Here is a 72089-nt window from a genome sequence, read left to right as displayed (position 1 = left end):
GACATTCTTTTGTCAAGTGTAGGTGCTAATAGTGATTGCAGTGTCCTTTACTGTAAAAATGCCCACAATAATAAAGTACAGCTACTTATTGTAGTATAAGAGTCACTCTTCTGATTTTGGCACCCAATGATGACCCTCAATCACCACCATTTTAACTGACTTTAGGGTGTTATTTTACCCTAGCCTTAATGTAGGATGGTCCTGCATATGCCTGCTTCTCTTCTGTCCTGTAATCTTGCTGTCTTTCAGTGGGAGCTGTTATGGAGTGAAGCAGTCTTGCCAAGAGAGAAGCATGTGGGATGTGCATTTGAAGGCGTGAGAGGGAGAGAGAGATGTGGAATTTACTTTTCGTCTCGAAGTGCAGTGTTGTGGGCGGTGGTGCACACATGTGCTCGGTGTTGTACATTGAGGGATAAAGTACGTGATGCTATAAGCAGTTGTGCAGGAATGTGTATTGTATTGTGCATTGGTGAGAATTATGAGTTCTTACTATTGGCCTTGCCATGGTCTCATGTCATCATGTTTCTGACTTTACCTTGCTTTAAACTTTTCTGTGTGCACAGTGGTGCTTGTAAGTTGTGTGGATGAGAATTATAGGAGCTTACTATTGGCTTTGACATGGCCTCATGTCAGCTCGTTGTCTGACTCTGCCTTGCTGCTGCGTGCACAGAGGTGCTTTCAAGTTGTTTGGGTTATTCACATTCAAGGTCTTTCTGTTTTTCTAGCAATTGTTTTTGTTTAATGTACTCTGGAATGCCTTGTGAGAGCTTTATCAAGATAGAGGCTGGAAGATGTGAGAATGGAGGAAGAGACGTGAGAGCTCCTTACTGCCATGGAGATGCTTGCTTGGAACTTGCCCAGTTCTGGTAAAATTTCTCTGGTGGTGGGAGGAGGTCTTTCGCAAATCTTCTAGTGTGTTTAAAGCTGAGGGTTGCAGACTGAGAAACTTGGAGTTTGGATTCCGAGTGAGGGCAGATGTGCCTATCTCAGATTAAATCCTGGCTTGCTGAGCTCTGATCCCCGGCTGTGACTCACCCGGTCAGAAGTGGGCAGTGTATGCACCAGGTGACCCTGGACCCAGTCCTCAGGCAGGTCACTCCCCTATGCCGCACAGCACCACTAGCGTGTCTGTGTGCCCTTGCTACTTGACACCTCCGCTGCTGCAGGTTCGAGGCCCTCAGCCTCGGTAGGCCGGTAGTCCAGTTCTGCTGTTTTCTTGTATTGCTGCCTCCTGTTCTGTTTTATTGCTGCCTCCTGTGTATTTTTGTTCTGTTTTGTTTCCCACCTAACTTCGCCTTTTTCTTTCCTTATTATCTTGTGCCCCCTTGTTTTCCTCTGTGCCCCCTGGTGACCTCGCATTTTTTTGCCTGTTTTTCCCACCGCTGCGTCCCCTCTGACCCACCCCCCTGCTCACCAATTCGTTGCCCCACTTCCGCCTCCCAGCTGCTCCTCCCTCCCACCTCTCCTTATATGGCGGCGGCTGCATGGTGAGGAGAGCGACCCTTGACCCTGTCCTCAGGCAGGTTGCTCCCCTACGCCGCACAGCTCCACCAGCGTGTCTGTGTGCCCCTGTTACTTAACACCGCTGCTGCCGTAGGTTCCCTAAACCAAAATAAGCACCAATATTGCCACAATGCTTGTATGATGGATCTAGCTTGATCGCTCGAATTACCGACTTAAACAGTAACTCTCAGGAGATCTCTTTGTCCGGAATCAATCCAACAATTTTTATTAATTATGCATCAATGGTCTCATGTAAATGAGCAATTTTTTTTCTTTTTGAAAACGAACAACACAAATATCAGCTCCACATCATGTAATAAAGTACAATTATTTACAATACAAACAGACGATTTGGAACAAGCTACAACCTTTCAATCTAACACTCATACATCACAAGACATAGAAAAACATACAAATACTAGTTTACAATTATACAATAATATTTACAAATTCCTGAATTGTCGAGAAAAGCATTGGAAGCAACAAATACACAATTATTGAGCTTTTTGTTAAATCAACACGATCTTCCTAATGCTGGGTAGAGGGGTCTACGCGTTTCGATAACCCCTTATTGTGGGGAAATCTCGTCAGGACCAAATGCCTGTGGATGGAGAACAAGAATAAATCAACCAAAGGGTAGAAAAACCAGGTCTCCGACACTTCAGTGGGGGGCGGGGGGCTAGTCCTACCTTTTAAGTGCACGGGTATTCTCTTGCTTGGAGAAACTGAAAACAGAAATAGACCATCTTTTAGACTCTCATTTGGGGGGAGCTATTACACTCTGCACATACTCACACTCTTACGTGAGATACTCACAAAATGCATGCCGCGTGATCAGGCGGGATCCAAGTTAGTTCGGAAGTGGTGGAGGCAGTGATCTATAAAATTAGAGGTATTTGTGTAAGACACGGGCGTGTGTGCGCTTGCTCTAAAGACTAATGCTGGGAGGGGGTCTCTTACTTGTTTGACAGCGTGTGCGTCGGTCAGCTTCTGTTTGCCGGGACTGTCTTCTATTAATATTGTTCTGAAACAGAGGGGAATTCGAAGTCACACTTCTGCCTGGGTGGCTCGTAGTTTAAATCTAATGGCGCGCAGTGCGGATGAAACATACCTGAATGTTTGGAAAGAAGCGAATCGGGGGTTCACGCTCTTCGGTCTCTAGCAACAAATGCAAGGGCCGGTCCCATCCAGTCGATGGTGCTGGTCTCGTGTGTGTTAGATGTACCTACTTCCTGGTTCCGAGGATTGTGGGGATTGTGGTTTTTAAGTCGTTGTCATGGAGACGGGGTGCAGTTGAACCAAGCCGGCGCGCAGCCGACCTCATAGTTGACAGCAGAGGCAGCGGACCTCTTCGGGCTCTTTGAAACCTCCGCGGGAGGTATTTACAAGCAATCAGTATTTAAACAACATCGTCCCGGGGACGGGGTGGAGTGGTGACGGGCCGGCACGCTTACGACCACGTAATGTCCCACGGGCCGTTAGTGGCTCAGTATCTATTCATCGCGGGGGGTTTATAAGCGATAAATCTCTGAAAGTTCATTCAGACCGCATATCGCGGTGTTGAATTTCACAATGAGCATAGCCTCATTGCGAGATAACTTTTCCTCGATGTCGCCTCCTCTGGAGTCTTTATCCACTTTGGAAATGACTGTCCATTTGAGGTCGTCCAACGTGTGGTCGTGATTTGTCCAATGATTCACTAGAGGGGCAGTTGTGATCTTCTTCTTTATCCGGGATTTGTGCTGTGTGATGCGGCATCTGACCTCCTGGCTTGTTTTTCCGATATACAGCATATCACAGGGGCATTTTATGCCATAAATGACATATCGTGACTTACAATTTGTAAATTTTGCATGTTTCCAAAATTGTTGCTTGTGTTGAAACAAGCTCCCTTCTTCAGTGCTAGAGCAGCAGATGCAGGATCCACATTTATGATGTCCCTGGATCGGTGGTAGGCCTAGCTTCGTACCTATTGTTGGTACAGTCTTCTTTATTGCTGCGCGCACCAAATGGTTGGCAATGCTCTGGTCTTTCTTGAATGCAAACAGTGGCTTCTCTTTCAATGATGCATCGATATTCTCAACCAAATGCCAATTTTGTAGGATGGTTTTTTTGAGAAGGTTGGAGTTAGGGCAGAATGTGGAGACGCATACTATCCTATTGAGTGTTGGTTTCTCTTTTTTCACTAAGAGTGTATTGCGAGGAATCCACCACACTCTCTTCATTGTTCTTCTCAATAATTTCCTGGGATAGCCTCTTAACGCTAGATTGTCTGTCAGATTGGTAGCGTGAAACATATATTCATCCTTAAAATGGCAGTTTCTTTTAATCCGTAGGTATTGCCCAAACGGGAGGTTCTCTTTTAAATTCCGCGGGTGGTTGCTGTTGAAATGTAAAGCCTTATTTCTGTCTGTCTGTTTTTTAAATAATGTCGTCACCAGCCCTTCGTCTGTTGGATAAACTTCTACATCAAGGAACGGCATTTTGATTTTTGAAAAACTCATACTGAATTTAATTTCTTCCGTTCTTGAGTTCAGCCACTCGTGAAATTTTTTGAGATCTTCTTCAGTCCCTTTCCATGTCAAGAAGACATCGTCGATATATCGACTCCAGCTAGTAATTTGTTGCGCGAATGGATTTGACTGATAAACAAATTTTTCTTCGTATAGGGCCATAAAAAGTACGGCCAATTCTGGGGCGAAGGGACAACCCATGGCTACTCCACTTGTCTGGTAAAAAAATTCCCCATTGAAGTTAAAGTAGTTCTTTTTTAATGCCAATGTCGCTAACTGAATGATAAAGTCCGTTGGTACTCTTATAGGTCTAGGTCTTTGGTCCAAGAAGAATTGAATTGCGTCCAGACCGTCATTCTGAGGGATCTGGGTGTACAATGAACAGACATCCATTGTAACTAAGAAATCTTCATTTTGTTCGAAGTGAATGGTGGGAAGTTTATTAATAAAATCAGTGGTATCACGGAGAAATGATTTTACTTCGGGCATAAAAGGTTTCAAAAAGAAATCCACGAACTTGGACACCGGTTCAAACAATGACTCACAACCGGAGACAATTGGTCTTCCGGGAGGAGCATTTATGTCCTTATGGATTTTCGGTAAGACGTAAAACAACGGTATACGTGGGTTATTGCATTTGAGATATTCAAATTCTTTCTTACCGATAATTCCCTCAATCCATCCTTTCTCCAGAATTGGGTTCAGTTGTTGTTGCAATTCCGCAGTGGGGTCTTTTGCTATTTTCCTATAGCACCTTGGGTTATTGAGTTGACTCATCACTTCTGCTGTGTATTTTTCAGTGTCCCATACTACAATTGAACCGCCCTTGTCCGCCTGTTTAATTGTAACTGTTGTATCCTTTTTGAGATCCTCTAGAGCACTTTTTTCTGCTTGTGTAATATTGAATTTAGTCCAATGACGTTTTCCTTCCATTTTTGTTATGGCTGATAGGATTGTTTTTTCAAATGTGATGGTTTCTTTTGCAACTTTATTTCCTGGTGGACAAAATGTTGACTTTTTCTTCAATCCTGTGACCTCCATAGGTGGATTATAAGTTGTTAGTGCGAAGAAGGATTTTAATTTAATTTTTCGGCAGAATTCCAGTGCCTCCATTTTGAGTTTCACAAAGTTGGTATGTCGCATTGGGACAAAGGAGAGACCTTTTTCCAAAATACTAGTTTCTGATGCCGTTAAAACTTTGTTTGACAAATTGAAGATCGGGGAGACTTCTAGTTTTTGTAGTTCTGCCTCCGAGTCGACATTTCCCATGGCTGATTGTAACGTGGGCGTGCTCGATTTTGTGGTTGGCCTCTTCCTAAAAAAGGAGCTGAGGATGGTCCTGGTTGTTGTTGGAATGTTCCTCTTTTATTGGCGCCTCTTCTTTGGTTGTTACTCTCACCCTCACTACTGCTTGATGCGGATGAGGTATCCGAAAAGGAGATAAATTTATTCGTTGATCGTCCTTGATATTCTCCTAAATATCTCCTTGAATCCGGTCTAGAGTAGAAATCTGTTTGCAGATACGGATATACTTTTTCGAAGTTGAAATTCTTTTTATCCCTTTGGAACTGATTTTCCTTTTGATTAATCGTGTAATCTTTAAATTCTAAGATGTCCTTTTCAACCTTTTCCACTAGTGCTTTGGCGTCCGTGATAAGTTGATTTTGTAGTATCTCACTTTCCAAAGTTTTAATCTCTTCGAGTTGTTGTAATGAGATTCTTTGAGCTGTCTCGACCGTTAGGACCATGAGGTCTCGGCTACACTTGGTCTCCATGAAACTGTAACCCTGTTTATAAACTGGGTCGTCTGTGAATATCACGGGGATATTTTTAATCTGCAGGCCTCCTGGTATTGTACCCGCTCTCAAATGTTCGAGGAGGAAATGGCCATGCAGATCTGTGCGAATTTGTTTCTTTCTTAGTCTTAAGAGTTTGTCGGTTTCGTTTTGGTTCCTAGCCGATGAACTTAAGGTCACTGAAGTGAACAGGGGGGGGTTTTCCAATAGGTTTTTGATATGGTCCTCACTATAGGCAAATGTTTGCTTTTCAGACATACTGTGTACCACTCACTCGCAATCACTCTAATCCAATATCAACACTAACTATAACACAACACAAAAAACTTCAAACCACCATTATTCAATAGCTCCACCTGGGGCCTGACAACAACCTCGCAGAAAGCCTTCTGCTAAAGTACCGGTACCAAGACAGGGTCTGGGCTCACTGGCAATAAGGACAAGCCTCAAATATAATCACTAAACCAAAATAAGCACCAATATTGCCACAATGCTTGTATGATGGATCTAGCTTGATCGCTCGAATTACCGACTTAAACAGTAACTCTCAGGAGATCTCTTTGTCCGGAATCAATCCAACAATTTTTATTAATTATGCATCAATGGTCTCATGTAAATGAGCAATTTTTTTTCCTTTTTGAAAACGAACAACACAAATATCAGCTCCACATCATGTAATAAAGTACAATTATTTACAATACAAACAGACGATTTGGAACAAGCTACAACCTTTCAATCTAACACTCATACATCACAAGACATAGAAAAACATACAAATACTAGTTTACAATTATACAATAATATTTACAAATTCCTGAATTGTCGAGAAAAGCATTGGAAGCAACAAATACACAATTATTGAGCTTTTTGTTAAATCAACACGATCTTCCTAATGCTGGGTAGAGGGGTCTACGCGTTTCGATAACCCCTTATTGTGGGGAAATCTCGTCAGGACCAAATGCCTGTGGATGGAGAACAAGAATAAATCAACCAAAGGGTAGAAAAACCAGGTCTCCGACACTTCAGTGGGGGGCGGGGGGCTAGTCCTACCTTTTAAGTGCACGGGTATTCTCTTGCTTGGAGAAACTGAAAACAGAAATAGACCATCTTTTAGACTCTCATTTGGGGGGAGCTATTACACTCTGCACATACTCACACTCTTAGTGAGATACTCACAAAATGCATGCCGCGTGATCAGGCGGGATCCAAGTTAGTTCGGAAGTGGTGGAGGCAGTGATCTATAAAATTAGAGGTATTTGTGTAAGACACGGGCGTGTGTGCGCTTGCTCTAAAGACTAATGCTGGGAGGGGGGTCTCTTACTTGTTTGACAGCGTGTGCGTCGGTCAGCTTCTGTTTGCCGGGACTGTCTTCTATTAATATTGTTCTGAAACAGAGGGGAATTCGAAGTCACACTTCTGCCTGGGTGGCTCGTAGTTTAAATCTAATGGCGCGCAGTGCGGATTAAACATACCTGAATGTTTGGAAAGAAGCGAATCGGGGGTTCACGCTCTTCGGTCTCTAGCAACAAATGCAAGGGCCGGTCCCATCCAGTCGATGGTGCTGGTCTCGTGTGTGTTAGATGTACCTACTTCCTGGTTCCGAGGATTGTGGGGATTGTGGTTTTTAAGTCGTTGTCATGGAGACGGGGTGCAGTTGAACCAAGCCGGCGCGCAGCCGACCTCATAGTTGACAGCAGAGGCAGCGGACCTCTTCGGGCTCTTTGAAACCTCCGCGGGAGGTATTTACAAGCAATCAGTATTTAAACAACATCGTCCCGGGGACGGGGTGGAGTGGTGACGGGCCGGCACGCTTACGACCACGTAATGTCCCACGGGCCGTTAGTGGCTCAGTATCTATTCATCGCGGGGGGTTTATAAGCGATAAATCTCTGAAAGTTCATTCAGACCGCATATCGCGGTGTTGAATTTCACAATGAGCATAGCCTCATTGCGAGATAACTTTTCCTCGATGTCGCCTCCTCTGGAGTCTTTATCCACTTTGGAAATGACTGTCCATTTGAGGTCGTCCAACGTGTGGTCGTGATTTGTCCAATGATTCACTAGAGGGGCAGTTGTGATCTTCTTCTTTATCCGGGATTTGTGCTGTGTGATGCGGCATCTGACCTCCTGGCTTGTTTTTCCGATATACAGCATATCACAGGGGCATTTTATGCCATAAATGACATATCGTGACTTACAATTTGTAAATTTTGCATGTTTCCAAAATTGTTGCTTGTGTTGAAACAAGCTCCCTTCTTCAGTGCTAGAGCAGCAGATGCAGGATCCACATTTATGATGTCCCTGGATCGGTGGTAGGCCTAGCATCGTACCTATTGTTGGTACAGTCTTCTTTATTGCTGCGCGCACCAAATGGTTGGCAATGCTCTGGTCTTTCTTGAATGCAAACAGTGGCTTCTCTTTCAATGATGCATCGATATTCTCAACCAAATGCCAATTTTGTAGGATGGTTTTTTTGAGAAGGTTGGAGTTAGGGCAGAATGTGGAGACGCATACTATCCTATTGAGTGTTGGTTTCTCTTTTTTCACTAAGAGTGTATCGCGAGGAATCCACCACACTCTCTTCATTGTTCTTCTCAATAATTTCCTGGGATAGCCTCTTAACGCTAGATTGTCTGTCAGATTGGTAGCGTGAAACATATATTCATCCTTAAAATGGCAGTTTCTTTTAATCCGTAGGTATTGCCCAAACGGGAGGTTCTCTTTTAAATTCCGCGGGTGGTTGCTGTTGAAATGTAAAGCCTTATTTCTGTCTGTCTGTTTTTTAAATAATGTCGTCACCAGCCCTTCGTCTGTTGGATAAACTTCTACATCAAGGAACGGCATTTTGATTTTTGAAAAACTCATACTGAATTTAATTTCTTCCGTTCTTGAGTTCAGCCACTCGTGAAATTTTTTGAGATCTTCTTCAGTCCCTTTCCATGTCAAGAAGACATCGTCGATATATCGACTCCAGCTAGTAATTTGTTGCGCGAATGGATTTGACTGATAAACAAATTTTTCTTCGTATAGGGCCATAAAAAGTACGGCCAATTCTGGGGCGAAGGGACAACCCATGGCTACTCCACTTGTCTGGTAAAAAAATTCCCCATTGAAGTTAAAGTAGTTCTTTTTTAATGCCAATGTCGCTAACTGAATGATAAAGTCCGTTGGTACTCTTATAGGTCTAGGTCTTTGGTCCAAGAAGAATTGAATTGCGTCCAGACCGTCATTCTGAGGGATCTGGGTGTACAATGAACAGACATCCATTGTAACTAAGAAATCTTCATTTTGTTCGAAGTGAATGGTGGGAAGTTTATTAATAAAATCAGTGGTATCACGGAGAAATGATTTTACTTCGGGCATAAAAGGTTTCAAAAAGAAATCCACGAACTTGGACACCGGTTCAAACAATGACTCACAACCGGAGACAATTGGTCTTCCGGGAGGAGCATTTATGTCCTTATGGATTTTCGGTAAGACGTGAAACAACGGTATACGTGGGTTATTGCATTTGAGATATTCAAATTCTTTCTTGTATTGCTGCCTCCTATTCTGTTTTTTATTGCTGCCTCCTGTGTATTTTTGTTGTGTTTTGTTTCCCACCTAACTTTGCCTTTTTCTTTCCTTGTTATCTTGTGCCCCCCTTGTTTTCCTCTGTGCCCCCTGATGCCCTCACCTATTTTCTCCCGTTTTTCCCACCGCTGTGTCCCCTGTGGCCCTGCCCCCCTGCTCGCCCATTCGTCGCCCACTCCCACCTCCCAGCTGCTCCTCCCTCCCACCTCCCCTTGTATGGTGGCCGCTGGCATGCCTCCTGCAAGCCCACCTGCGCCCGTCCGCGCCTGGACCGCTCCCAGCGCCAGAAACCCTGGTCCCTGCAACCACCACGACGGTAACACACACCACTACGATGCCAGCATACTCCACACTCTCAACTCCGGATGATCCCACACCTGCTTCCAGGCCACTCCAAAGCGCACCCAGGGACCCTTCTCCTGCCGGAACTGCAGCTTCACGAGCCTTCGGGCCTCCAACCCGCCCACCAAGACAGGACGCCACCACCTCAGATGCTTACTACTTAACACCCACTCCACACGCAAACACGCCGTCAAACTCTGGGACCTACTCGGCTCGTCCTCCCCGGACAACGCCTTCCTGACAGAAACCTGGATGAACGCCTCCTCGGGGCCAGACATCGCCATAGCCATCCCGGACGGCTACAAGATCACCCACAGGGACCGCGCCAACAGGGCAAGAGGAGGAATCGCCATCATCCACAGGAACACCCTCAGGGTCTCGAACAGCACCAACGACACCCTCAGCACCGCCGAACACCTGCACTTCCAGATCCACACTGATCCCCAACACCACCCTCAGAGAAACGCTCGTCTACAGACCCCCCTGATCCCGGCCACAGTTCAGCGACTTCATCAGCACGCACGTTCTCGTCTCCACAGACTACATTCTCCTGGGAAACCTGAACTTCCACCTGGAGAACATCAACGACAGCAAATCCACCGCCCTGATCGCCAACTTCGCCAACCTTAGACTCAGACAGTTCGTCACAACACCCACCCACTCCGCCGGCCACACGCTTGACCCCATCTTCTCCGCAAGCTCCCACGTCACCTTCAGCCACACCACCGAACTCCACTGGATCGACTATCACTGCATCCACTTCACCTTTCAGAAACCCACCACGCACCACCTCACTCAACAGATCCCCTGCCGCAGCTAGAGCAAAGTCACCGAAGACCAGCTCAACACCACCCTCGCCCGAAGCCAGCCCGCCGACACCGCTGCTCATAACCTCAGACGATGGGTCGGCGGCTGCATCAACACTCTTGCCCCGATCAAGAAACCCTCCAACAAACGCACTGACCGGAAAGCAAGCTGGTTCACCACGGACCTCTAGGCCTCCAAGCAAAACTGCAGAAAACTCGAGAAGGAATGGCACAAGAACACCATCCGCAGACACCATCACCTCATCCGATCCGCCAAAAGAGCCTCCTTCAAAAACCGCCTCGACAACAACGTACACAACAGCAAAGAGCTCTTCAACATCGTGAAAGAATGTCTCCAACCCCAGCACCAACGACAGCCCACCATCACAAGACCTGTGCAATTCCCTAGCCACCTTCTTCCACCGCAAGATCATAGACATCCACGACAGCTTCAACAACGAGACCGCCCTGACAGCCACCGACATCATAGACCCTGCAGCCAACATCCACATCAACCCCCTGCTCGCCTGGACCAACTTGAACGACGACGGCACCATCAAAATCATGAGCACCATCCACTCTGGCTCGCACCACATCTTCAACAAAGCCACCACCACCATCGCACCCCATCTCTGCAAGGTCATCAACACCTCCTTCGAGACCGCAACCTTCCCAGAGAGCTGAAAGTACACCAAGATCAACACCCTACTCAAGAAACCTAAGGCGGATCCAACAGACCTCAAGAACGTCCGGCCCATTTCCCTGCTCCTGTTCCCGGCGAAGGTCATCGAGAAGATCGCCAACGGACAAGTGACCCGCCACCTCGAGGAGACCAACATCCTGGACTCATCCCAGTCCGGCTTCCGCAGCAACCACAGTACCAAAACCGCCCTCATCGCCGCCACCGACAACATTAGGGCCCTGCTGGACAACGGTGAAATTGCGGTCCTCATCCTCCTGGACCTCTCAGCCGCCTTCGACACAGTTTGCCACCACACCCTACGCACCCATCTCCACAAAGCAGGGATCCGAAACAAGGCTCTGGAATGGACAACCTCCTTCCTCTCCGACAGAACCCAGAGAGTCCGCCTTCCGCCCTTCTGATCCAAAGCCTCCGAGATCATCTGCGGCCTACCCCAAGGATCCTCCCTCAGCCTGACACTGTTCAACATCTACATGGCACCCCTCACCCACGTAGCCCAACTGCACAACCTCAACATCATCTCTTATGCCGACGACACCCGGTTGATCCTCTCCCTCACCAAAGACCCTGTCTCCGCCAAAACCAACCTCCACATAGGAATGAAGGCCGTCACTGAATGGATGAAGAACAGCCGTCTGAAGCTGAACTCTGACAAAACAGAGGTCCTCATCCTTGGCTCCACTCCCTCAGCCTGGGACAACTCCTGGTGGCCGACCTCTCTGGGAGCAGCACCGACACCCACCGACCATGCACCCAACCTGGGGTTCATCCTTGACTCCACGCTCTCCATGACCAAGCAAGTGAACGCCGTCTCATCCTCCTGTTTCAACACCCTCCGCATGCTCCGCAAGATCTACAGATGGATCCCCATCAAAACAAGAAGAACGGTCACCCAAGCCTCGTCAGCAGCAGACTGGACTACGGAAACGCCCTCTGCGCAGGAACCGCAGCCAAAATCCTAAAGCGACTACAACGTATACAGAACGCCTCTGCACGCCTGATCCTCCACAGCCACATCACACCCCACCTAAGGAACCTGCACTGGCTCCCCGTCAACAAAAGGATCACCTTCAAGCTCCTCACCTGCGAACACTAGGCGCTCCACAACACCGGACTGGCATACCTCAACAGTCGACTCACCTTCTACACCCGAACCGCCAACTCCGCTCTGCCGACCTCGCCTTCGCAACCATCCCCCGCATCCGTAGAGTGACCACCGGTGGCAGATCATTCTCCTTCCTTGCCTCAAAGACCTGGAACACCCTCCCATACACCAGCGGCAGACCCAGGACCTACTTACCTTCAGGAGGCTACTCAAGACCTGGCTTTTCGAGCAGTAGCAGCACCCCGCACCGCTCCCCCCCAGCGCCTTGAAACCCTCACGGGTGAGTAGTGCACTTTATAAATGCTCTGATTGATTGATTGATGTATTTAGTTTTGGTTATTGCCATTGTGAGGTGTTTTCTTTGTGGTGTGGGAAGTGCACATCCAGAGTAATCCTCTGTTATATATATATATATATATTCACTGAAAAAACCATAGGTTTTACACCAGTTATAGTTAGCTGGAAATTTTACTCTCATAAAACCATTGAAATTCCCACGTTATAGTTAGTTGGACTCACTATAACTTGCGCGTGCAATGCACTGCTGATGACGTCACATATTACATCACTCATGACATGGTCAGTGACATCACTCATGACATCACTGATGACACCATCCAGTGAATGTGTGTCTTTCTGAAAAATAAATAATAGTGAGTAATGTTTAAATATTTAAATATATGTATTAATGTAACACTTTGTGTATAAGTGGCTGCATGGGTTGGTGTGTAGCTACATGTGTAGGTATATGGGTTATTAGATGTTTTTCTTAGTATCAGTTTAAGTGTTTGTATGGTTTGGTGGGAGTATTACTTAGCACATAGATGCATGAATGACTGACTCTCTGTTTGTATGTGTTTTCAATACAGCACATGTGCAGGACTGTATGGGTGGATAAGTGTGTATATGTGTATGTTAGTGAGTAAATGACTGTCTCACTAGTGTCTTTATCAGTAACTACATATGTTTTAATGTAGTATATGTGAATATTGATGTATATAAGTGAGTATATGTGAGAGTGAGGGATTGTAAGAGTTCCTTTTTAAATTAGTATGTGTTTCTATAAGTAATTGTTTAAGAGAGTAAGTATGTGTAAGTTTCCTTAAAAGTAAAGTGGTAGTGTGTGTATAACTGTATATGCAAATAGATGGATGTTTAATAGTTTATTTGTATGTGTGACAGTATCTTTTGGATGACTGTCGGTGTGTAACAGGATGTATAGGTGTATCACTACATATGATGAGTGAGTATATGTATGAGTGACTACATAGAACTGTTGGTGAATGAGTGAATGTGTATATAGATGGTGGAATTACTGAATTGGTTGTTGTAACTGGTATGGGTATCTCCATTTTTTTGAAAATTTTAGTTTCTTTTTTTGAATATGTGTTTCAAGGGTTACATTACAGTGAAAGGAGGTCTGTCACTCTGTCACAAGGATGGTGTCATCAGTGATGTCATGAGTGATGTCACTGACCATGTAATGAGTGATGTAATATGTGACGTGATCAGCAGTGCATTGCACACGCAAGTTATAGTGAGTCCAACTAACTATAACGTGGGAATTTCAATGGTTTTATGCGAGTAAAATTTCCAGCTAACTATAACTGGTGTAAAACCTATGGTTTTTTCAGTGAATTTAATAGGTTTTTTAAATGCTAATTCCTAACTATAACTGGTGTGAAACCTATGGTTTTTTTCAGTGAATTTCAATGGTTTTTTAATAGCAAATCTTTATAGGTATAAAAAATAATACATTTTAAAACGAATTTTATATTGTATAATTATGTCAAAATTGTAATTTGTTTTTTTTATATTTAACTTGGGGCGCGCCCTGGGGCGCGTACCGGGAAGCGTCCCGTTAGCGCTTTTCTCGCGAACGAAAACAACACCGTGACGTATCGCGTAGACGTGTGATGCGTCATATGACGCACAGTGTAAGCGCACCCAGAAGCACGCGTGCGCATACGAGCGTGGCGTGCCTTGGGGAGCGTCCCGGGAGCGCTATTGCCGCGAACGAAAACAACATCGTGACGTATCGCGTACACGCGTGATGCGCCATATGACGCCCAGCGTAATCGCAACCGAAAGCACGCGATCGCATACGATCGTGAAACGTCCTGACGCGCTTACGCTACGCACCCGAGGGCGCGCCCCGGAGCGCGACTACGGGCGCGCCCCGGGGCGCGTAGCGTAAGCGCGTCGGGTCATGTGACTTGAAAATAACACTTTCTATTGGTGCAGAACAGGTTTGGTTTCTAAATGAGTAATGCCTGGGTCTTGTGACCAGCCTGGGTCTTGTGACCTGAAAATAACACTTTCTATTGGTGCAGAACAGTTTTGGTTTCCATATGAGTAAAGCCTTGGTCTTGTGACCTGAAAATAACACTTCTGATTGGTTCAGCACAGTTTTTTTTCCAAATGATAAAAAACCCCACCTTTCTTCCTCACTCTGACTTTGTCCTTTGACTGAGGAAGACCTGTTTCATCTACAGAGACAATTCTTTTGTACTTTGAAATGGCTACTGTAGCAGCAACAGCTGGAGCATCTGCACCACCACCACCACCACAACCACCAAGAGGACCACCACAACAATTCATTGCTGGTGGAGAAGAGGAGGAGGAGGAAGAGGAAGAGGAGGAGGGGAGCAGATGGCTGCCTGAAGAAAATACCCCATACAAGCCAAAAGAACACATTGTATGGGAGTTTTTTTCACTTCCAGAGGGCAAGAAAAAAGTTAATGCAGCTAAGGTACCATGTCGAATCTGTGGTGCAGAACTCTCAAGGGGCAATCCAGATAAAAAATATTAATTTGGTAATAATACCATGATTCGGCATATGACCCGGAAGCATCCTGCTAACTATTCTCATGCAGAGATCAGGGAACTGGCCAGTCACCTCCCCCAGTGTTCAAGGACCAGCTCCAAAAGAAAGCAATCCACTCAATCGGGACCAGAAACATCAGAGGTGATACCTTGTATCAAAGAACGATTTGGTACTTTTAGAGTCACTTGTACTGAATGTGGCAAACTCATCGCCTATGGTGAAAAGAGCGTAAAGCTGATCGTCCTTGCTGGTGAGAATCACAAATGCCCCAAACAAAAGAAGTAATTTTTTCCGTTTTTTGGTTTTTGCTCCAGTTGAGCCATTTTCAATTCCCTTTCTCTTTGTTTCTTCCCATAAAAAATACAAAAAAATATAAAACTGTTTTGAAAAGCCAAAGTACAAAATGTTCAAAAAACATTAAAAAAATATAAAACAACAAAAAGAATTAAAAAACTTCTTTTTAGAACTACCTTTCATTTATAAAATTAAACCTATATTTTTAAAGGATCTCTGTCAATTTTTTGTCCTTAGGGTACGCGTACCGGGGCGCGCCCCCCCAGAAAAAGAAAAAAAAAATTTAATGAAGCAGTTAGCATGAGGGAAGGACACAAAGAGAGTTATGTTAAGAGAAAAAGAGCTACAAGATGACCACAGAGGGATTGTTTATTACATAGTAAAAAATAGAGAAGGTGGAATAGGGTGAAAGTGAGAAAAGTAAAATGACTAAAGGAGCGAAAGAAAGGAAGAGAGAGGAAGAACACTAAAGTAGAGATAGTGTGAGACTGTGATTGGCTGTTAAAAGAAAAAGAAAGGACAGTAAAAAATGGAGAATGAAGGGTAGTGGCGGAACCACGATAAATGAAGAATGATGAGGGAAAGTGAGAAAAGACCAGGTAGTATAAGTAAAGAGGGGTGAAAGAGGGAGAAAAATTGAATTAGGATAACACATGGGGAGTGACAAAGAGAGAGGACAAACAGAGTAAAGGAAACAGTACCTGAATGGGCTTGAGTAAAACAGCAAAAAAAGATAAGTAAAGCAGTGTGTGTGACTTATAGGGAGTCAGTGGGTGTAGGTCGGGGTGTGGGTGTGTAAGGTGTGTCTGTGGGTGTGGTTGTGTGGAGTGTTTCGGTGTGGGTGGAGGTGAGGGTGTGTGAAATATGTGTGAGAAGTGTATGAGTGTGGGGTGTATATGTGTTCGATGTATGTGTGTGTATGGAATGTGTGTGTGTGTTTGAGGAGTGTGTGTGGGAGGATTTTTTGTGTGTATGAGGTGTGTGTGTGGTGTGTGTGTGGGGTGTATGTTACAGGTGTGTGTATGTGTTTGGAGGGGGATGAGGTGTATGTGTAGGAGTAAGGTAAATAATTAAGAAAAAGAGAATGAGTGAAGAAGTAAAGGAAGGGAACAGAGGGTAAGTGAAGTAAAGAATAGGGATCGAAAGAAGTTGAATATGAAAGGGGAAATAGGGAAAGGGGAGTAAACATGTAGAATAAGAATAAGTGAGAGAAGCAGAATAAAGACACAGGAGTGAGTTAGATTGAGAAAATGTTAGTGACCTTAAAGCAAAGGGTGATGACAAACTACATTTTTTTAGTCATACTTACCATATAATAAATGTAACTTTAATTAATTTTTTTTACTACACTTTGTATCTGTGAAAGAGAGAAGAAAAAACAAGTTATAATTAGTACAATAAATATTTTAAATTAAAAGATACAAATGAAGAGGTTAAAAATCATAACGCTCTATTTAGAATTAAAGTTAGAGTAAAGGACACAGAAACGGAAATAAACTAAGGTAGAAGGACAAAAAGAGAGAAAAAGAAATAGAAGGAGAGCAAATTACAAAGAGTAAGGCATATAGATTCACTGACAAAAAGAGAGAGAAGAACAGAGAAATGAACTGAAGGTAAGAAAGATACTAAAACAATGTGAGTTAGCAAAACTAAATCGGGAAACAGAAGTAAGTAAAAAGATAATGACTGAGACAGAAAACAGTCTAATAAAGGATGCATTTAGAAGAATTAGGATTAGAAGATAACTGAAAGTAAGTGAAGAACAGTCATAGAGTGAAAGGATGAAGGGAGACAGGATAATATACAACGATTGAGGGAAATGGACTGAGGAAGTTATAAGGTAGACACACTAAGAGAAAAACTGAGTGAGGTGGAGTACAATGAGTGAGAAAAGGAAATGAGTATGTGAGCAAAAAGAAGGAAAGAGAGGAGAAGACGACTAAAACAGTGGTACTGAGAGAAAATAATTTGGTGATGAAAGTAAAGAGAAGGACATTGAAAGAAAGGAAATGAGGGATAGTAATGGAACCAGAGTAAAAGAAATGGGATGAAGAACGATGAGAGAGGAGCAGTGAAGTTGTTGTAAAAGAAGTGATAGAAGGTAGATAAACACAAGTGAACATAACACAAGTAGAGTGAGGCACTGAGGACATAGAAGTAGTGAACGAAAAATAGAGAGAAGAGGTCAAAAGTAAGGAGCAAACAAAGATAAGCGAGGGAGAGTGGGTGATTTATAGTGATAGAGTGCAATAATACTGCTGAGTGAGTAAACAGGAATTACTAAAAGAGCAAAGGAGGAAAATACGGAAAAGAGAAGTAAAGCAGAGAGACTGAAAGCTAAAAAGTTATGCAAGGGAGAGACGGGATGCACACAGTTGAAATGAGAATGAGGGGTTGTCAAAGAAGTGGAGTAAGAGAACGGGGGTTGCAGAGAGTGAGAGAAAGACATTATAAGTGAGTAAAAAGAGCTGAAAGAGGATGGAAAAGGGAAAGTAAGTGTCAGAGAATGGGAATACAATTTAATTTACACAATCCAAAGTATAAAATAACTTGTACAACATGTTACATGGTTTATTTTTGCTGTTCTCAGAATATATTGAATTTCACTTAAAACAGTGAGTTCAAATTACTCATCATATGACAGCGGGGAAAAAAAACACAATCTAAAAGATTGTGTTTAAAAAAAACCTTAAATACTGACAAATGACAAATGTACGCTAAACTTAGATTGACTTACTTTTCCTTGAGGCCAAATACTGTATCATGGTGGTCCTTTTCTCGTTGGAAAGTACTTTGCTGTTCACTTAAAAATCCATTTCATCGACTTTCTATAAGAAAAGCTCCAAGAACATCTGAAATATTTTCAATATTTTCATATACTCCTTTTTTTCAGTCACGACTCTTTACTCATTCCTGCACCTTTCCATTTGGCCAAATAGTGTCAGATGTATGAGTATATGTTCAAATTAATTCTAGGGCACTCTGAAATGACCTTTTTCCCGACGTTCTGAAAAAAAGGCTCTACAACATTTTCACAATATTTAAGTATTTGTAAAACCATCTCTGACTCACTCATGTTCATCATTTTGTATAATACTAATATCACTTACTATGAGATCCACTTACTGTACCTATATGACAAGTCAATTTTTTATATTGCCTGGATCACTTTTACTCAGAATATATTTTTAAACAGCAAAATAACCTTTATTAACTGCTCCGGTCTTCATTGGCCAATTACTTTTACCTACATTTTTGCTGTAAAAACACTAGGTATGAATTTATAAAGCCAAAAGGCAAACGTTGTTTGAAAGTCAAATGAGTGTCGTTACATTGGGTCCAACCTTTAGAAGTTTTTAAATAGCATGTGTAATGCCCTGATGTTGTAGAAGGACCATCATGAAAAATAATAGCTACAGTTGCAAAGGTTCTTCCTGATATCGATAACTGAGAAGCCACAAAAATTTTAATAGAAGTTGTCAATTTAGTTCCATCAGGTCTACATCGTTGGAACATTAAAATGACATAGTGACCATAATTTTGTAGAAATAATGTGGACAGCATTGTAGACTTACATTGGGTACACACCATATTGTGATCCGCTGCTTTAACTAGATTATTAAAAGGCACTGATTTGCAGTCTGGTAAAGTCAAATATATAAATCTTTCAGAGTCTATTCTAGTAGTGCTTGATGAAGCACAGTTATCACAGTCATGTTGCCATTGATAAGAAAGGCTGAAAAGATTTTTTATATCTACTCCTTCATCTTCCAATACATCAAACATATACATTAAAAATTCCTGACAATCCTGCTGAATTATCTGTGAAAATTGATTTTGACCTGAACATATGTCTACAAGATTTCTAATTTCTGAAACACTTTCTATTTTTCCTCTATCACTACTACATTTCTCTAACACAGAATTCAATAAACAGCACAATGTTTGTTCCCGATTTTCGACAATCTGTTTTTGTAACTTTTGAAGAAAAAAACAACATTAACTACTACATTAGCATAGCAGTTGACACCAGAACTGTTTTCAAACTGAAATCCAACAACACCCTCAACAGAATCCTTTTTCCTTCTGCTTACAGTTACAGTTTCATCTACCTTTTGTCTTTTTGCTACTACCCCACTGCAATTACTTTCATTTCTTCTTTTTCGGCCTACCACACGTTTTTCAATCAGAGGATATTGAGGCAAATGTGGAGCATACTCTCTTCTTAACCTATTGTATTCTTTAACACAATCTAGATCAGCACAAATCTTTGTTTCATCACACTCAATCAAGTACAATCCTGATAAAGTTCTGACTCGTGATAAAGCCACATATGCCATACCCTCTTTAAACACAGAACTTCCAATGTTCACCAAAGCACTATCTACACTTAAACCTTGAGATTTATGAATTGTCACTGCATATGCCAAACAAATAGGAAACTGTTTTCGGCGAACATATAAGAGCAAAAATCTAGCTGAACAACGACAAATTTGTTCTATTTCATCAATGCCATCAAATTAAATTTTTATAATTTCAATTCCATCTCTATTTTTGTAATTCACAAAACCAACAACATGACCCATTGCTCCATTTACCAGACCTCTTTCAACATTTAAATTCCTTCTCAAAATGACACGACAATTCAAACACACATTCAGAGTCTTTTCAAAACCAGCAGTTTTAGATATACTCTTCTCTAATGAATCCAATTTTGATTTCAAATTTTCAGACAAAACAATTGTTGCTCCCATATGCTCTATTTTATCTGTAGCTTCCAGTTTCACTATCTCTTCATTTTCTAAACTTAACATTTTGTTGTTGAACATGGAACATTCTTTCAGAGTTGGCATCAAACATATGGCAGATTTCCTCTCGTTGGAAGAATGTTTTCATTTGGGTACAAATTTGAAATTAACCGTCCATGTAAAGCTTCTTTCCCTTGCTGACTTATTTTTCCTACTCTTACGTCTTGTAAAATATTTTTATAATCTTCATCCTTTGCCTGCCGCATATTTTGAAGCAGTTCTGCATATTTGAAGTTTAACAATATATTAACGTTTCCAATGCTTCCTAGGCACTTCCTGGTATCTTCATGCATGAGCATTTTGAACACAGGTTGTCCTTTCACTGGAGTCAACTGCAGAAGATCTCCAAAAACAATAATATGTTTTCCTCCAAATAAAACATCATAGTCTGTTCTAAGAATTTCTTGCATTCTCAAATGCACAAAAGCAAGCATTATATTTGACACCATGCTTACTTCATCAATGATAAGAAGTTTCATTTTCTTCAGGACTCTCGAAACTTCGGAACACGCATCCCCAGATAGCTTGTGATATTGCAATTTGGTATCATGCTCCACTGGCAGCATCAGTAAACGATGTAAAGTAATCCCTTTAATATTATGTGCTGCCAGCCCAGTTGGAGCGGTAACAACACAAGACAGCGGTGATTCAGTCCTTTTCTGCAGATAAGATGCAATTGCTTTAATCAGAAAACTTTTTCCAGTTCCCGCTTCTCCACTCACGTACAGTCGGACAGGCTTAAATGATGTACATGAGCACTCTTTCTTCTCATGACTCAATCCATGTTCAACCTGTTCTGTGACTTTGTCATATATCAGTTTCTGCTCAAGGTTTAATTGTTTCACCAAATCTTCTAAATTAATTACATCCTCTTGAGCTTGCTCCATAGCTCTTTCCACCTCATCCATGGCAGTGGCAGCTTCATTTTGGATAATTGGTCCTCCTAGTGGAACCTGACTCAATAAAGCAGAACTCTGACTGCCTTGAGAACTGTCTCTCGCAATCTCTGCAGCAATTTTTGCTTCTTGCTCTATTTCTTCATTCAACATTTGCAGATAATTTGGAAAAACAGGACATTCTATGGTATCCTTCGTAGCATTAAAAGAGTCTTCATAACAGAGAAAATCTCCAAGTAGTTCCTCTTCTTCTCGCCATGGTTTAAAGAGTTGCAAATGAGCCAAATAGTAAAATTCTCTTTTGTCTGGATTTTCACAACTCAATTTTCGATGATTAATCAAATGACCTTTTCTCTGTTTCACTAGACATCCTTCACATCCAATGACAGCATATATTCCAATATTGATATCCTCTCTGATGTTCCTCTTATAAATATAGCTTTGAAGAACTTCATAGAGACAAACGTTCTCAAGATGAGGACTTCTATTTGGATAGTATGTATCCAACATGTTTGTCTTCAAAATATCTGTACTTTCTGGTTCTTTCTCCGCCAAATACTCTATCTCTTGTACAGATTTCAAAACTCGATTTCATGTTGCAGCAAGACCTAGACTCACCCAAATGATGGTTCTAGATTTGGCATAGAGACTTGCTGACGACAATCGATCAGAACATTCATATGCTCCAATTTCTCGATGCGACAACATCTTCAGACTCTAACTGTATAATTTCTTGCTTAGACTCTTTTCATGTGAAATGTCCTCCCACATTTCCTTCAGTTCTGTCTTTTCTTTTTTTGTGATGTAAGACGTCACATATCGAGCCACAGCAATAGAGTTGTCAGCAAGAACTGAATATCCATGTTAGCATTCCACATGGACAAAATCACTGGGTTGTAGTCGTTAATGTACTTGGACTCTTCGTTTCTTTTTAAATTGTATGTATTTTTTGGTGATTTCCTCGTCACAGTATGTCGCAGAGAAGACATCAAATTATTTACTCTTCCTTTAGAAATCACTTGTCGTGGAAAGCCGAAACGACATTTTGTGTAGAACTTGTCCTTGTTTCTGAATTTTCGACGACAGTACTTTCCACAACGATGGGATTGAAAGCGTAAAACCTGTTGCCTTAAACTGTTTTCCTTTGTAGTTTTCGGAACAGCACATGTTGAATACTCTTCAATGAAGCTCATCACTGTCTCATCCGAATCTGTTCCAAATTTGGGTGCATCTTTAATCCATAACAACATATGTATGTGAGGAGCACCTCTCGCTTGATACTCCTTTTTCCAAAAGAAATCCAAAACCTCTCCAAGGGGAGGATTTTTTTTGTTGGTAATAAAAGACATCATAGCTTCAAATCTATGATTGAAATATCTGCATACATTCACTGGATCCAAAGAACACAGTTCTCCAGGTGTTTTAAATTCTATATTTTGTATATTTGCATTTGCCTCTCGTAGAAATTGAAGTAAGTCGTCACATGCATACTCGGCACAGCTAAGAGTTAGGAACCATGTAGGAGTTCCTAAGTTTCTTAGCATACATATCAATTCCCCATGACGACGGTACCAATACTCGTTTGTACCACGCTGACATGCCATGAGATTGATTAGATGAGATTCTAAAATATTATCTTGCAGATTCACTTTCTCCATAAAGTCCCTCGCCAAAACATTTTGCAGATGTGCTCCACTTTTCAGTATATGGTTTACTGCATAAGAAAGCCCAGACAAGTCACTTTCATACAGTAGATGAAACAAATAGGGAATGCATTGACGAAACCTTGGATCTTCAGCATATAATGTTACAGTTCGATATTCAGATGCAGGAATTTGAAGTGGTCGATCGTCATATCGTCCACCTCGACCTGTTGGAAATAGCTGTGGAAAACAACGAGCTTCCAAACTTTGTTCCCATACACTAATGGGACTTCCTTTTGCTGCTTTCATTTGAAACAATTCAATTGCATTCCCCATTACTTCTTTGGAATGCAAAGGATGAACAGTATAATGTTCATATATTTCTTCACTTCTAGACACATCAACTTTTTCAATTTGGCCGCCTGAACAATCACTGTCTTCATCTGCAGCTGTTTCCTCTGCTGCAACACATACATCTTGGTAATACTCATTGTTTTTGACTAAATACAACGTTGCATTTTTGACTTTCCTAACATCCACTAAATCTTGCCAGATTTTTGTACTCTTTGTCGGAACCCCATTAACTAGAATAACTAAAGGTTCCTCTTCTACTTTTTCTATACCATTTCTATTGTATCAATATTTTTTTTGAAATCTAGGGGCAAATAAACAACTTTTCCCTTTAATCCTCTCTGCAAATCTGTAGGAGGCAATTTCCCTATCTTAGGCTCCATGCGAACAATTGCCTGAAAAGGATGGACACATTGAATCAAAATAGACTCATATGTATTTAAATCCATCAATTCACGGGGAATGTCTACCAACTCCAGATTATTATGAACATCTCTAGCAGGCATTCTGTTTTGATTTAATTTATCATAACAATATTTACAAATACGCTGATCAGAACTCAAATCAAAACAATTCTCCACCCACAAATAAGTTGCAAAATCTTTCCACTCATAATTATTCATCTTTTCACTTTTTAAATATAAATCAACTAATCTAGTTTGATGCTTATAATGACTTCGTCGACAACACTCACAAGTAAAATTCGGCCTTTCACTTGATTTCACCTTAAACCTGGTAATTTCCTGCTCAAACTTTTCTGTATTAGAAATCTGTACATTGTCTTCCACATTACCTTGAATTGCTGTGTCAATTTCTACACTGTCCTCTTTTTCACCAAAATAACAAATCTCAATTTCTTCGGGGAGTCGGGGATAGGCTTCATGAAGCCTAGTCCACTGCACTCTTAGACACAAGCCTCACCACCTACGCTCCCCAGGAAAGCCCAAACATGTACCTTTTTGCGCCATATTTAAAAAGTGACGCATGTAGGAAGATGCGTCACTTTTTAAACCTCTGCGCCACATTATACTCAAAAATGTAAAAGCCATTCATTTTCCTCAAAATCGTGTTTGACATCACATTTAGGAAACACAGCACAGGTCCTATGTACAAGCATTCCATGTCATTACTGAAACCTCACTATTTTTCAAAATACAATTCCTCTATGCAAACAAACTCAATATGCTTCCTACACTGAGTTAACACAGGTAACATCATAGTAAAGAGTCAAATTGACGCCTGTGTCTAAGAGTGCAGTCGGGGATAGGCTTCATGAAGCCTAGTCCACTGCACTCTTAGACACAAGCCTCACCACCTACGCTCCCCAGGAAAGCCCAAACATGTACCTTTTTCTGCCATATTTAAAAAGTGACGCATTGAGGTAGATGCGTCACTTTTTAAACCTCTGCGCCACATTATACTCAAAAATGTAAAAGCCATTCATTTTCCTCAAAATCGTGTTTGACATCACATTTAGGAAACACAGCACAGGTCCTATGTACAAGCATTCCATGTCATTACTGAAACCTCACTATTTTACAAAATACAATTCCTCTATGCAAACAAACTCAATATGCTTCCTACACTGAGTTAACACAGGTAACATCATTGTAAAGAGTCAAATTTATTTCTTTAAACATGCACACATTCTTTATTCCTTTTAAAAAATGTAAAAGCATTCCTTTTTCTCAAAATTGTTTTTGACATCACATTTAAGAAACACAGCACAGGTCCTATGTACAAGCATTCCATGTCACTACTAAAACTTCACAATTTTACAAAATACAATTCCTCTATGCAGTAAAAACTTTTTACCAAGCATTATCAAAAAGCATGACACAAATCAACATTAAAAAACCACAATTTGCTTCCAAATCTTCTCCATAGAGTATACAAGTCTCTATGTATATTAAATGAATCATAACTCACCTTTACAAATGCTCTAGGAGATTCACAACAGTGTCAGATACACACACCAATATTTCTTTAGCAGAGCAAAAGGTATGTTCTCCAGGCATTGCAACCATTAATGGCACAGAAAATCTCTAAATCTACCCACATATTGCTCATGGTAACCAATCAAAACTCTTCCCTCTGTATTTTCAAACCAACACCCTTTCCCCCCCCCTCAGCCCTTTCTACCTGTTACCATAGCAACTCCCTCCTCACTGAGCTCCAAGGTTTAAAAGTTTATTATACAATGTTGCAAATCACCTCAGCAAGGATGTTTGACCTGCGAATACACCAGCTTATCTGGTGCAATGTTTCTTTAAATGACTTTTTTTTAACCATTCAAATTACTTCTTACACAGAACACAACCATGCACCCTAACATACAGTTTTCAACTATCTCAATCTACCAATCATTGCTTGTGATTTAAGAGCACTGAAACTCCACAGTTTTTTTTTGTTGCAAACTCCTACTGTTCCAACTGCCATTTTATTCCTACACTTCATCTGACTGCACCAGAACCTCCTCTACCATGTATTCTGTCTGGATTATTGGACATAGCTATATCCACTGGGCTCAAAGGTATGCAGCTACCAGAAATGTTCACAACCTTGATTTACCAAATGTGAATATTAAATGGATTGGCCAGAGAGGATTGAGATGTCACCAATTGATACCATTGGTGAAAACCTTTTTGCATTTGCCACACCCTAACCTCATAATTCTGCACTGTGGTGGAAATGACTTAGGCACTTTGACTGGGGTAGGTCTGGAAATGCTTTTAAAGGACACCTTTGAACAATTTATGGCACTTTTGCCTCAAACTGCCTTGGTATTTTCCAATATATGCCAAAGGCAGAAATGGAAGTGGTCCAACCAATTTTGTCCACAATTTGAGAAAGCACGGAAACATGTGAATAAATCTGTTTCTGCTTACATGAGAGACTATGTAATGGGTTCAATATACAACAACAACTTGCGTTACAACATGCAAGATATCTACAGAGGAGATGGTGTGCACTTCTCAGATGAGGGTAATAGAATATTCCTCCTGAATTTAAGACTGTGCATTGGTACCTACTTGTAGGTACCTAAATCAGCCACAGAACCCAAAAGCCCTTTTCAGGGCTACCCTATCTCTGATCACTCCAAATGATTATCTTTTTCTAATTTTTTTCACTGTTTTTCACTAAAGTACGCTCCCCGGTACGCGTACCGGGCGCTCCCCCCGCGAAAAATAAAAAATCTTTTTTTTTCTCGCCTATTTGGGCCTCCTAAGACCCCTCAGAAAACCTAGAGGGTCAGGGAGTGCCTACGATGCCCCCTTATACCCATTCCCAACGTTGTTTGTCCTCCATTTTCTGTCTTAAATCTACCGGAAACAAAATGGAGGACTGCCGTAGCGCTGCCGGTACGCGTGCCAGGGCGCGCACCGGGAAGCGCTCCCAAAAAATGAAAAAGTTAATTCACATAAAAACCACTGGAGACACTTTCACCAAATATAGAATAGGCCATACTTCATACCAGTCCCTACCATTTTCCCAAATTTGGTGGAATTCCATTGAGCCATTTGAGCTGTAGCACTGTCTAAATATCCTGAGGTAAATTACTTCACAAAAACACATCTGAAGTGTTAGAATTGACAACCAATTAAAATGTTACTTTCATTTTCTACTTTTTTTTCCTGACATTTGATTGGTTATGTACATGAATATATATAAAGAAAGAGTGGAAAACCCAGCCATTTTGACTACTACCTCCTGAAGTAGATTTCAAGAAAATTTCACTAAGAACTTAAACTGCTTTTTGAAAGGTAAGTTCTTATTTTGAAAACTGAAGTATGTTGTGCACTTTAAGTTAATTTGGAAAACTTTTTCTGATAGTTTTATACTATCCCTCTGTAATAGTTATAGATTTAGATAGACTTCTCTGTTATAGTTATGGATGGATTTAGGCTTGTCTTGTATAATTATGAATTTACTTAGGCTTCATCACGTACACTTTTTTATATTTCTACTTCCAGTCTGATACCATACACTACCCAAAGATAAATTCACTGTTAAAAAATCCAAACTACCTGTCTGAACTTAAACCCAACAGTGCCATATTTCTACTGATTTTTTTTCAATGCAAATTTCAGCACAAACATGGAAAGAGAACAAAACGTTTCCTTTGAAATTGTCCTATTGATGAACAATGAAGAAATCATTGAACCCAATGACTTGGAATTCAAGGATGAATCACGGGACCATGAACTTCTACAATGTGTAGAATCTGTGGATTTGTTAATTCAATATGAGGACGTTTCTGACAGTCAAATGATAGAAGTTATGTTTAATTTAGAAAAAGAATCTGAAAAATAAATGTATATTTAATAATTCTAAAATTGTTTGAGACATTATTCATTTTTATATGTAATTCTTAAACTAGTACCAAATTGATTATAATGTAAAGTCAGACTTATAGTATACTGTGCAACTTTTTTGTGTTACATAGTAATTTTGCTCATAGATACTTCTTTTCTCCCACTATATTATCTCCAATGTGTATTTGACATCTCTTTTTCATCTCCTGCCTCCATGTTCTTTCTGCTTTCCTGACAGACTATGGTATGGATTCCATATACCACAATAACTTCTATAACAACATGCTAGATATCTACATAAAAAAAGGTGTACATTGAATTTAAGACTCTGCATTGGTACCTACATGTTGGTACTTAAATCACCCACACAACACAACAACTCTATTCAGAGATACCCTACCTCTAAGCACTTTAAATTATTATTTTAGTGTTTCACTGAGTTTTCTCCATGTGTGGGGGGGAGGTGTGTGTGGGGGATGTGCGGGGTGTGTCTGTGAGGTGTGTATGTGTGTGTGTGTGTGTGTCTAGGGGGGGATGAGGTGTATAGGTGTGTGGGGTATGTGGGTGTGGCTGGGGATGTGGGTGTGTAAGGTGTGTGTGTGGGTGTGGGTGTGTGGGGTGTTTGGGTGTAGGTGGGAGTGTGGGTGTGTGAGGTGTGTGTGGGGTGTGTGTGGGTGTGGGGGGTATGTGTGTAGAATGTGTATGTATGTGTGGGATGTGTGGATGTGTCTGTGAGGTGTGTGTGTGTGTGTGGGGGGAGAGGTGTGTGTGTGGGATGTGTGGGGTGTGTCTGTGAGGTATCTGTGTGTGCGTGTGTGTGTATGTGTGTTGGGGGGTGAGGTGTGTGTGTGAGTGTGGGTGTGTGGGATGTGGGTGTGGGTGTGGATGTGTAAGGTGTCGGTGTGGGGGTGTGGGGTGTTTGGGTGTGGGTGGAGGTGTGCGTGTGTGAGGTGTGTGTGGGGAGTGTGTGGGTGTGGGGGTGTGGGGTTGTGTGCATGTGGGCGTGTGTGGGACGTACTTGTAGGTACCTAAAACAGCCACAAAACCCAAAAGCTCTTTTCAGAGCTACCCTACCTGTAATCACTCAAAATGATTATTTTACACTATTATTTTCACTATTTTTCACCAAAGTACGCTCCCCGGTACGCTCTCCGGTGCGCGTACCGGGCGCTCCCCCCGTGAAAATTGAAAGAAAATGTAAAAAATGTTTGTCCCGCGGGACCCTTTTATGGCCCCCACATCAAACCTAGGGGATCAGGGGGGTGTACCCTGCCCCCTTTTGGTCATTTCCCCCTTTTGTTTTTAGCCACCTCTTGTGTCTCGGTCCGAGACACAAGATGGCGGCCGCTCCGGACTGTTTAGAATGTTTACAGACACCCGAGAGCCAATCAGCTTCCCGTGCGCAAGTCGAGTGGCGCGCCCGGAGCGCTCCCCGGTGCGCGTACCGGGGCACTGCCATAGATATATAAATTTATTTGAACCTAAATTACTCAAACTCCTCTGGAGCACATATCTTGAGACATAGCAAAGGCACATCGGGCTACCAGTCCCTACAATTTTGCCAAGTTTGGTGAAAATCCATTCAGCCGTTCGAGCTAAAAGTGCGACTGACAGCCCTATGGAAATTAACATGGGGAAAACACGTTTTGGGACCCCCCTTTTATCTCGGCCCCCACTTGACAAATCCCCCCCAAACTTTCAGAGAAGGAGCGGAGCACCGCGAGGCAAAGTTGCTGAAAAATTCAGGCCGATTCCTCAACCGGCGCCAAGGTTATTCCAAATAGAATGTTGCGATTTCCCTATGGAAATCAATCCTAACTATAACTACCTACTGGCGACCGCCAGTAGGTAATATAGTTTGAGCTGGTTGGCAGACTTAAAGTAAGGGGATATTCACAAAAGATTCTGAAAGATGCGATAGATAAGGCTAAGATGAGATCTAGAAATAGCCTATTTGAACCCGAGGTGAATATTTCACAGGTCCCTGATACCGTGACTGCCTATAAGACTAGTAACACTCCCAGATGGATTACTACGTATAATAGGGAGGAACGCCAGATAAGGACAATATTGAACAAGCATTGGCCAATAGTGCTCACTGATAACGTCCTCCCGTGGTAGGGTAGTAGAAAAACCCATCATTACTTTCAGGAGGAGCAGCACTATGGGCTCTGTTCTAGATCGGGTGTCGCCGGAATTAAAAGAGGTCTCCACGTGGCTAACACCTATGAAGGGTTTTAAAAAGTGTGCCACTTGTCGTGCTTGCAAATTTGGGTGAAATATGACTGCATACTCCACACCGTTCAGTCCAACACCTATATTGATTCGGGGAACCTACAACTGCAAAACCGAATATGCTGTATATGTCCTGACGTGCACCTGTGGGCTTAACTACGTTGGTAGTACAAAGCTACAGGTGCACGTCAGGATCTTGCAGCATATTAGGGCCATTCTCCACAGTGATGCAGCGTATCCTGTGGCTAGACATTTTAAAAGAGCTCACGCTAATGATATCAACTGCCTGTTTTATTACGTACTGGATGCTGTTGCCAAACAAAGAAGGGGTGGCAACAGGGAACGACAGTTACAGCAGTTGGAAACAAAGTACATCCTTGAGCTCGACTGTAAATGGCCTAATGGTTTGAACACGACAGAGGACATGCGCAATTCTTTATAAACAATTTTGTGGTGCTGATGTCTCAGGTTTCCTGCATCTATTACATTGTATAGTGTAAATAGTAAATTGAGGAGCAGCTTTGCTGAAATGTATCAATTTCCGGGTTGTATTAACTGTATAATGTTTCTCTTTTCCCTCTGATTTGATTTTTAATTAACCTAATTTTTTGTTTGGTTGTATATTTTTGATATTGGTGGTTTTAACGAACATCATGTCCGTCTTGGACAAAAGAATTTTCTATTACCTAGTGATGGTTTTAGAACAGTATACCAATATTTGGAAAATTGGAAAATCAAATTATGAATTGAACACGTTGTCTATACTAGCACTTTATATTTTGCACAATACACACTCACTTTTGTATTACTAAAAACATTTTTTAGAAATAACTGTAAAAATTAATTTTTTCTCACACAAGAGACACGCAGGTCTTTATCTTTCGACATGATTGAATTAGGATTTATCCGGTGATAGTTTATTACAGACAATATGACGGTAGAATTGTAGCCAGTGTTTGGATTTATCCAACGAGAGTGATGTAAAAATTGTTTTTTATTTTTACACAAATATTATGACATTTATGCACTTTACATGTTTTACATTTTTAACAACATGTCTAAATATAGAGAGTGTGCCATATGTTGCAATTCTGCCTACTGAATATGGAACTACAGAACTACTTTTGTGGCATACTCAGTCTTTTGTCTATACACATTATCACACGACCTGTGATGTCAGACAAGGGGTGTGGTTGTTGATATTTTAAATGGTAGATGGCGTTTTCACTATTTTACACATGAACAAGGGCTTTAGGGCTTGAAACGCGTTGTGTGTTTGGGTCTCTCTAATAAAGAAGATTTACTTCCCAGAAGAAACTGCAGAGGTCTGTGTCTCTTTCCTCGCCTAAACCGCCGTGTGTGGTATTTGGAAGTGGTTTGAGTGTTCAGGATATATATATATATATATATATATATATATATATATATATATATATATATATATATATATATATATATATTCACTGAAAAAACCATAGGTTTCAGGAGTTATATAGTTAGGAATTAGCTTTTACAAAACGTTTGAAATTCACTCCAAAAAATATAAGTTTTAGTGGTGTTATAGTTAGCTGGACATTTTACTCATACAAAACCATTGAAATTGCTCCTATATAGTTAGTTGTACTAACTATATTTCGCGCACCCGCAATCCACTGCTGATGATGTCACATATTACATCATTCATGACATGGTCAGTGACATCACTGATGACATCTCAAATGACATCACTGATGACATCACTGATGACATCATCCAGTGAATGTGGTTTGCTTCGTTATTTAAATATGCATTATATATATATAGCAATTTGCATTGAAGAATGAGTGGATATATGTCAATAAATATTTGGATGGAGGATTTAGTAGCAGTGTAATTGACCGTTTACTTGACCAATTTATAATGTCTCACTAAATATAGTTTGGGTGAGGGAATCTCTTTATGGGTGTGGTGATGAGCAAAAATATTTCTCAAAGGTACAGGTCCAACAAACTAGAAAAAGAAAAGGCAGTGTATGTGTCAGTTGTATATAAATAAGTATACATAAGACACAATGATTGTGCGAGTGACTGTATGGATAACTGTATACTTGTAATAATGATTTTATAATTCACTAAGTATGACTTACTATGTAAATGAATAGAAGAAGTGGTGTTTGTATAAGTGTTTTGCTAAGTAAATATGTAAGTATGATCCATTGTTTGCATAAGTGAGTAGGATGACTTCATATGTGAATAGGATGCGTGCTGTTGTTTAATGTCGATATAGATGTATAAGTATTTTTGATATTGTTCTATTGTTCATTGACCGCATGTATGAGTGAATCCATAGGTAAGTGATTAGATGTGTGTATACATCTATGAATCACTGAGTGGCTTTTTAGATACTTGTATTGCTGTGACAATGGATTTAAATATGATATTCTGTATTTTACAAAGAGTGATGAAAAATTGTAATAGTGTATGAAAAGGTGTATGTGATTGTCACATGGATGATGTCATCAGTGATGTCATCAGTGATGTCATTTGAGATGTCATCAGTGATGTCACTGACCATGTCATGAATTATGTAATATGTGACATCATCAGCAGAGGATTGCGGGTGCGCGAAATATAGTTAGTACAACTAACTATATAGGAGCAATTTCAATGGTTTTGTATGAGTAAAATGTCCAGCTAACTATAACACCACTAAAACTTATATTTTTTTGAGTGAATTTCAAAGGTTTTGTAAAAGCTAATTCCTAACTATATAACTCCTGAAACCTATGGTTTTTTCAGTGAATTTCAAAGGTTTTTTAAATGCTAATTCCTAACTATATAAGGCCTGAAACCTATGGTTTTTTCAGTGAATTTCAAAGGTTTTTTAAATGCTAATTCCTAACTATATAAGGCCTGAAACCTATGGTTTTTTCAGTGAATTCGCAAGGTTTTTTAAATGCTAATTCCTAACTATATAAGGCCTGAAACCTATGGTTTTTTCATTGAATTCGCAAGGTTTTTTAAATGCTAATTCTATTAGCGGATAACGTTTTTATATATTCAAACTTTTTTTAATGCTAATTCCTAACTATATAAGGCCTGAAACCTATGGCTTTTTTAGTGAATTTCAAAGGTTTTTTAAATGCTAATTCTATTAGCGGATAACGTTTAAATATATTAATAACCTAGTGGGACCACCTGACCAGCCCTAAGGGGTCAGGGTGTTTCTACCCTGCCCCCTTTTTGTGTTCTACACGTTTATTTTTCTGCTTTCTTGTGCCTCAGTCTACTAAGACCCAAGATGGATGCCAACACTTCCTGGTTAGAAGTGTTGACAGCCAATAACCATGCAGCTTTCTCGGAAAGGCATGCTGATTGGCTGCCACTGTCTGTCAACACTAGCACAAGATGGATGCCAACACCTCCTGGTTAGAAGTTTTGAGAGCCAATAACCATGCAGCTTTCTCGGGAAGGCATGCTGATTGGCTGCCACTGTCTGTCAACACTCAAAACCAGGAAGTGTTGGCAGCCATCTTGTGCCTTGTTAGAACCAAGGCACAAGAAAGCAGTGAAACAAAGGTGTGAAACTCGCAAAGGGGTCAGAGTAGAAGCACCCTGACCCCCTAGGCCTGCTCAGGGGGTCCCACAAAATTTCTGCTTTCCTGTACCTCACTCTACCGAGGCACAAGATGGCTGCCCACAATTTCTGTTTTAGAGTGTTGACAGACAGTGGCAGCCAATCAGCATGCAGCTCGTGCACGTAGGGGTACGCGTACCGTACGCGCGCGTACGGTAAGCGCACGGGTAAGCTCACGGGTAAGCTGCTATAGATATATATATTTTTTAACCCAAATTACTCAAAATCCTCTGGAGCACATATCTTGAGACATAGCAAAGGCACATCGGGCTACCAGTCCCTACAATTTTGCCAAGTTTGGTGAAAATCCATTCAGCCGTTCGAGCTAAAAGTGAGTCCGACCGCCCTATGGAAATTAACATGGGGAAAACACGTTTTGGGACCCCCCTTTTATCTCGGCCCCCGCTTGACGAATCCCCCCCAAACTTTAAGGGAAGGACCGGAGCGCCGCGAGGCAAAGTTAAGGAAAAATTCAGGAAGATTCCTCAACCGGCTCAAAGTTATTCCCAATAGAATGTTGCGATTTCCCTATGGAAAACAATCTTAACTATATATACCTACTGGCTATCGCCAGTAGGTAATATATATATATATATATAATGTTCGAATAAAGCCCTTTGATGATATGCTGCTATTTGCGTGAGTGCTGTTTTCCTTGAACCCGGCTGGATTTTTGAGGAATTTGGAGCTTATATTGTTCACGCGGACACCGTCGCGTGACAGCACCCGCTTCAAAGAGTGACTCGTTGCATGGTGTAACTGGAGCTTTCATATATATATATATATATATATATATACATATATATATTACCTACTGGTATTACCTACAGGTATATATATATATTCGAACACAATCAGCTTCATGAAGCCAAAGACGGAGAGCACACAGGTATCCTTCCAATGATGTTTATTGAAGACCCCTCACCCCCCCGACAGACGCGTTTCGCCTTGCGGCTTCGTCAGTGTCGGTTTGTTGTGTGTAAAGTGCAGCCATTTCTACTCTCAGTACATTTTCAAAATTTCATGAACATAGAGAAGGGATCATTGCATAAGTTACGAATGCAGCGGCCATCTTTAAACATATGTTATTCAATATGTACTAGAGAGGAAAGGCTTCAAGATAAAGTGCTTACGTGCTAATTATAAAAAAACATATATACAACAAACAGTAAAGTGCAAAATTTGCAAGGGTGACAATTCTAATTCTAGTTATGGAGAATGATTAATACCAATTGGCGACATGTATTATTAGAGCATACATTTACAAATGTATAATTATATACAAGATAAATTCAAACACATCTAAAAATTGTCATTTCGTAAGGCTTGCAATATAAATTCATAACCTTATGTTAAAAATACATTAAAATGGCCAATCCGTGTCACCCAAAAATTATATGTTTTCAATACATTTCCATAAGGTATCCCCTTCTGGTTATCTAGCCCTGTATGGGCAAGTGTCACAGTATTTCAGTGAGTGTTTGGATGAAACGACCTATTGTGCTATTGTAGAATATGGTCTACTAAAGGAATGGCTCACTTTCTAATGTTCAGTTTTATCATTTTCTTAGAGGAGTTATGACTGTGGCATCGCCTATTCATTTCAGTTCTCAGTCTGTTGATGTATGATCCCATACATTTAAAGATGTACCCACATCTCTTTGTCATTGTTTAAATCCCAAGGGGCCCTGGTTTGGAGATCGATGATATATTTCTATTCCAAAATCTCGAGTGTCTTAATTCTGTCTCCTCCCCTTTCTTTGCATTCCACCTGATCTATACAGTAAAAGCTTAATAAGTCCCTGTTGCTCTGATGGAATCTAGCAAAATGGCAGGCTACAGGGTAGGTCTTATCCTTATTAGCTATGGCACGCATGGGCTATAGTATGCGCTTCTTCGCGGGGTGGATCGTGCTGCCTATGTAGCGTTTAGCGCATGGACACTCAAGGCAATATATAGTGTATTCCAAGTTACAATTCTGAAGTTTTTTGATCTCTCTAGTGGGTTTAACATCATCTGGTCTTCCTAGATAGCTTGAAACCTTTTGCAGGCTTTGCAGCGGAGACATGGAAACAATCCCTTAGTATTTGCTATTTTATAGGACTGTGACGGAGTTGAAAAATGACTATGAACCAGGTGGTCCCCAAGTGATTGGCAGCATCGGTAGGTGATTGGCAGCGTCGGTAGGTAATTGGCAGCCGCTCTGGGAGATGTTTCTTGAGTGTATTATCTGTTTTCAAGATGTGCCAATTTTTCTTAAAGATGTGCACCAACTCACCTGATCTCATGTTAAAATCAGTAATCATTCTGGTAGGTTCTTCTCTTTTAATTACAGGTTTCACTACCAGAAGGTCCCTCCTATTTACTTCAGCTGCCTTGTCTGCAGCCTCTTTTAAGATGTTTTTTTAATATCCCCTGATCTTAAATCTGGTGCTAGCCTCATTCCTAGCCCTTTGGTAATCTTCCTCCGCCGAGCAGTTACGCTTCAGGTGTAGAAATTCCCCAAAGGGGACGTTTCGTACCAGACTCCTGGGGTGATGACTCGCTGCATGCAACACGGCGTTGCCCGCCGTGGGCTTTCTGTATAATCTAGTTTGGAGGACATCGTTGTCTACAAAAACCTCCAAATCCAGATAACAGACAGAAGTTGGGCTCATAGTGCTGGTAAATCTCAAGTTCCAATCGTTATCGTTTAGCGCGGCCACATACTCCTCAGCCGAGGAGCGATCACCGCACCAAACGATAAAAAGATTGTCTATATATCTAGTCCATAGAAGTATTTTATCGGTCCAGTGATCGTGGGCATCGCCCCAGGCCACGTGCTTCTCCCACCAGCCAACAAATACATTTGTGTAGCTGGGGGCGAAGCACGTGCCCATGGCCGTCCCCGTATTTATTTGTAGATCTTGCCTGCATAGAGAAAGATGTTATTGTATAGACAGTATCTTATCATGCTAAGCAGCATCTGGTTGTGTTTATGATATTTCAAAGCTTTTCTTTCCAGAAACCATTTCACTGCTGCAATCCCATCTTCATGGGCAATACATGTATAAAGGTTGGTAACATCTAGCGTGATAAGAAGCATGTCCGATTCCCATGTTATATTGTCCATAAGTCTAAGGAAGTCCTGTGTATCTCTCACATACGAGGCTAAGTCTTTCACGATCGGGGCCAGGAAAGAATCAATGAATCTTGAAGTATTCTCCAGTAGGCTACCAATAGAGAATACGATCGGCCTCCCTGGTAGTCTTTTGACGTTCTTATGGACCCTGAGGAGGGGTGTAAAAAGTCGGTATTGTTGGTGCTTTGCATTGCAGGAATTGGAATTCTTCCATATTTAGCATTCCGTAATTTTTCCAACCCTCCAACAGGGTTTGGTAGTCAATTGTGCATTGGACATATTCAGATTTCTTAATTGTAATGTAACATTCAGTGTCCGTAAGTTGGTGCATTGCTTCTTGCACATAGGCCTCCTTTTCAAAAATCACAATGTTTCTCCCTTTGTCGGAGGGTTTTATTTCAATGCTTGCATCGCTTTTCAGAGATTTTATTGCCTCCCATTCTTTCCTAGTTATATTGGAAAGTTTATTATCCATTCCACTCTTTGTTCTCGCCAATTTCTCTAGGTCCATAAGAATTGCTTCGTTGAAGACATCTATGGCATCATGTGGTGTATTCGGGAGTCTTTTTGATTTATTTTTTAAATTACTGGGGTCCCTTACTTGTGTGACCCCTAGTTCCTCTCCCTGCACATTTGAATCACCATCTACGTCCGTAGGATCCTGATCCATAGATAAAATTGCAAGCAAGGTTTCTGAGTCTTCTCCTTGTGATTCAACAATGTCCTCGCCTACATTCATATGTTCTTCCCCCCATGTTGTTTGTACTGGGATGTACGAGAAATATTTTTTGAAACTTCAATTTTCGAACGTATTTGAACAGGTCTATCCGTATATTTACAAGATCGAATTCTGCCGATGGACAAAAGCTTAATCCTCTTTTGAGCACTTTCGTCTCATCCTCCGATAATGCCAGATTCGATAGATTAATGATGTTATTGTCCTCCGCTTGTATTACCCTTTGTTCCGCCTGGCCCGCCTGCGTGTTACCCTTGGTGAGGCGGTAGGCAGATCTCCCCTTCTTGCCCCTCCTTGTTTTCCTTTTGGATTTTGTTGCGGGGGGTGTGTTCGCTGTTGGGGTCTTTGCCGGGTTTCCTTGATTACATGGTATTCGTCGAAAAAAGGAAGCTCATTCGATCTCTCATTTACCCTTAAGCTTGTTGTTTGTTCCCCTCAGACACATCTGCTTCTGATTCTGAAGTGTCTCTGTTGTTAACATTTGGGGTGCCTTGAGCCAATCGTTTTCTTGTGGCATCAAATTTGCGGGCAAAAGTTAGGATTCGACCTGTAGTATAACCCTGTTCATCTTGTTGAAACTTAGTTTGTTTCCTTTTCTTTATGCTGGTTTCGTAATCTTTAAGTCTCTTCACCATGGCATTTCTAAGTTCTTCACTGGTTTTTGTGTCTTTCTCTTTTTTGATTAATTCCTCGAGATTGCCTATTTCTTTAAGGCATTTTTCCCGGTCACTCCACGCATACTTGATTAAAATTAGTACCATCCCCTTGGCTGAGTCAGCCGTGTATTTAGCCCATTCTTTCAGAAGTGCGGGGTCAGGATTTTCGTAAGATGGTACAGTAAAGATGCGTAAGCCTCACGGGATCCTATGGCAGTCTGCATATCGCTGGAGTGAGGTGGCCTCCCACCACTTCCTAATTTCTCTCTCCTGCATTTTTTCTAATTGTTGGGACAAAACTATCAAGTTACTCGTAGGTATTTGTGGCGTTGTCACATTTTCAGCTCTCGTAGGGTTATCGCTGGCGGACCTAAACATGTCTGCCACCACAGATTCCCTTTCCTCAATACTGGACATGATCGTAGTTTGATTTTCAAATATGCACAGTTCGATACATGGGCGGTGTCTTTTCGCATTTGCGGGGTCTACAAAGTCTTCGGTACCTTGCGGGACAGAGGCTGAACGTAATTATCGCGGGGTACAGAAGCTGCTTCACTCACCAGTCAAAGTGCGTAGGTGTAGTCGCGTCCTCCGTCAGCTCCACGTCCGCTCCCCGATCGGCGAGCAGACAATCTGTCGTGTCGTCTGGAATCCGATTTCCGTACTCCAGTTAATCCTTCGTTCAGTATGCCTCGGGGCTGACGGCCATATTAACTTCACGCACAGGACCTCACCGCCGTCGCTCCTCCTGAACTCCCGGGTGCTTCAATCCAGCGGTGGTGAGCCGCTTAATTACTCAAACACAATCAGCTTCATAAAGCCAAAGACGGAGAGCACACAGGTATCCTTCCAATGATGTTTATTGAAGACCCCTCACCCCCGACACATGTATAAATACACAAGATAAATTCAAACACATTGAAAAAATGGTCATTTCATAAGGCTTGCAATATAAATTCATAGCCTTATGTTAAAGATACACTAAAATGGCCAATCCGTGTCACCAAAAAATTATATGTTTTCAATACATTTCCATAAGGTATCACCTTAAAAAGAAATACACACACAGGGGGTGGAAAAAGCATTAATAAGAACTGATTGCTCCTGCACGTAATCCCCGCCTTTTTTGCACAACAGCCTGTGAACAAGAAGCAAGTTAACTTCAAAACGCGTCAGGCATTTGCAATGGATTTTGAAGCATGCTGACCTGCTGTAATAAAGGACTGTTCGAAAATCAAAAGGAGCCCGACCTGTTATTGAGTGCATTCCAAGCAGCTGGCACAGTTTTTTCCTGAAGTATTACGGCCTGCCAAGGGTCGTGGAATGCACCATCACAGAAAGTTAGCTTCGAAACGCGTCAGGCATTTGCAATGGATTTTGAAGCATGCTGACCTGCTGTAATAAAGGACTCTTTGAAAATCAAAAGCAGCCCGACCTGTTATTGAGTGCATTCCAAGCAGCTGGCACAGTTTTTTCCTGAAGTATTACGGCCTGCCAAGGGTCGTGGAATGCACCATCACAGAAACAGTTGTGAGCTGCCTTGGGATACCGGAATCTAACAATTGGCAGAATAACAGGGAAAGAGCTGAACGAGGTCCGCTTGTCTCCCAAATGAAATAGATGCAAAAAGGCAGACTTCACCAAAGAAAGGAATATACGAACAGGAACTCGAAGTCCAGAAGGCTTTTCCTTAATGTTCCAGAGCAAGCCCACCAGGGGGCGGAAAAAGCATTAATAAGGACTGATTGCTCCTGCACGTAATCCCCGACTTTTTTGCACAACAGCCTGTGAACAAGAAGCAAGTTAGCTTCGAAACGCGTCAGGCATTTGCAATGGATTTTGAAGCATGCTGACCTGCTGTAATAAAGGACTCTTCGAAAATCAAAAGGAGCCCGACCTGTTATTGAGTGCATTCCAAGCAGCTGGCACAGTTTTTTCCTGAAGTATTACAGCCTGCGAGGGGTCATGGAATGCACCATCACAGAAACAGTTGTGAGCTGCCTTGGGATACCGGAATCTAACAATTGGCAGAATAACAGGGAAAGAGCTGAAGGAGGTCCGCTTGTCTCCCAAATGAAATGGATGCAAAAAGGCAGACTTCACCAAAGAAAGCAATATACGAACAGGAACTCGAAGTCCCAGAAGGCTTTTCCTTAATGCACCAGAGCAAGCCCACCAGGGGGCGGAAAAAGCATTAATAAGGACTGATTGCTCCTGCACGTAATCCCCGCCTTTTTTGCACAACAGCCTGTGAACAAGAAGCAAGTTAGCTTCGAAACGCGTCAGGCATTTGCAATGGATTTTGAAGCATGCTGACCTGCTGTAATAAAGGACTCTTAGAAAATCAAAAGGAGCCTGACCTGTTATTGAGTGCATTCCAAGCAGCTGGCACAGTTTTTTCCTGAAGTATTATGGCCTGCCAAGGGTCGTGGAATGCACCATCACAGAAACAGTTGTGAGCTGCCTTGGGATACCAGAATCTAACAATTGGCAGAATAACAGGGAAAGAGCTGAACGAGGTCCACTTGTCTCCCAAATGAAATGGATGCAAAAAGGCAGACTTCACCAAAGAAAGCAATATACGAACAGGAACTCGAAGTCCCAGAAGGCTTTTCCTTAATGCACCAGAGCAAGCCCACCAGGGGGAGGAAAAAGCATTAATAAGGACTGATTGCTCCTGCACGTAATCCCCGCCTTTTTGGCACAACAGCCTGTGAACAAGAAGCAAGTTAGCTTCGAAATGCGTCAGGCATTTGCAATGGATTTTGAAGCATGCTGACCTGCTGTAATAAAGGACTCTTCGAAAATCAAAAGGAGCCCGACCTGGTATTGAGTGCATACCAAGCAGCTGGCACAGTTTTTTCCTGAAGTATTACTGATAGAGATCGGGGGTCACCCAACCAATAATTTCACCATATAGTTTTCGGGCCCATACATTTCAATTCACCATATACATTAATCAGGCGACCTCACAAATCTACCATCAGCAATCCTGAGTTCTTCCTTTTATTTTAGTGTACCTGACTTACCAATCCACCGTCACGGGTACCTAATGACCATGATAGATCAGGGAGCTAGCTGTAAAAGAAAGGCAGGCAAAATACAAACCCAACTTCATAAACTTTGATTTTCATAAAATGACCACGGACAACTGAGAAGTTTTAAAGGTTTTATCTAGAAATCAGTATCTGCGAGTATTAGGCTTACAGTTAAAAGGCAATCAATAATCAAGATAACAAAAAGCACGTAACCATACAAGAAAAGTGTAAGGGTAATCATTAAATTTGTAACTAGAGTGACAGGGAACACGCTAAGTAGACTTAAACTGAAACATCAAGAATGGACATCTATAAATGAGCGAGCTTATTTGCATGTACTAAAATTATGCTATTAGGACGTATTTCATGAAAGAGAATTTAGAAACTTATACACCTATAGAAAGGGTAAAAGGTAGAAACCGCTATAATTCTAAGATTATATCATTAACTGTAGTTTTCAGGAGAGAAATATAAAACACATCTAATTCATAAACAGTACGGGGAAGAATTGTGCTCTAAAAAGAAACACACTATGAGAATAAAATGCAATAGGTTTTCATGTGGTAGACTGCGGAAAGCATGGAAAATATAACATGTGCAAAGGTATGTCTTTATTGAAGCAAAGACAGAAAAATAGAAAGGTGCAGTATAGAGTTTCTCAACCCTATCTATATATTTACCTAGAATGGTGTGAAAACCAACCCTGGCCACGGATCAGTCAAGGACAGGAAATACCCCAAGGAATAGCAGTCATCAATGGGACCGCAGGTGCAGAATGGACACCCCAGGACAGGACAGGAAACCCAGATTAGGATCAGGACAGGACCACCAAGGCACGACCAGCACCCGCAGTTCGGAAGCAACGCCTGTGCTCCACCCTCTCTGCAGCTATCAGTCAGAACCCCGATTGGGTTAGCGAACTCCCCAGCAAAGTGCTCCGCCAGCACTTAAGGTTTAGTAAAACCTTAAAAGTCTATGGTCAATTTTCGGACAGAGTGCTCCGCAGCTCTCTGTAAATTCAGTCACCTATTGAGTGCGTTGGGTCAGTGACAGGTCAGCTATTCAGACAAGTCGGACAAATTCTATAGCTAAACCTAGGCTAGATATACTGTTTTCGGGTCAGTGTACCACCCCCCAATGTTGCAAAGTGTCAGAATCCACAATTTCGATTGGTCCCAAAGTAGGCTAGGTTAACACACCAATAAGAATTTACTTCTACAAGCTCACATTTGCATTCTTGGGTACCGCCTAGCAAGATTGGGGTTCCCATGAGAAGTCGCACTGAATACAATAGGAAGAATACATTGTTAATAAAGTAACAGTTTTCAGTTTCTCTGGCTGGGTGAAGGTGCATCTTCCCAGGCACATCTTTGCAGCGACTTTCTCTTGGGGCTGTGTCAATGCCACCTCGCTACTTCTGATTCTGCGCAGTACTGCACTCCAACATCGACTCCCAAGCACCCCATCACCCCTCCGTACCGAGGATACATGAAAAGTAAGCGAAAACAAATTAAAACATAGAAATAAATGAATCAACTACATAACATGATTGTGTACTTATGATTTATTACTATAAAATATACTATGCAGTTATGTTTTAGTGCAATACACAATAACACGAGAGCATCTGCACAAGCTTCATCATATTATTACACAAGCAGCCATCTTGTGGCTATTACGCATGCGCACCCTTTCCCTCCAAAATCACAACTACGTCACGTCACGTGAGTGTGACTAACGCATGCGCAGAAGCAATATTCTAAACGGCGGCCATTTTAAAGACACAAATTAATCGTATTAGTAAAACACATAGGCAAGCATCACTAGGATACATGTAAAAAATAAAGGAAATTAGTAAGACGTACAATTGGATTACAGAGTTATACATGAATCGAGGTTCTTGATTTCAGCAAGTCGCGTAATGTGCGAAATCTTGCTTCATCAATCCCCTCTTTGATGATATTTACTATCATCACAAATACAAATGGAACCAGATGCCAACTTTTCACACTTTATGCATCTCAATCTCTTCCAACAAGCGATTCAATTTCTCTTTGACATCTTTATCAGGGTGAGAATTTTTCACCTTTTTGTAAATCTGATTATTCATTTCTTCCAATTCAAGCTCATCCACACTCCGTTTCACACCCCTTCTATTCACCGTGAATTTCTTTGGGTTTTTGCGACATTTGCAACAGATGAATATGAGGAAAATGATGAGACCTATCACTCCAATTGGCATCAGCACCTTAAACAATAAACTTCTACCTACATTTGCAAACCAATGACCTACATTGGAGAGACCATCGACAAGTCTCTTCCAGGCACTGTCAACCTCCAGTGGTTTGAGTTCTTTTTCCAAATTAGTAATGTTTTTCACATATTTTTTAATCTGTACACTTTTGTCCGGTATGTAAGTGCAACAATGTTGCACCTTCAGCATCCGGCAGACTCCGCCCTCTTTTGCTAATAAGGTGTCCAGCGCAAGTCTGTTCTGCAAAACCATTGATCTGATCGCAACCATTTCGGTATTGACCAGCAGAAATCCATGAGCTGTGTCAGTAGACAACACATCCACTATTGTGGATAATTTGCAAATTCTGTGAGTGTTCAGAACCACTCCCACTCCAGGTATCAGTGCACTAAAAATACTACCCATTATTTCGCCTACGCTTTCTCTTCTACTACGCACTAAGCCATTAGTGTTTTCATTGCTTCCAGCAATTTCTTTCACATGGTATATTTTCGGGAAAACAATGCCAAAGTAGCAGCTTCCATACCAGTGATCCGGCAATTTGAAATAAGCCTTGTCTCCACATATATATTAAATTCCGGGAAACACAGGTTCTGACCCATTTTTGAAACCCCAACCTCCAATTACCTTGTAATTGTGTTCACATTGACTGGAACCAATGAAAATGTTATTATAATAACTAGTCTTCAAGCGATGAAGTCAAAGTTTCCCTTTCCTTTCGAAATCCAGCAACAAAGCAGGACCACTCCCACCATTTGAGGTGCTTTCCATGTATTCAGCCCATTTAGGAGTTTTCTGTCTTTTGTCATTAGCTTTTCTTTGGAAACTCTCCCTTCTTTTCTCTGCCTTGTTTAAAAATATTTTTTCTTGTTCATGTAATGAACAGGTCAAGTTATCTCTGTGTGCTTCATTTAAGTCTATAGTACCTATTGTCAGGAAGTATTCTCCCATATAACGTGTAACGTCACTTTTAGTATGTACAGGATTCAAGTTTCCACGTATAGGAAGTTCAGAAAATATCACGTCTGAATTAGAATAGTAATACTGTAATGGTCCTCTTTTGTAAAATAAACTAGCTAAAATGCTACTGGAAATTCCATAAGTCAGAGGTAGGTGATGATAAGTCACGCCTTCAGCTACAGAAGTAGGTAGCTTCATGCAGACATAACAGTCTTCTATTTCCATAGTTTCTACATAGTGCACTAGAAGATTAGCGAAAACATTTAACTGTGTCTGGTTTCTAACTCCATGATAATGTAGTCCTTCCTCATCTGATGCTTCTAAGTCTCGTTTTGTTTGTCTGAGTGCTTTTTCACGTCTTTCTACACTTCGTGTTGTCAGTTCTTCAGTGTCAGTGGTCACAGTCTGAGTAGGGTCAATATTAGTATTTTTGCTTACCATAAAAGGAATGAAAACTGTTAGTCCTATCCAAATTATTATCACTATAGCTATACTACATATACATACTTTGCAGCATGTTTTGCAACAACTGCGTCTAGGCCTTCCATTCACGTTTGAATCAGACATTTTCGTTCAGAAGAAGATTTCTCAACCCCCACTCTGTAACTTTGCACAGTTAGTTTACTTTGTGCAACTTCAGGTTAATTCGTCTTCCTCTTCTGTAGACTGATCAGCAATCGGTTCTCCGTCACTTTCGTCAGTTAAATCAAGATCCTCAAATCCTCCAAAATTAAAAATGTCCATTCAGGATCTTGGTATTTCTCGTTCAGTCTTTTTATTCGATCACTCCTTCTTTTGGAGCTTTCTCCCGCTTGTTCTGCAATTCGAGGACTTTTTCTTCTTTCTGCAAGTTTTTCTTCTACTGTTTTTATTCTCAGTTTCTTAATAAATCCTGGTTCAATATTTTTCTTTTTCTTGATTCTTTTAGCTGGCACTGTCATTTGGCTTTCTTCTAATACTCTTTTATTTTCGTTTGTTTGTGGCACTTCTGTCTCTGTCTCTTCCCTTCCTATCTGACTAATCCCAGGTCTTGTATCTATTTCTTCTGCCTGGTTACTAAGCTGGCCTAGTTCAGGTGAATTTTGATTTTGGCTTTCGAATGTCTCTGTTTCTGTGTCCTGAACACGTTCTTCTAATTCTATCTGATCCTGTTCAAGCCCTTCAATCTCTTGATTTTCTTCTGCTTGAACTTTTGTACTAGTTCTCGTCTGTCCCTTTTCAATTTCAGGAGTCAGTGGAGGAGTATCGATCACTTGTTCTGTCCCTGTCTGACCTCCCTCTTCGTCCTCAGATTTGATGTGAATCTCAATGATCTGAGGGTCTTCGCCTGTGCCTATCTCTTCCTCTCTATTCCACTCTCTATCTTCTTGGCTCCGCTCTCTTGTTCTGATTGGGTCTTCAGTTAAGTCGATTATGGGTATCCAATCATCTTGGCTGGTGCTCGGTTGTTCGTCATCAGCTACTTCAGGACCGGTGTCTGCAGACCCCTCAGCTGGACAACCTTCAGCTCCAGGTTCCTTGTCTGGAACTACTTTCTGTGTATGGCTGGCATGGATCCACTTGGGAACGCCTGCACACTTCACTGCTGTCGTGGTCACCAGTATTATCTGGCGCTTTTCTCCCCACCTTGGTGCAAGGCAACTTGAACGAGTATGCTTCTTGATTCTAACCCAGTCACCAGGAACCAACTTGTGAACTGGAGTTGTCGGGTTGGCGACGGCGTCTTCCCCAATCTGGCGAGAGATAGAACGCACTTGGTCACCCAGTTGCTTGCAGTATTCAAGTACCAAATCATCAGTAATGCTTAACAGTTTGTATCCTGGTACCCATGCTTGTCTCATCACTCTTCCCATTAGGATTTCATGGGGGCTCAGGCCTGTTTTCCGGTCTGGAATACTTCTGAGTCCCATCAGAACAAGAGGCAAGGCAGTAATCCAATTCATGCCAGTAGAGTCACACATTTTTGCTAATCTCGATTTTATAGTGCCATTTATTTGCTCTACTACTCCAGAAGCCTCTGGACGATGTGCACAGTGCAGCTTTTGTGAAATTCCAAATGCTTTACAGAGCTGAGCCATTATCTCATTCTGAAAATGTCCGCCTCTATCTGATTCAATAATGACTGGAACCCCAAACCTAGGTATCAATTCTTTCAGTAACAGTTTGGCTACGGTTATGGCATCATTCTGTGTGGCAGGGTAAGCTTCCACCCATTTTGAAAACAGGCAGACAATGACAAGGACATACCTTTTTCCCTCACAACGAGGCATGGTGATGAAGTCAATCTGAATTCTTACAAAGGGACCCCCTGATCTTCCAATTTTTCCCAGTTCAACTACTGTTCTTTTACCAGCGTTGAACTGTTGACATGTCAAGCACCTCTGGCAGACTGATTCTGCTACCTTCCTGAACTTCGGATTGTACCATGTTTGTTGGAAAACCAGAACCATGGCGTCCCTACCAGTGTGTGAATTTCCATGTATCAATCTTGCCATAGAGGAGAGCAGGTGTCGAGGTAACACAGGCATACCCTTTGGGCCCACAATGACACCATCCTCACTCCTTGGTCGACAACCAAGTTCCCTTCACTTCTCTTTCTCTTCCCAAGGCACAGCATGCTGCCATTCTCTCACTTCATCCCAGGTAGGCACTTCTTCAAACACCATAAGTTGGCAGCTGTTTCCAGTCCCTCCCAGTTTGATATTTATTGACATGCGATCCATAGCACATTGTTTTGCCACTCGATCAGCAAAATCATTTCCCATAGATACAGCGTCAAGGCCCTTCTTATGGGCAACACATTTGACTACTGCCAATTCTTTTGGTAATTGGATTGCTTCCAGTAAATTTTGTACAACCCTTCCATTCCGAATGGGGGTACCTGACGAAGTCAGGAATTCTCTTTGTAGCCATAATTGGCCAAAGTCATGCACAACCCCATAACAGTACTGACTGTCAGTATACACTGTTAATTTTTTATCTTTTCCCAATTTGCAAGCTCTTATTAATGCTATCAATTCGGCTACTTGTGCAGACTTTACTCCAAATAAACATGATGCTTCCTTAATGCTGTCGAAAGAGACTACAGCATAAGCAGCGCTTAGGCCTACAAGTTCGTGTCTCATACATGAGCCATCCACAAACCATTCCTCATCATGTACAGGCAAAGGGGTTTCTTTAATGTCTGGCCGGGGTTTAGTACTGAATTCTGTCAGGTCAATGCAGTCATGCTCGTTCTCTCCCTGGTCTTCTACAACCATTGAGTCAGGGAGTAGGGTGGCTGGGTTCAGTATATTACACCGAGTAATAACTACATTTGCAGCACCCACGAGAATCCTCTCGTATTTAGTCAGCCGACTAGGGGTGAGATACTGGGTCTTTGTTCGGGTCAGTAAAATTACAACTGCATGTGGAACATACACAGTTACAGGATGTCCCATTACAATGGATTCACTCTGCTCTAAGCTCGGGCAAGTGGCAGCTACTGCTTTCAGACACCCAGGTAATCCAGCAGCCACTGGATCCAAAGTGGCAGAAAAATATGCCACTGGGCGTCTAATCAACCCATGCTCCTGGGTTAAGACTGACAATGCACAATTGTCTCGTGTGTCACAGAACAGGGCAAACTCTTTAGAATAGTCAGGCATTCCTAAAGCAGGGGCTGTACACAGGCAGTCTCGTAATTTAGTGAATGCTGTCAAACATTCATCATCCCATTCAACTGGGTCCTTTGCTCCTTTCTTGGTCATATTTATCAAAGGCTTTGCTAGGACTGCGAATCCCACAATCTATTGCCTGCAGTAACCTACAACCCCAAGAAACATTCTGATCTCTTTCTGAGTACGGGGTAACTGCATCTTTTGAATTATACTGACTCTCTCTGACGTGACTTTTCTGATGCCTTTTTCTATCTGGTGCCCCAGATATTTCACTGATTTTGAACAGAACTGCAATTTCTCAGGAGCCACTTTATGTCCCTTTTCACCTAAGTGATTCAGCAAGGCAATGGTGTCAATCACACAATCCCTATGACTTTTAGATGCCACCAAAAGGTCATCTATATATTGTACCAAAACAGACTTTCCAGGTAAGACTAAAGATTCGAGGCATTTTTTCAGGATCTGATTAAAGATAGAGGGGCTTTCTGTGTACCCTTGGGGGACCCTATTCCAAACGTACACGTGACTATTGAAAGCAAATGAGAAAAGAAATTTGCTATCTGGATGCAATGGGTTCGAAAAGAATGCATGACATAGGTCAATCACGGTGAACCACTCAGCATCCCAAGGAATCTGATACAGGATTACTGCGGGGTTCGGGACAATAGGACAGCAAGGAACAACAATTTTGTTTACCTTTCTCAGGTCCTGCACTACTCTGTACTTGCCACTAGGTTTCTTGATTCCAATTATGGGAGAATTACACGGGCTGCTCATCACTTCTTGTATGATGTTAGCTTCTAGCAATTTCTGTATTTCAATGGCAACTCCTGCTCTCACTTCGGCACTCATTCTATAAGGCTTGGTATTGGGGTAAACTGCATTTTCTTTCATGGCTATTTGTATGGGATCTACATTTGCCATTAATCCTACATCCTTTCCAGTAAAGTCCCATACTTCTGATTTCACTGTCTTTTGAAGTTCTTCGGGTAAGTCTTGTACAGTCATTCGTTTAATCTCTGAGTCAGGCCTGATTAACATTAACTTATAGATGCCATCTTCGTCTGGGGTCTGAATTTCAACGCCTTTTGGTGTGCAAAAGATAGTACAGTTCATTTTGCACAACAAATCACGTCCCAGTAAGTTTACAGGACTGGTATCACAAACCACAAATCTATGCATTTCTTTAAAGTTCCCTATTGTGATCTCCATGGGCTCAGTAACTGGGGTACTAATCAATTGGTTAGATACACCTACTACCTGGATTGCTTCTCCCGAGAGGGGTAGGTTTGGAACGTCCGCTGTTCTCACAGTAGAACGGGTAGCACCAGTGTCCAACAGAAAGGTGACATCATTTCCATCAACCCTTCCTTCAATGTATGGCCCTGACTGGTCTACCGGCAAGGAGGCGCCAAGTACACACTCCTTGTCCTCCCCTCTCAGGCCCCGTCAGTACTCGTCGTCACAGAGAAAAGTGTCATTTAACAAATACTGCGAAGTTGCTGCATTTTTGTTCTCATTACCTCCCCAGATTTCTATGTCGTCACCCTGCGGTGATTTTCCCTTAAAATTAGGTTTTGGCGCTCGGGGCACTTGGATTGTTTTTACCTGCTGCTGGGTCTTTCTTGGTTTTTCATTCTGCGTCTGTGGAATTAAATCAGGAGTTTGGGTATTATCATGCTGTAAATACGGACACTCGTCTCGCCAATGTCCAATTTCCCCGCACTGGTGGCAGGGAAATTTCTTTTTAGCTTCTTCTCTGCTCATTTTTACTTTGGGCTTTCCCCCACCCCCAGGGCCTTGATTTTGGGTACTCTTACTCAATTTACTTAATTGTTTTTCCTGCTGTTCTGCGAGCTTTACTTGTGCCCACATCACCTTCTCCTTGAGTGCCTTTTTCTTATCTGCCATCTCGTCCTCACGGTATTTTGCATACCGTAGGACCTCGTCTATTTTCTTGGACTGCCAACAGATTTTGTTATCTTTGATCCACTGACAAATTTCGGGTCTTAGACCGTTTACAAACCTGTAAATGAAGTGGGTCATATCCTTCATCTCGATGTTATCTATACCACTGTATGTTTTAAACACCTGTAACAGTCTTTCATAAAAGGAGTGCACAGTCTCGTCCCTTTCCTGCGTGGTTCTATCTATTTTTGTCCAATCAGTTTCCTTTGCGGGCACTTTTTGCTTCAAATGTTAAATTACTTGATCATATTTTCTCATCACTTCTTTAGAGGGTTCCCCTGTTCTAGAGTCCCTCGGGTACTCCTCACTAGGCCAAGCTATGGCTATTTTACACTCGGTCCATAAGTCTACCGGAACTACTATATCAAAGAACCCATCCAAATCTTTCCACAGGCATTTTTGAACCTTTACAAACCTTTCCACCTGCCTGTACCAGTCCACAGGCTTCTCTCGTAATTTTGGGAAATCATTTGTAAAGGACACAATATCCTGTCTGGACCATGGAACATGTACGTATTTTCCACCTGGCACTTCACGCATAGGACATAACTGTTCTGGTTTATCAGCTTCCTTTAGGACGAACTGAGGAGTCACTTGTTTAGATCTAGCCTCATCTTTCTTCTTGGCCCACCTGGCTTTCCATCTGTCCACATCTCCCCATTTCTGTAATACTGTCAATAGCTCTTTGACCTGTGCCTTCTTCCCTGACATGTTCAGGTTTTCCAGATCCTTGTCTGAGAAATCTGCTCTGTACGGTTTTTGCAAAGGTTTTGATTTTGAGATATCTATTCCCATACTAGCTGCAGTGTCAGTCAGTTTTTCATGGAGTACCCTGGCATTTCGAGTAAGGCTCTTGCAGATAAACAACAGCTCTTCTTCTGTGTAGGTATTTAATCGATCTAATCCTACATTTCCTGCCATAAGTTCTTCTATTTCTACTCTCAGTTTGTAGAGATCTAGAGGTTTTGACTGAAGAGTTTGTTTTTCTAATTCTCGACTCCATCTCTCAATTTCTTCAGGAGTTACTACCGTGACACTCTTAGTGCCCGAAGTTGATTCCATTTGAATCTCCCTCGCATTGAAAGGATTATGTCTTTTCTGCATCCTTTTTCCTGGTTCCCTAATGGGCAGATCTATTAGTGAAACTTCAGACTCACATTCACTTGTTAAGTCGTCTACAATTAAGGGCTCTGATCTCGGTTGGGCTACAACTGGGGTAATAACTGGAGTTCTTGGACTTCCCTGTCGATCCCCATACAATGGAACCACTGGTCCAATAGTAACCGGAATTGTTAAAGAGTCAGGACTTGCATTTAACTGAGAAATCCTCTGAACTATTTCAGCGCTCTGCTTAGCTAGTGCTTCTCGTTCTCTGTCCTCCAATATCCTTTCAACAGAATTGTCATGTAATACTTGTGGGGTTAAAGTTGGAGCACAACTCGGGGCAGTGGGAGGTGTCTCTCTGGGTCTTTCACCATAACTAGGTCTTGGGGGCAAAGTTCCTGTACCTAGGGATCTGGGTTCTTCCTCATATGGAGGGTTTAGGAACGGCATTCCTGAACCGGATGGTCTTGCCTCACCTTCGTAGGGAGATCTAGAGCAAAAGTCTCTTTCCCGGGAGTATCTTGCGTCCCCACTAGCTGGCATTCTTGGATAAATATCCCTTGCATCTACGGGACCTAAACTCTTGGTATAGGGAGGTATGAAGCAACCCCCTCCCACACTGGCAGATCTGGCCTCTTCCTGGGGCGGAGGTCTTCGAGAATTATCCCCTTCACTAGAAGGTCGGTGTCCTTCATTATAAGGAGGTGGACTTCTTAAAAACAGGTCATCTAACAATTCATCATCCGACTCTCCAATAGGCACCCAATGTTTACACTTTTCTGTCTTCTTTTCCCCTGCAGGAGGACCACCCGCTGGCATTATTGGAAACAGTCCCTCTACAATCATATTCTGTCTCCACTGTTTCATCTTTTTGTCACGGGTCTCTTGTTTTAGTTTCGGATAAAATTTAGTTAACCCTTTATCCATTCGTGGCTTATCCCTTTCAAAAGCTTCAATCTCCCACAATTCTAGTGCTTCACACTGCGTTAATCTAGGTCTGGGATGTAAGTCATTCATTCGGGTTCTCAAATTAAATAAAATTCTGCCATTAAATGTACCGTCTAACGGAAAAGCCAATACTCCGTCATCCTTGGTGTACTCCACCCAATTTTCCAACCATACGCAGGTATGGTACCCTTTGTCAAACAGCATGAAAGATGCGGGAGTATTTGGTGGCGGAATGACAATACCTTCTCTGGTTCTAATCGGTTTGTCCTTTTTGAAGTAATTCTTTACTTTCTTTACAAGGGACACTTTTCTTTTGTTTCCGTACATAATGTCGTTTTTAACACCTTTCCACTGATCGTTCTCAAATCCCATATGCCGAGGATCAGGTCGAGTATGCGGTCTATACGAATGCCACATACGACTTCTGCGAGCGGCTTTGTTTACAAGTCGCTCCCAATCCTAGTGCGTCTCTTATTTTCGTGCGACCAATGCAATGCACGAATTCAAATAATTTCGACCAATGGGTGCGCGGCCTTTCGCGAGAAACTTTCTTTCTTTCTAAAGTGCTAGTGCTTGGTTATTTAACAACGAATACACATTCGCCACTGTACTCAAGTGTCTAGACAGGAAAGATTTGTTTCACTGCAAGTAAACTACTTCCATTTACTTTTCACACACTACGGATAGATCTCTTCTGCCTATCCTTCACACAAGCATTGGAGAACCTGCTACTTCCCTAGACTCATCCACCTTTCCGGGATATATCCAAGTCTAAAGTTTCACCAGCGAGCCCCTTTGCTTTCACCCAAGCTCCGATGAACCTGCTACTTTTCCGGTGTGACCCTCACTAGGTTATGCCACAATAGGAATTTTGCCAATGAACCTCGTTGCTAACATTTATTCAATCATATATTCAGAAAACCCTAGTTAGTGCTTCCAGTTCTACCTAACCTGCACTAACCTTCCTGGAGTAAGTGACCTCAAAGCAGGTGGATTCTCTTCACCACTCGCTATTCAATTCCCCGGGGATTCCCAACAACATAGAAGACGTTTTACGAATGAATGGATAAATACATATAACAGTATAATAACAAGAATAACGATTTTAAAACATTTCATAATCTTTTAAAGCAAACATTTCAAGTGAGTGATCAAATCACCTAAACTGCCTACCCTCTTAGCAGCAACAAGGTTTGTTACTTAGCAGTATCCAACTTATCTAACTTATCTAGTCCTACCTAACTTTAACTATTCCCTAACCATCCTCTCTGCTACCAGTAAATTACTGATAGAGATCAGGGGTCACCCAACCAATAATTTCACCATATAGTTTTCGGGCCCATAAATTTCAATTCACCATATACATTAATCAGGCGACCTCACAAATCTACCATCAGCAATCCTGAGTTCTTCCTTTTATTTTAGTGTACCCGACTTACCAATCCACCGTCACGGGTACCTAATGACCATGATAGATCAGGGAGCTAGCTGTAAAAGAAAGGCAGGCAAAATACAAACCCAACTTCATAAACTTTGATTTTCATAAAATGACCACGGACAACTGAGAAGTTTTAAAGGTTTTATCTAGAAATCAGTATCTGCGAGTATTAGGCTTACAGTTAAAAGGCAATCAATAATCAAGATAACAAAAAGCACGTAACCATACAAGAAAAGTGTAAGGGTAATCATTAAATTTGTAACTAGAGTGACAGGGAACACGCTAAGTAGACTTAAACTGAAACATCAAGAATGGACATCTATAAATGAGCGAGCTTATTTGCATGTACTAAAATTATGCTATTAGGACGTATTTCATGAAAGAGAATTTAGAAACTTATGCACCTATAGAAAGGGTCAAAGGTAGAAACCGCTATAATTCTAACGTTATATCATTAACTGTAGTTTTCAGGAGAGAAATATAAAACACATCTAATTCATAAACAGTACGGGGAAGAATTGTGCTCTAAAAAGAAACATACTATGAGAATAAAATGCAATAGGTTTTCATGTGGTAGACTGCGGAAAGCATGGAAAATATAACATGTGCAAAGGTATGTCTTTATTGAAGCAAAGACAGAAAAATAGAAAGGTGCAGTATAGAGTTTCTCAACCCTATCTATATATTTACCTAGAATGGTGTGAAAACCAACCCTGGCCACGGATCAGTCAAGGACAGGAAATACCCCAAGGAATAGCAGTCATCAATGGGACCGCAGGTGCAGAATGGACACCCCAGGACAGGACAGGAAACCCAGATTAGGATCAGGACAGGACCACCAAGGCACGACCAGCACCCGCAGTTCGGAAGCAATGCCTGCGCTCCACCCTCTCTGCAGCTATCAGTCAGAACCCCGATTGGGTTAGCGAACTCCCCAGCAAAGTGCTCCGCCAGCACTTAAGGTTTAGTAAAACCTTAAAAGTCTATGGTCAATTTTCGGACAGAGTGCTCCGCAGCTCTCTGTAAATTCAGTCACCTATTGAGTGCGTTGGGTCAGTGACAGGTCAGCTATTCAGACAAGTCGGACACATTCTATAGCTAAACCTAGCCTAGATATACTGTTTTCGGGTCAGTGTACCACCCCCCAATGTTGCAAAGTGTCAGAATCCACAATTTCGATTGGTCCCAAAGTAGGCTAGGTTAACACACCAATCAGAATTTACTTCTACAAGCTCACATTTGCATTCTTGGGTACCGCCTAGCAAGATTGGGGTTCCCATGAGAAGTCGCACTGAATACAATAGGAAGAATACATTGTTAATGAAGTAACAGTTTTCAGTTTCTCTGGCTGGGTGAAGGTGCATCTTCCCAGGCACATCTTGGCAGCGACTTTCTCTTGGCGCTGTGTCAATGCCACCTCGCTACTTCTGATTCTGCGCAGTACTGCACTCCAACATCGACTCCCAAGCACCCCATCACCCCTCCGTACCGAGGATACATGAAAAGTGAGCGAAAACAAAAATTAAAACATAGAAATAAATGAATCAACTACATAACATGATTGTGTACTTATGATTTATCACTATAAAATATACTATGCAGTTATGTTTTAGTGCAATACACAATAACACGAGAGCATCTGCACAAGCTTCATCATATTGTTACACAAGCAGCCATCTTGTGGCTATTTCGCATGCGCACCCTTTCCCTCCAAAATCACAACTACGTCACGTCACGTGAGTGTGACTAACGCATGCGCAGAAGCAATATTCTAAACGGCGGCCATTTTAAAGACACAAATTAATCGTATTAGTAAAACACATAGGCAAGCATCACCAGGATACATGTAAAAAATAAAGGAAATTAGTAAGACGTACAATTGGATTACAGAGTTATACATGAATCGAGGTTCTTTATTTCAGCAAGTCGCGTAATGTGCAAAATCTTGCTTCATCATTACGGCCTGCCAAGGGTCGTGGAATGCACCATCACAGAAACAGTTGTGAGCTGCCTTGGGATTCCGGAATCTAACAATTGGCAGAATAACAGGGAAAGAGCTGAACGAGGTCCGCTTGTCTCCCAAATGAAATGGATGCAAAAAGGCAGACTTCACCAAAGAAAGCAATGTACGAACAGGAACTCGAAGTCCCAGAAGGCTTTTCCTTAATGCACCAGAGCAAGCCCACCAGGTGGCAGAAAAAGCATTAATTAGGACTGATTGTTCCTGCGCGTAATCCCCGCCTTTTTTGCACAACAGCCTGTGAACAGAAGCAAGTTAGCTTTGAAACGCGTCAGGCATTTGCAATGGATTTTGAAGCATGCTGACCTGCTGTAATAAAGGACTCTTCGAAAATCAAAAGGAGCCTGACCTGTTATTGAGTGCATTCCAAGCAGCTGGCACAGTTTTTTCCTGAAGTATTACGGCCTGCCAAGGGTCGTGGAATGCACCATCACAGAAACAGTTGTGAGCTGCCTTGGGATACCGGAATCTAACAATTGGCAGAATAACAGGGAAAGAGCTGAACGAGGTCCGCTTGTCTCACAAATGAAATGGATGCAAAAAGGCAGACTTCACCAAAGAAAGCAATATACGAACAGGAACTCGAAGTCCCAGAAGGCTTTTCCTTAATGCACCAGAGCAAGCCCACCAGGGGGCGGAAAAAGCATTAATAAGGACTGATTGCTCCTGCACGTAATCCCCGCCTTTTTTGCACAACAGCCTGTGAACAAGAAGCAAGTTAGCTTCGAAACGCGTCAGGCATTTGCAATGGATTTTGAAGCATGCTGACCTGCTGTGATAAAGGACTCTTCGAAAATCAAAAGGAGCCCGACCTGTTTTTGAATGCATTCCAAGTAGCTGGCACAGTTTTTTCCTGATATATATATATATATGTGTATTTTTCTGATCTCTTGCAGGTATAATATATCAGTTGTTGCTTGTTTATTAATCATTATTATTCACACATTTAGATTATAGTTTGCTACATATATTTGAATCTTATGCATTTGGCATCTGATACAGTCTTTGTTTAGAGAGTATTACGTAATGAACCCTGTGGTATTCCATGACATGACATAGGTTAGAACCTATGATGTCATGACTGTAGTCTGTGGAATGTATCATTGATTCTGGGCTGCTGTTGGAAGAAGACGTTTCTCTTCCTGTGGGTGTTAAGCTGTTCCGCTTACCAATAAATCTATACTTTGGAACCCAACCTTCATTTTGTGTTCATTTGCAACACAAATACTGGCGACGATCGGGATCATCAAATTCTGGACCTGACTTACAGCGGAATTTGAAAGCGGAACAGCTTTCACAAAATTAGATGCTACGTTCATCGGAAACTGACCGTTTTTTTTATCTACTGATTTGGGTAACGTACTGCCACTCGATTGAGTTTTTTTTTTTACTTAACGGGGTTTTACTGAAATTTCACCCGTACTTTCTACTCGCATACCTGTATTGCCGTTGAACTGTTTAAAATTGCCGAGCGTTCCAGCGCAGCTCGAGGTGGATTCTCTGCTCGTCATTGCTTGAGGTTCGTCTCCCTCTGCCTCGCAATCCATACGCAAAGCATTGTGGGTCCTAACCTTCAACCCCAGTGACGCGCTGACGTCACATGCGTGCCGCCATCTTAAAATTCATCGCAGTAAACAGAAAATTCATCGGAGCTCGGATAATTTTGTTTTTAAAGCGTGTAAAACACAGTTTCTCTTCGAGTGGGCAGTTACTCAACAACAAATTGTAGGTACTACATATATACTTTACTTATACCTTTTGGAAGTCATATTGATTTATAACAAATTTAAAGGAAAATATGTCGAACATTGCTGCTCCTCCTCATTTTCTACAAACAGCCGGTGATCCAAACATTGAATGGGACTTGTGGTTCCCTATGTTTCTGGCATATGTAGACGTCCTGGAAAAGGAGGGGTGTTCTGCTAAACGCAAATTAGCCCTATTACGACATTGTTTGGGAGGGGCAGGAATTAAAGAATTTGACAATCTTCCTCCAATTGAAGATGCTGGTGACATTGATGTTTTTGAAAAAGCAACAAGGCAAATGAAAATTTGTTTTGGCAGGAAAATAAATACTGTCATGGAGAGATTTAAGTTTTACTCTCGCATTCAAAAACAGGATGAGTCCATAGAGGACTATGTTTCAGCACTACGCTCCTTAGCATGTTATTGCTCTTTTGAAACAATTTCCTACGAACAGGTTCTTAGAGACCAAATTATGATGCGAACCAAGAGCAAGAAAATTCAGGAGAGACTTTGGCTTGGAACAGAAACCACTCTTAATGCTGTTATTAACATAGCCAAGGGTATAGAACAGTCAGAGTTGTTTGTTTCAGAAATAAGAGGTTCAAATGTCAAATCATTAGTTCCTGAGCCTGAAGTCTCCTTGGTTAAAAACCAACCTAACCCTAATTTATCTTCCAGGAATGTTTTGAGGAAAGATAATGAGAAAAAGTCTGGTGAAGTCAAAAGCTACCCAGATAACAGATTTGGCCAAAAGAAAACTATTTCTTGCTACCGCTGTGGTAGTCCCAACCATGTTGGCAATTATAAAGGTTGCCCTGCTTGGGACAGAGTATGTGTGAAGTGTAAACGTAAAGGTCATTTTGGTAATGTTTGTCGTTCGACACAAAGAGTGAATTATATTTCACAAGAGGAAGAGGAAGTTCTCAATAGCTTCAACTGCATTCTATCTGTGGATGAAGTTGAACTGGATGAATTTCCCTCTTATCCTATTCTAGTAGATGGCATATCCATTGAGCTAATGATGGATTCGTGTTCACGCTATTCCATCATTGGTTTAGATTTGTTTAAAAGTTTCTGGGACAATAGAGAGCTTTGTGTTCCAGACATTCATCCAGGAGGATACTCAGGCAAGAAAATAGAATTGGAAGGGTACTTCTGGGCCAAACTTCAAGTTAAAGATCGTGTCACCAATGGAAAGGTGTATGTAGCCACTAAAGGGGTAGCTATTTTAGGATGGCCACACCAACGGGAATTAGGCATCAAACTAGATCCTAATGCCAACCCTCCTGTGTGCTTCGTAGAACCAGAAGTGAACTTACTTTCCAATATGAATGAGTCTTGTTTTATAGACAATATTGAAAACAAGTTTCCTAATGTTTTTAAAGATACACTTGGCAAGTATACGGATTTCAAACATAGGATAATACTCAATGAGAATGCTGTACCAGTTAGACACAGAGTAAGGAATGTTCCTTTAACTTACAGGGATAAGCTCAAAGGAATTTTAGATGATCTTGTTGTAAAACATATCATTGAACCTATTGAGTCTTCTCCCTGGGTTTCCCCCGTTGTTTTATCACTCAAGAGTTCTGGGGATCTCCGCCTCTGTGTGGACCTTCGTAGCTTAAACCAGGAAATATGGGTTGATAAACATCCCTTACCAAATATTCATGAATTGATTTCCTCCTTGTCTGGTGCTTCGGTATTCTCTACGATAGACTTGGCGAGTGCATATCACCAAGTGGAGCTCCATGAAGAGTCCAAGAAATTAACAGCATTTGTGACTCCAGAGGGCATGTTTCAATATTTGAGAATGCCCTTCGGACTAGCCAGTGCAGCATCCGTCTTTCAGAGATTGATGCGAGATGTACTAAAGAATTGTAGTGGTGCAGTGGCTTTTCAAGATGACATTTTAATTTTTGGTAAAGACTGCAATGAACATGATTTGAACTTGTATTCAGTTCTTAATTGTATCCAAGAGAAAGGTTTAACCTTAAAGTTTTCAAAATGTAAGTTTAGACTGTCTAAAGTTGAATACTTAGGCCATGAGATTTCGGAGAATGGTATTAAGCCCAAACTCAGCCATGTTAAAAGTATTCTGTCGGCTCCCATCCCCACTTCCAAGGAACAGTTGCTGTCTTTTCTTGGTCTCACAGAATTCTATGGGAAATTTGTGCAGAATTACTCCATGTTAGTACACCCTTTACGTTCTTTGCTCAAGAAACAGGCAAAATTCGAATGGGGCAAAGACCAGCAAGAGTCCTTTGAAACACTTAAAAGGAAAATTGTATGTGCTCCTTTTCTCAAGCCATATTCAGTCAATAAAGAATGTATACTTTGTGTTGACGCCAGCAATATAGGTCTAGGCGCAGTTTTAATGCAAAAGGACAATTCAGGTGAATACGTTGTCTCCTATGCTTCAAGGTCACTTCGTGGCTCTGAAGTCAATTATTCCACGATAGAGAGGGAGTTACTTGCGTGTACCTGGGCCACCCAACATTTCCGTCAGTTTATTTGGGGTACCAAATTTTCACTAAGAACCGACCACAAGCCTCTGGTCACTATGCTATCTACTGGGGTGGAAGGACTCTCACTGCTCGATTAGCGAGGCTTGCTGCAAAGTTACAGGAATATCGCTGGGTTGTCACCTATGTTCCGGGTCGCCTTAATGTCCATGCAGATTGCATGTCTCGTTTTCCCGCTAAGGATGACCCAGTTGTGGATTGCTCTGAGGAATGTGATGTGGCTTTTACTATGAGTGATATTAACATCATTGTTAATAATAATCAGTCTAAACTGATTTCTCAAGCTGCTTGGACAAAGGCTTGGGATCAGGATGATGTTCTGAAAGATGTAATGTTGTTTTTAAACAAAGGATGGCCTGAAGAGAGGAAACTTAGTGGCGAACTGGCTTCTTTCTTTAAGGTAAAGGATGAGTTGATGGATGATGGCGCGATAATTTTTAGAGATGATAAAATCATTCCTCCCTTGGGCATTAGAAATATGATTTGTGAACTGGCTCATGAAGGTCATTTAGGGATGTCCTCCACTAAGAGAAGAATCAGAGAATTTTATTGGTGGCCTAGTATGGACAATATGATTGATAAATGGGTAAGGAATTGTTCCCCTTGTTCCTTAAGTGATAAATCCGTGAAACCCATTTCTGTGAGTCCTACTCCTGTTGAGTTTGTTCAAGGCCCGTGGCGCAAACTAGGTGTAGACATCATTGGCCCTTTTAGTTATCAGTCGGGCAAAGAGATGTTTGCCATTGTTCTGGTTGATTATTTCTCCAAGTGGCCGGAGTTGAAAATTGTGGAGAAGATAAATTCTGATGTAATTGTTGACTTCCTTAACGAAGTTTTTTCCAGAGAAGGCCTACCTGAAGAACTTGTTACTGATAATGGTCCGCGATTTGTTAGCGAAATGTTTTCATCCTTCCTTTCCAGCTGTGGTATCAAACATAAAAGAGTTTCCAACTATTTTCCCCAAGCCAACGGACAGGTTGAACGTTTTAATAGAGTAATTAAAGAATCTTGTCAGTTGGCTTTGCGTAGTGGTTTGAAATGGAGGAAAGCCCTCCAAGCTACCTTATTGATGTATCGCTTTTCCCCCAATTCTGTAACTGGATTGTCACCGTTTGAAATGTTGCGTTGTAGGAAGCCCGGTTCGAAGCTTATGCATTGGTGGTTGCGAACTGAGAAGGGTGACTATTTAGAATTAGATTTGGAGGCTGTCAGAGAGAGGGTTAATAAGCACCAAGCCAAGATGTCCCGTGTCCCAGCACGCAATGTGAATCTACCCAAATTAAGTGTTGGTGATTTTGTAAGAGTGAAGTTTGGTGGACAAATCCGCAAAGGTTCTCCCAGATGGTCTGGTCCTCTCAGAGTTATTGAACTCTTTAGCAAAGCTGTTAGAGTGGAAGATGGGAAAATTTGGAATTTAAGACGCATATCAGTGTGTAGATCTGATGATTTGAAACACTTCTCTGAATGTAGGTCCATTGACTCCAATTCTTTTTCTCTCCAAGCGGGCGTTCCTCCCTCTAATAACTCACATATTGTGAATGACGGATCAGAGCTTTGTGGTACTCACGAGGCCTTTGATCATTTATCTTTGAATAAGAATATTAATGTTGATAATATTACCAATGATGACATCCTGAATGGTTCTACCTTTTGTGAAAATGCAACAAAGAATGCTATTCCTGTGAATGTTGATCAGGATATTATTACAGACAATGTGGTTAATGTTGACAATTCTGGTTGTGTTCGTCCTGCCTGTGACCAAAGGTCAATTGCCTCACGTTGTAGTTCACGTGTCAGATGTCTTCCTATGAAATTTAAGGATTTTGTTCGGTTCTGAATTTTTTTTCCTGTTTTCCCTGTGTTTCCTTGTTTTACTTTCTTTTAGTTTTTTTGTTTTCATTTTTTTTTTTTTCTGAAGGGGGGGAGGTGTGTGGTATTCCATGACATGACATAGGTTAGAACCTATGATGTCATGACTGTAGTCTGTGGAATGTATCATTGATTCTGGGCTGCTGTTGGAAGAAGACGTTTATCTTCCTGTGGGTGTTAAGCTGTTCCGCTTACCAATAAATCTATACTTTGGAACCCAACCTTCATTTTGTGTTCATTTGCAACAAACCCCAAGCCTTATTCTAAAAGAGATAGAGTCTTTGCATTGTGTTAAATCAAACCCCTTTTCAAAAGATGCTGTTTGTTTTGTGTTGAAGTCGTGCTTTGCCAGGGGTGGTAAGACATTCATTACATGCTCAAAAGTGTAAATTTTGTAAGGGTGCAGTGGTAAAAAGTACCCCGCCTTGGGTGAGTACTGGGTCTTGCCTCAGCCTAAGGGGGATGTTGCAGTTAGGATCCGTCCTTTTTGTGAAAAGCAGATTTATTACACTTATTGACACAGGCAGGCCTGAATAGTACAGCATAACTTTACGTCATAACATTAGACATACTCCTCATTCCATCCCGATATCATGCATTTTACACGTTATTTCTCATCTCCAGATGCAGTACCTTCCCTATTTCAACTAAAATGTGCCCGTCTTTTTTAAACTTCGACACTCTCACTGATCTCTCTCTCTTTTGTTCTCCTGATCGCTCTCACATTTACTCGCTCCTCAGGTCTAACTTGCACCTCCCCCATCACTAGCAATCACCTCGGTCTGATTGTACACACCTAAAATGGAAAATGAATGCAAGGTAAACTCATCTGTGGGAAATGTGTTGCGCTGCAAGAAAACTCAGTTGGTTGATTTGATCACTTCAGATGTCTAAGTGTGTAGCTGGAGGGTCACTGATTTGAATCCTTGTTGGCACACTAGGGGAATAGTGACTTATATTTATGGTGCTTATGAGGGCACAGTCTGTGATAGAAAGCACTGAGTATGTATGCAATTAATTTAAATATTGTATTACACACAGTATAAAATAGACTGCACACAGCATAAGATAGTTTGTTGCCTGGAGGATGCCAGTGACATGGTTGTTTGCAACACTCATGTGAGACGCATTCATTAACACACTTGCACAAAACCCCGTTACTGCATAATGTGTGTGTAATGTAAACCTCTCTGACCCCTACATAAGGATGTGTAGCATTATAAAAGAAATTAAATAAATGTGAGGAAGGGGCTTTGGAGATATGTAGGGCAGTAGTAAGGGAATCTGTGAACAAGGGAGACATTGGAGGCTATCAACAGAGATTGTTATACCATCTGCCACCAATGCGAAAAGCGGCCCTGCAGCCGAATGACATTTTCATCATTCTGAAGTGCTACACTCCAAAAACGAAACAATGAACTTTAAAGATGAAAAAGCTACACCAAATAAAGATGAAACGTACAATCAACTTTAAGGATTAAAGTTACATCTGCTTTTAAGCCAGCCTTACCATGCCCCCTCGCTCCCTTGCTGCAACTAAAGATACCAACCAAACCTATTCTCGATTTCACTGCTGCCGAAACTAGAGGCCCTTGGTCTGAGGTAGTTAGTTTTGGAGCCCTGTGAAAACAACTCTTGTGGGGTAATGTTCAGGGGCAGTTCTAAACACCAAAATGTGGAGGCTCACAGCTCACCAAAGATCCTTTCCTTCCCTTATGACAACCGTTTTTAGCTCTTTGCTCAGGCTCTCATCGCTCGTGTGTAGACTCCACAGTGGTGGCAGGGCCCCTACCATACGGGTTGGTTCTGCTGCAAATCACCCAGCACTCCCCAGACTCGACTCCACTCATGACGAGAGCACGTGGTGGTGGCGCGCGTTATTGCTGCATTTTCAGCGCGGCAGGTGGCCTAAAATTATGCCCAGGGCAGTCATTAGTAGCGCTTACACTCGCTACAAGATTGACGGCCCTGGGACCCACGAACACGGGATGTTGCGCACTGCACCACCACCACTATGCTAGGTGATGCGTGTGCTGCAGCATTCTGAAAGCAGGTGTGCTTGGACTTCACTTACATAATTTACAGTACTGAACATCACTACGTCACTAGTGTTGGGGAGGGGGCCAGGCGGCAGCGGCGGGCCGTGGCGGCCACCTTTAGAATTTATTTGGGGACACTACTGTCCCCAAATAAATTATAAAGACTGCTGCCATGGGCCACCAGTGCCATGAGGCCGACACCCCCAAAATAGTGCTGCCTGGGGCGGACTGCCCAACCCCCACTGCCACCCTGCCCCCAGCTACGCCACTTTGAGCACTGCAAGTTTGGGTGATGGGATGGGTGCAGGGTGGGCCCACACTTTCTATTGCTCTCGTGAGAAAGCTTTAGGAATGGCTTTTCCTTTTGTGTGTCTGATTACTGCTACATGAAGGCTAAATGACTGCCAGATTCAGGGTCTCACACTTTATTGTGCCTGTTTTGTGGGTGCACCAGATTGGAGGCAATCACAGTGCTGCCTGTCTTGAGAAGCATTAAACTTTTACAAGAATTTACTAAAACAGATTCTGTTTTGCTGTATCCCCACCCTGATCATCAGAGGGAAAGGGAATGGCCATCTCGAGCACAAACATTTTCAAATACAACATTCCCTTTTTGGCAGTTTCCTTCTATTGGTTTGTATGGGAAATCAAAGCCATATCTATTTACCTGTATTTTATACTGTAAGTGATGATGGTGTGAGTGCATGCTAGGGTTCTCTTGGCATATAGTGGTATTTCTACCGTTTTTGCATGCTATCCCAGAAAGCTTCCATAATATTTCTAAAAGCCCTGCATGAAAACCAACCTTGACTTAAAACATCTGATTGTCGACTCTCCTTTTTCTTTCAAATAACTCTCTCCTTCCTTTCCATCTTCTGGAGTCCTTCACTCTCCGAGTACAGATGCATATTTAACATCTAGTGAGTGCAGTTGTCTCCTAACCTCAAGGAAGGCTCTGCTGGTCTCCATCAGTGAGCACGTAAAGTCAGGTAAAATGGAGATCGTGGTACTTGATAGCCTCAGGACCCTGTCATGGTCTTGATAATTTAGGAGTCTTACGATGATAGGTCTAAGGTGCACTTCCTAGGACAGCTGCTGAATTAGGATGTGATGCGCTGACTCAATAGCATATATCTCTGAAAACTGTGACCTGCCAAGTACCTTAACAAGCAGGTTTCCAAAACGTTCTCATGTTTGTGGTTTTGGCCAGGCCAGAAAGGCGGATATTATTGCACCTTAAACATGCTTCTGTCATCAGTTTTGGCTTTTATCAATAAGATCACCTTTCTCATATGCAGTAAAGTCTCACTGGAGAATGTAGTACTCACTCCTGAAGCTGCCCACACTAGCCAGATCCAATGATGATTGCATTTTTGTGCCTATTCATGACTCTCTGATCCAAGCCTCCACATAGCCTCTTGTCTCTGCCTCTCGGTGTGGCTCCCAAAGACCGCGCGACGCAGTAGAATGGGCATGGTCACTTCTCCAGCTCGCCAACTCACCTGTCTCCGTTGGGTGTTGCACAGATTGTGCATTAAATGGAAGGTATCATTTGCTCCATTACTCCCCGGGCTGATGCCTGCACCTGTCACTGGTGTGGGTCGGTGTCAGGAAAGACTATGTTGTATGATTTGGTCTGAGACCAGATCTCCATGTTTATGCAGCCATCTTGACTAGTGCCCCCTCAAGTCATCCCCTTTTTAGGTTTCGCCTGGCGTCTGCTGCGCAGCAGCGTTCGCGCAGGCGAAATCTTATGTTACAACAGTACGGGGGATTTGTCCCGCCTGCTCTTTCATTGGCTAGCTCCATAAATGGAGGCTAGCCATTGGAAGAGCGATCTGTCCGTCATTGCCGGAGCACATTCGTGGGCGTTCCGGCGATTTTTACTCATCCCACCCCTTTTCGTACGTCATGCGGCGGTGGGCGTTTATTTATTTATTTGTTTTTTTCACTGATGTTTTTCGTCATTGCCAACTTCGTCCCCGTCCGTTGTTGTTGTATCATGCCCCCCTCCCTCTGTCCGTCCCCCCCTCGCGCTGTCCGTGTGACTGTTCCTGCCCCCCCCCTCGGCATGTCCGTGTGTCTGTTCCCGCCCCCCCCGCTGTCCATGTGTCTGTTCCCGCCCCCTTTCCGCTGTCACCGAGAGGTTGCTCAATGTGCTGCCTTCAGTGAAGCTGGGGGCTCCCCGACACGCTCTATTTAATTATCATAACCCCTAACCCAAAACTCGAAGAGGTCTCAGGAGGCACCTCATTTCTCTCACAAATCCCGATAACGATGCGCTCGGGCGGGCCTTGTATTCAGAAAAGCAGGTTTGGTTTCAGGCCCTGGAAGAAAGCCTGGCTGAGCGGCAACACTTCACGAGAATCGGCTGCCGGAGCTCTGCAGCAAGACAGGCGCAGACGGATACAAATGCCCCCTGATCTTTTTCAAATGACCACCCCGGAGACTGCTGTGTGGCTGCGGGTTACAAATTGAGCAGGGCTTCAGTTCTAGGTATGGGGGGCGAATTTAGGGAATTCGTCAGACCATAGTGCATTTTTCGAAATAATATGTATTCCTGGATCCCAAAAGCTCCCTAATTACTTTAGGCTCGTTGCCCAGCTTTTGTTTAGGTTGACAGACTCGTACTGCTGACAGACGTGGAAATCTACGAAGGGGCAGATCAATCAGTGAGTTGTTGATCAATCCTTCCCAAGGCCAGGGCTTTAAGTGGGATGAAAAAACTGGGGGGGGGGGTCTCTCAAATGGTCGTAGTCAGTGTAATTAAGGGCGTGGCTTTAACAAACTTACGCAAAAAATCTGTGTTTAGCAGTGTGCCGCCCGATTGCGTGCAGGTCGTAATGCTGGCTGTCCGGGAGGGGGGTCGGAGTCTCGGGCCAAATGGCTCCGCGTGGCTTCACCCACACTACTTCTCACCGAGGGCCTGCCTTGCACCGTCGTTCACCTGCGGTGATTCCGATCCGGCCCCCGTCCCCACTGCGGGGTTAGACACAGGCAGTGCTGGGGCCATGGCAGAACTGCCATGGGAGGGGCCGAGTGCGGTGGGCCTATTGTGATGGGGTCTTGGGCAACTATCGGAACACCATGTTGTGCCAATCCGAGTTGCACGGTGAGTGCATCCATGCGTCCCCCTCCCCGCCCAGTGGCACCAGATGGGTGTACACGGTACAGGGCGGCCGAGCCACGCTCGAGAGCCGCCTGAGGGGTTGGGGGAGGGGTCGGGGTTAACCGTCCGCTGCTAGGCCACAGTGATTGCAGCTGCTGGCACTGCCACGCGACATCAGTCATGGGGAGCGCGCCGTAGCCCCATCCGCAATAGTGCACCGCCCCAGGGACAGGGGCCATGGTGCGGACAGCTATGGTGGGGTTGGTGTGGGCTTTGTGACCAAGGCCGGCCCGCAATCATTGCATAATTGCCTTGGGATGATCTGGGGGTTAAGTAGCAGCTTCTCAGCCGTCAATTCCAGATGGGGGTGGTGCGGCCACTCCGTGACCCTAATAGAACGAGGAGGTCGTCACACGAGCACTTGGCATAAGTTCGGAGGAGTACTCCTCCGAACAGGGACTGCGTGGGCGTCCAGGTTTAAGCAATGGGTGCCAGTGCCAGAAAGCAGCACAAGGCACCTAACCCCATGGGGAGGCGCAGGGTTGTTAACGTTCGTCGCTCCCAGTCCACGGGTATGGGGCTTTGAGTCACTCGCCCTACGCTCTGGCCTGGAGCGAGCCATGTGCTTGGGCACGTGCATATCGTGCGGGCCCAGGGAGGCAACACGAGGCGACAGGGTGGCCCTGCCGTTAACGTCGGTATGGCATACCAGGTGTTCAGATGGGGCAGCAGTGGTGGCGCGGGGGTCGCTGGCCTGCCGCCCCACCCATGGCCAGCTGCGGCAGGGACACGGTCATATGGTGACATAGCTTTCAGCCAGGGGTGGTTGCGCCGGGTTGGGGGACCTTTGTTCATGCCTGCTGGGTCGGCGGGCCTAGTGCCTGTCCGTGGTCCCCTGGGTCCTGAGCAGATCCCTGGAGGGGGCGTTGTTGTCCAAGGGGCGAGCGGTTGTTGGTTGGCTTCCAGGGGGTGCTCATGTGCGCTGGGCTTTTCTCATGGGGAATGTGGGGGACAGTGAAAGCCCCGGTCGGGACCAGTATTCCTGTTCACGTAGGAAAAGCCCGGAGGCTTCTATACTCCACGCAGAGAAGATCACCAGCAAAAAGTAATAAGGGGCTTGAGAAGCAGCACACTAGTGCCTGCAGGATCGTAAGTCAGGATGTAGATGGTGCTCAGGTGTGTTGGAAGTATGACATTACAATGCATGCTTTTACCACGCATGCCTTTACAACGCGGTTTTTACAACGCAAACCTTTACAACGCATAGCGCTTTGGGGTGCTGGATAGTGAATAGTTTAATTTACTATTCCAACTCCAGTCCCCGTGGACACTAGGGAAGGTGTTAGATAGTAAATTAAACTTATTCCCTATCCTAGAGCGCCCCCCAGCGCAATGCGTTGTAATGGTTTGCGTTGTAAAAGTTGCGTCGTAAAGGCACTGCGTGGTAAAAGATGCGTTGTAAAGGATGTTTCCCGGTGTGTTACATACACCAAGTGACAGGGGCCTCCCACCTGGTTACACAGGCCCTGAGTGCCCATTCTCGGAAACCATGAAATAGCCCGTGCATAGGTTGTACGTATATCTGGTAATTTGGCTGGTCGATTCATCAGAGAGAGCTTGGACATAAAAATACGCACTTCATGTAAGTTCATCAGGGTGTGCAGATTGAAGAGTAGAATTGACGCCATGCTCAGGGCCTTGGAACAAGCATCAAAGTAAACAGGCAGACACCCCCCAACGCCGCTGTTTTGGAGGGTGTGGCTCACAGGCAGACTTCACCAGTGCTCCCAACCGGATAGGTAACGGGGCAGTCCGGTTCCACACCATCCGGCCGTGAATCCCACCGCCGGTCTCCCAGGTGAACTAGGTAGCCGTGAGATTAGAGGCTTGTCTCCTCCTACACACTGTTGCTGCGATCCTTCATTGGGGCCTGGGTCCCATAGGTTCCTTTGACAATACACAAGCCTTAGCAGCTGCTTCCTTATGCAGCTATAAACCATTTACATAGTCAGTCCTGACTTGTGGGAATGAGTCTAGCGGTGTTATGCCCACTAGGGGGCACCGCCGCATCCTGGGACACCCAGCACACGCTCTCCATTCAGTTCCACAGTCGGTAGCTTATCAATAGTGTTTGGGTGGCAGTCACGACAAAGGTAGAGCTGCTCAATTTCAGTGTCGATGGGAACATAGAACATTGACACGATTCGTGGCAGCTGAATTACACTGCCTTCCGCCCCTTGTCGCAGCGCATTACTGTACCTGCGTCAGCGCCAGAACTTTTGTCCTGCCGCCAGCTGTTCATAGGCAGGTTCCTTAGGCCAGTCACAGCGAAAGGTCCCCTTCCCTGTGACGGCGGCATAATCAGCGGGATAGTTAGGGCAGCATATCACTGAGACATACTAGGCACCACTTAGGCCGCGGTTTGATCTCCAGTGGAGCGCCTACTTGCAGCGATCTCTATCCCCGTATGGTACAGGGGGATGAGTTGTGAGGATGTGTTTCCACGCCCCAGCTTCGGAACCCCTTGGTTGGCGCTTGCGTTACACAGCAAATCAGAAGCGCTGTCTGGTGTGTGTGGCTTGGTGGTTGCAAGCACCCACGGGCATCCTCCATCGTGCAAGGGGGGGCGAGGCATTGGGACAGCGCTCAAGGCCCATAGGGGTACCGCTCATTCCGGCCATAAGGGAGCGCAGACCAGGGCGTTGATCGGTAGGCCTCCACTCCGCAGCGGTAACGGGACCAGTGCAGTGTGCTTAGTCACCTCATGGCAACAGGACCCACCACAGCATCAATCTGTGCAACCATTCAACAACAACTGATTCAAATATGTTCTCTCAATGCTTCAAACTTTATTACAAATGTCACTAAAAAATGTTAATATTTCACTTCTGTTCTTGGATTTTCATCACAATAAAATACACTAATCATAATCTTCCAAAAAGTTATTTGCAAAAGTTTAAGCTATTGCCATTATAAATTACAATAACTTTTATTTAAGTATTAAATATTGAAAAAAATACAACCCATTGTTATTTTTAATATTAATACATCTAAGTCATGTAAATACAACACATATTGCATTACAAATGCTATAGGTGTCACGTTTGCAAAAGTTAACACTATTGGCATTGTAAATGACAAAGTTATTAATTTCGCTATTTTCAAAACAAAAACATAAATAAAAAATGTGTCATTTACAATACTAATACCTCTAACTTTACTAATGCGAGCCCTATTGCATTGCAAATGCTTGTTTTGTAGGTGGCTCTATGTGTGGGTGGCTCTGTGTGTGGGTGGCTCTGTGTGTGGGTGGCTCTGTGTGTGTGTGGGTGGCTCTGTGTGTGTGTGTGGGTGGCTCTATTTGAATGACTCTGTGTGGGTGGCTCTGTGTGGGTGGCTCTGTATGTGTGTGTGGGTGGCTTTGTGTGTGTGGCTCTGTGTGGGTGGCTCTGTATGTGTGTGTGGGTGGCTCTGTGTGTGTGTGGGTGGCTCTATGTGAATGACTCTGTGTGGGTGGCTCTGTGTGGGTGGCTCGGTATGTGTGTGTGGGTGGCTTTGTGTGTGTGGCTCTGTGTGGGTGCAAATGCAATAGGTCTCGCATTTGCGAGCCATTAAGCTATTGCCATTGTAAATGACAATGCCATTTATTTATGTTTTAAAAACAAAAACATAAATAAAAATAATGTCATGAGCAATGCCAATAGCTCTAACTTTAACAATGCAGAGACCATTGCATTGTTACCTCTTCGGGAGACTGTCCCTCAAACGAGCCTACATGTTTATTTACTGTAAACTCGTAGTAGAGCAGTCGGGTGATGTGCGGCAACACTTCTGCGAACCAGGCAGTGCATTGCTTTATTTATTATGGATTGCTTGAAATAGAGATAAGAACTCCGTGGAGATCGTAAGGTAACATGGCGCTGTAGAAAAACTGCCTAAATATCAGGAGGTGGTTCTTGAAGATGCTCTCTTTATGTTGCTGTGACTTATTAATTCATTCTTCCTGGGATTGGGTTCCTGGGATTGGGGTGTCCGGTCACTGCACAGTGCTATGGAAGGCCAATGTCTGCTTAGCTACACAATACATTGTTTTGCTAAACCAATGTAAGGCTGCGGAAATGCAGAGCTTGTTTGGTCTACCGGCAGCTAGATCCGAGGTCCCGTCCAAGTGCTTCCGCATACGTATTCATGTGTTTCTCACTAGAGAGGACCCCTCCCCCTGCCAGTAAGGCTCAATCACGCACTGGAGACTCAGAGCACCTCTTTCAGAGAGCAGCACTGCCCTTAATGCCTTAGCGCAGCCATGCTAATTAGAAACAGATGCCGCCGCCCCACCCCTAACGATAAGAAATTCTGCAGGCACTACCCTGCACACTGAGGTCTCCTTGCTTCAACGTGCCCCCTCCCCTCCCCCACCTCCTCGGAGCACACGTCGCTCAGGGAGCCTCTCTTCGCTTAAGCCCCCTTACCCCCTCGGAGCACAAGTAACTTGTTTTGGGAAGCCCCCTTGATGTGCACTTTCTCAGATCCCCAGTGTTAGGATGTTTATATATGTCAGCCCTCGAGTCTCAGAGATTAGTAAAACCAGCTTTTAGCCCATGCCGCGAACACCAAGGTTTTATTTGGTTTCTTATGTATCCTGCGCCTGTATCGGGTTAAGCATTCTCACTATCTGCCTTTTTTTCCACCTGAATCTTTGTCATGTAGAAAGTTTTCAATCTCCACTGCCTGTTGTGGCTGAGACTTTCACTATACAATCCTATAAGCAAAAACCAAATATCTCAAAATAATCTTAAAAAACACACACACAATGCAAGTTATAGGCATCCATGGCACTCGGGCTCTCATTGGGCTCCCCTTCATTAATTGCACAAAAGGGCCTGGAATCCATCATCTCCAGGACACTAAGTCCCTCAGCGCCCCCTGCAGTCCTCTGCACCCCCTCTCTCACACGTAGGCCATGCACCTGCCTGTCAGCACCTCATCAGCATGCTCTGGCACAGAGAGGAAACAGGGTTGAATGTGTGTGGGGTTCTGTCTGTGTGTGTGGGGGGTTCTGTCTGTGTGTGTGTGGGCGGGGTTCTGTCTGTGTGTGTGTGGGGTTCTGTGTGTGTGTGGTTCTGTCTGTGTGTATGGTTCTGTCTGTATGTGTGTGGTTCTGTCTGTGTGTGTGGTTCTGTCTGTGTGTGTGGTTCTGTCTGTGTGTGTGGGGGGTTCTGTGTGTGGGGGGGGGGGTTCTGTCTGTGTGTGTGGGGTTCTGTGTGTGTGTGGTTCTGTCTGTGTGTATGGTTCTGTCTGTGTGTGTGTGGTTCTGTCTGTGTGTGTGGTTCTGTCTGTGTGTGTGGTTCTGTCTGTGTGTGTGGTTCTGTCTGTGTGTGGGTGCATGTGGCTCTGTGTGTTGCTCTGTGTGGGTACAAATGCAATAGGTCTCGCATTTGCGAGAGATTAAGCTATTGGCATTGTAAATGACAATGCCATTTATTTATCTATTTTCAAAATCAATACATAAATAAAAATGTTGTCAATTACAATGCCAATAGCTCTAACTTTTGCAAAGGCGAGACCGTTGCATT

This window comes from Lissotriton helveticus, chromosome 7, assembly GCF_964261635.1.
Source record: "Lissotriton helveticus chromosome 7, aLisHel1.1, whole genome shotgun sequence".
Lineage (NCBI taxonomy): Eukaryota > Metazoa > Chordata > Amphibia > Caudata > Salamandridae > Lissotriton > Lissotriton helveticus.
This window is presented reverse-complemented; position numbering follows the sequence as displayed.